The following is a 72,089-nucleotide window of genomic DNA, read 5'->3' as shown; positions in this document are numbered from 1 at the left end:
TTCAGCAATATGTTCTCACCTTTTAGTGTTGATTTTTTCTTTTTTCTTTTTTTTCTGTTTGTTCTCACCTTTTATATTGCTCCAGTGAACATGATGTATTTCCAGTACTTTTATAGAAATACATTTAAAGTTTTGAACATGGAGACAAGCCCCCTCCATTATTTCTTTAAAGTAAAGCCTTTGAGACTCTTTTAGATATAAAAATTAAAAAGTTCAATGCTCAGGTTTATACATGAATACTCTAATGGTTCAGTCAATTAGACACAACAACTACAATACCACAATAAGTCTTAAAGGCACCAAAATATTATTGTTCATGAATTAGAAAATGACTAGTCAAAACAAAGTTTATATTATATTTGAAAGCTAAAAAATGAAAATTACACTCAGATTTACTGTCAATATCCTATTTCCAAGAATACATTTTTCAGCAATCCGGGAAACAAAAAAATAAGGGTTTGTCACAGAATGAAAGATGTAAAAACAGACTGTATTTGCTTAAGATGATAAGTATATGCAAATCATTTTATTTTTTTCAAAGATACTATAAAATTTCATAAGAGGATTTGTGATCAGAAGTGATAGGTAAGCAAAGTAACTGGAAATCTGTATATGGAAATTTTGCTTTCAATAGAGGATGACAAGTTTCACTAAATGAACCTATAGAAGATGATTTTGTATCTGCAACACACATCCAGCATTCTACACTGTAGACATATTCTGATTCTCTTCCCTCAGTTCCTGTTCAATATTCTTCTACTTTCATTTTGGAGATTCATTGTTCCAAGTTCTCTTTGTCAAAAATATTTTTATATATCCTTTAAATGTAAAGGAGTGTTTGGCTTGGGACCCTATTTACGCTTGGTATTTGTTTACCTTTAATGTTTGCCATTTATCATCCCAGGCTCTCCTTTTGACCATATCAGCTAAGAAATCTGTAATTATTCTGACTATGTATCTTTTTTATATAATCAGTCTTTTCTGATGAGAGCTTTAAGAATCCTTTCCTTGATCTCTAATGATCCTCTAATGGATTATAATGTGGTGGTGGGTTGTTCTGTTCTGGTATTCTCCATTTGGTGTTCTAAAGGCTTCTCTTCTCTGAATGAGCTTATCTCTTTGGATGTTTGACATTTTCTCTGCTAGAATTCTGTAATATGTTTCCCATCCACTTTGTTTCCTGCTCTTCTCCTTCTTGATACCTGTTTCCCCAAGTTTGATCTTCTAACTGTCTTGAACTTCCAGCAAGATCGTTTCTTATTTCTTGGTTTGGTTCTAAATGATTATCTCCTCTTTCCTATTAGACCTATTCTGTCTTTGAGACCTGAGATTATCTTCTATGTCATCTATTCTCTGTGGAGACTTTCTACTTTCTTTTTGATTTCCCTGTTTTCTCATTGCTCATATTTTAGGACTTCTCTCTTTATTAAAACTTTGTTTTATGTTTTGTGTGGACTTTCTTTACATCTTTTCTTTGGGTAAGAGTGTTAGGGGATTTTTTTTAGCTGTGTCTTCTTTCATATCTTTTAACTAGGCATCGTTTTTTTCCCGTATACTCCTTTGACTTCTCAGAAATTATTTATCTTTCTGTTTGTAGACTCCATGAATTATTTTGCTAATCTTTGGTTGGTCTCATCTTGTTCACAAATTTCCTTGTAGATGTTTTGTATCTTTTCGTTAATCACATTTTTTAGCAGTATTTGAAATATAATTTGGAAAGTATCTTCTAGGTCCTTGATTGCCTGTTGTAAGGCCTGCTTATTTAGTGTGTGAATTATATTATCTTGACATCCATTTTTTAAATTTCTGATTGGTTCTGTCCACTTGAAGGATGTCTTGGCTTTCATTTGGGAGATCTATGATCTTAAAAGGTTACTATCTATGTTCTTGTTGATTTGCCAGGTTTTGGTTTGGTCTTCTATTTTCCTTTGTTTTTCTGGAATTAGGTTTTTGTAGACAGCAGTTGTGGTGAGATGTTGTCATGTTAATAAATACTTGTGGTTCTTGCTGGGAAGGTGGTTCAGTGGTAGAGCGCTTGCCTTGCATGCCTGAGGCCCTGGGTTTGATTCCTCAGCACCACATAAACAAAAAGAAAAAAGCCGGAAGTGGTAGAGCGCTAGCCTTGAGCTGAAGAGCTGAGGGACAGCACCCAGGCCCAGAGTTCATGCCCCTCGACGGGACCCAAAAAAAAAAATAAATGTGGTTCCAATGACAGTTTGAACTGTCCAGTGGTAAGGTGAATTATGTCTGTGTTTGGATGTGGCTGTCACTGTTCCTGCTTTTTTCCCATGTGGCCCTTTTATTTCCACACTGCATCTCTGCTTTTGAACATGTTGCCTAGCACAGTCACAGTAGTCACATGAATGGCTGGGTAATTTTCATAAATAGCTGTTTTCTTGTGAAGACAGTATAAAAAACTGAATTGTATAAAAAATTTTTTCATACTGAAGACAGTATAAAAAAATAGAATTGCATATATATATATAATTATAGCTGGCTTGGTTTGATCCACTAGAAGTAGACTTTGTATAGGACTCTAAATCTCTGTTTCATTAGATAGAGCTAGGGTAATTTTCTGTTGTTATTCTGCCATTGTTTTTCCACTTCCTCAGGTTCAGTTTTTATTGTGGAGTTTTTCACCTAATTTAGGGTATGTGATGGTTGTACCAGGTTATTTTCTTTTTTCTGCTTGTGTTACTTAAAATAGTGATTTCAGGCTTGTATGAAGAGACAGTAATAATATGAAATGTATGTTATTACATCAAATGAAACGGAGCAGACATTTTAACCTATTTGCTACAATTAAATTAATATTAAGCAAAGCTAATGAAAATAATTACTTCTTTACTCTTCAGAGGCTGAATATAGTACTCTTGGATATCTTGTAGGAAAAGACTTTAAACTCATTACAATTGATGCCTTACATTGAAATTACAGGCTAAACTTTCTCCTTCAGCAGGCAAAAGCTTCATTTCTTTCATTTCTTTAATATAATATCATAATACCTGCATGTTGATTTGTTTTCCTCTGCTATTTTCAATTCTATTCTTCATCCATTAGGTATGTAGGGCTTTGAATCACCAATTTCTTAAAATACCTATGTAGCTTATATTGTGATTTAACTCTCAGTAATATAAATATGAATTTATCTCTGAGTCTCATCTTGAGCTATATTAATATGAAATTTATGCAGTCTCAAGCAAGAAATGTGACTATTTTACTCTTTTCTATTTTTTAATAAATAAATCTTTTCTCTTTTGGAGTATGTTCGCATCTTTTATATTTCTCCAGTGAACATCATTACTTTTATAAAAATAAATATAAAGTTTAGACATGAAGACAACCCCCCCCCTCCATTATCAGTTTAAAGTAAATCTTTGGGGACTCTTTTATATATAAAATTTTAAAAGTTCAATGCTCAGGTTTATACATGAATAATCTAATGCTTCAGTCAATTAGGCAAAAGAACTACCATACCACATTAACTCTCAATTTACTTAAAGCCACCAAAATAGTGTGCATGAACATCACTCATTTTTCGAAAGTGACTGGTCAAAACATAGTTTATATTATATTGGAAAGATAAAAAATCAAAATTACACCCAGATTTTCTGTCAGTAAAAAAAAAGAAATGTATTAAATGTTAATTAAAGATGAACTTATTTCAGGTTCTAGGAAAAAAGGAAAAGCTGGGATAATAGAAGTACAATGTATTTCATAATATCAGAATAACTGTAGTAATCCACTTACAGAAATGGTCTATCAAGATGGCTTTTCAAGGTTGACTGTGAAAAATGTTCATTTCCAAGTCACCACCATAAAGCAGATCACATCCCTGGGGGCAAACTTTTGGAAGGAAGGTTCCCCTTCCTTCCTTCTCTTTTGATAAATCAAACCATAATATTTCTACAGTTGTGACCAGCCTGGAACACATTTTCCCAAGAATATTCTGTAGTGTAAAGAGGACCAAACTATCAAAACAAAGGTGAAAATTCTTTTCTACTACAGAATGACTTATCTGGCTTATAGTTTTTGTTATTTTCATTACTTCAAACACATGGATTATTTATATTGGGATTAGACAAGTGTCAAAGTATTAATGGAATAAACATTCAGTTTACTTTCATATATCCAATATAATACAATTAACCCCTTATGGAAAATTAACTCCAACTGTAGAAACAATGTCAGGAATATAAAATAAGCCTCAATACATATAATCTGGCACATATAAACCAGCATCTACTCAGAAATTCAGTCGCTCTATAAATATTTATTTGGTACAAAATAATAAATATTTAATTAATGAATATGACTTTTGTCATCTGAAATACTCCTCGTGACAATAATTGTGTATAATTGTATAGATGTCACCTACACAGGAATTTAACATGCATTTAGAAATCAATTTTCCACAATTTAAGCTAGATGAGAGGAGTAATATCCTCGTGTATTGTGTGGTGTGAATTTTACCACAGTGCTGAACCCTTCCACCTAATACCAAGAGTCATGTGCAATAATTTATTTCATGTTAAGATGAGTGCTAAGTGTAGAATACAATTTGAATTATTACATTAATTCACAGAAATGAAACAATAATGATATGTTATTTGTTTAGATTCTAATGCTATTCAATTTTACAATTCATGAAATATATTATTAAAATTAGTTTCACTTTCTTCTTTTCTATAGCTGGCTATTTAAACATTACATATTACATATTAAACATTCAATATTAAGAAATAAAAAATGAGTAACTTATTATTAAAATGATATATTATTAAATTGTGATTTAAATTACAGTGCTAACAAATTGTGTTGAAAACAACATTTAATAGAATTATGGGTAATATTTTTTAAACTCAGCGGCTTGTTATTTGTTTCCTAATTGTGTCATTTGTTATTACTGGCCGAAGTCATCTCTTCACCTCTGTTAGTTTTCTATTTCATCTCTATTGGTTTGCTGATTGTGCATTTTGTTTTCCCTTTTTAATGGCTGACATGAGGCTGAAAATCTGTATGCTAGGTTATTACTTCTTATGTAAAAGTAAAATTACTGATCTCCACAGCTGTTGCCCCCACTCATATCTCTTGTATTGCTGCTCACATATATTTTATTTTATTTTTTATTTAAATTGTATTGTCAAGATAAAGTACAGGGGGGGTTAGTTACATAAGTAAGGAAATGAATTCATTTCTTTTATAACTTGTTACCCCTTCTCCAATTTTTCTCCCTCCATCCCAATGCCCCCCCCCAAGATTATTTCCAACATTTTGTTTTGTGAGTATCACAGTTGTTTAGGTTACCCATTTGTCCTTTGTCTCACCATTTTGTTTTTTCTATTTCCTTTCCCAAGTTCAGATCAACATAATTACAATACCCAGGGCATCAAAATCCAATACAGTGACTTCAGGCGATAAACCATAGATGGGGAAAACACAAATAAAACAAAAATTAAAACAAATCCCATAGTACATTAAGAACAACAACAAAGAACATGTATTGGAGTTTATTTCACTTGGAATCACCTTATAGTGTCATATGTACATAGCTTTGAGCTAATCTGCTCATCTACTATGGTTATCCTCGATGTACACAATAATGCTCCCCTGTTACCTAGTAATCTCACTTCTGGGCATTTAACAACGTGACCACAAACAAGGCTACACTAAAGCTACCAGCACAATTATGTTTATTACAGTAGTATTTACCCTAGCTAAGATATGGAATCAACTCAGATGCCCCTCAGTAGAGGAATGGATCAAGAAAATGACACACACACACACACACACACACACACACACACACAACAGAGAGATATACATACATGCACTACTATGCTTCCAGGGCTGGGGAAGTGGCTCAGTGGTAGAGCACTTGCCTTGCATTCCTGTGTCCCTGGATTCGATTCCTCTGCACCACATAAGCAAAAAGAAAAAAAGCCAGAAGTGACGCTGTGGCTCAAGTGGTAGAGTGCTAACCTTGAGCTGAAGAGCTGAGGGAAAGCGCCCAGGCCCAGAGTTCAGGCTCCACGACTGGACACACACACACACACACACACACACACACACACACACACACACACACACACATACACACACAAAATCCTATGTTTCCATCAGAAAGAAAGCTACCATCTCATTTTTGAGGAAATGGAAGATCTTGGAAATAAATCATATTAAGTGAAGTAAGCAAGACTTAAAGAAACATAGGTCCCATGGTTTCTTTTATTTGTAATAATTAGTTTACATCAAGGATAATCTCATGTAGTTTAATTTGACATTTTGTTCTATGTTGAGCATGCAACATTATTGCTATATTGTTTGTTATTATTTCTACAAATAGGCAGGAATATTTAAAGAATTACGTTCATCTTATCCATTACTGAAGGAAGAACAAATAAAAGAGCAACCCCTACTCGGAAAAACAACTCGTACTAATTTAGCTTCATTCCTATGTAAGGCCAGTGTTGTCCCCTGTATCTTCATGTTGTACATTACGACTCTATACCGGTTCAACCAGTATATCTACTATCTTCTACATTGTGACCTAAATGCCACAGTAATTCCAATTTATTTTACTTTTTAAAAAATTTCTCTCTTAGTGTTTGAGGTTGGTGTGTGTGTGTGTGTGTGTGTGTGTGTGTGTGTGAGTGTTTACAAAGATCAGAGTACATTATTTTTCTTCATTTAGAATACATCTTTCAGGTCATTGTAAGTTGTGGCTAATGGCATAAGTATCTTGCTATTTTAAGAATGAAACAGAGAAAGATATTTGTGCATGTATCACGGTTGCTTTATTAGTCTGTAGTTGAACACTGAACTTCGATTTATATATTGGCTGTTGTTGTGAATGATGTGAATAACAATGAACTACAGATATATTTGAGTTACCCAGAGAGAAATAATCACATGATTGGTGGGGCAGATGATATTTTAACTTTGGAGTTCTATAGAAAACTGCATATTACTTTCTGCAAGGAGAACACTAATCTGTATTTTGAAGAAGAGTGTAGAAAATCTCCTTTTCTCCACACTCTCACCAACATTATTACCTTTGTTAAAGGTAATAAAGTGCCGGTTTTTGCTATGTGCAGTACCCCAGACTGGCCTTAGACTTATCCAACCTCCTAAATGCTTGGAATTAAAATCTTTTGCCACCACACCTGATTCCTTTGATCTTTTTGATAAAAGTTATAGTAGTTATGAAGTAGTATCATAGTAATTTTGAATTACATTTCTCTAATGACTTCTGCTCACAAAACATTAAGCCAGCATAGGAGTTGTATTAAACAACTTTGTAAACATACTGGCGATTTTTCAGGGCTTTAAGAAGAATATGTCTATTCAGAACTTTTGTCCATTTTTAATCTAGTTTCTTGTTAATCTCATCTTTAATCTCTCTATACAAAATCAATAATTAATTCAGAGTAGTAGAAAGGAAAAATATTAAGCAACTCCTATCATTTTCAATTATCAATAGCATGATATTTCTTAATCATTTTCTGTTGACGCTTGAGACTATATAACTCAATTTAGTCAGACTTTTTACAAGGCTGTATGTGTTTTATTTATTTTACATTGATTGTTCTTTCCAAAGCCTGTGTGTCTAATTTCCCTTGGTTTCTTTCAGTCTCAATTAGTTGAGGTGTCAAATGAAGAATAAGTGGAAGGAAGCAAACAAAAAAATAATATAGTTCATCTCATCTGATGATACCTCTACAAGAATGAGGAAAGAGTTGATCCAAGGACCTATGATAGGACATCAAAAAGAGAATTCATTTTTCTAGGTCTTTCTTATCTTTGTGATGTAATTTAAATAATGTAAAACACAATTTACTACTAAGATACTTTTATGTTTTATCAGTTTTGCACATTTTCATATGGACTTCACCTCAGTCTACAACATTCCTTCATCATTCTGTCCCTGATATTTTTACACACACAAGACATAAGATAACCAGTTTGATTTACAGCATGAGAAGTTATCCACCTGGCTTCCTTGGAAGCAGAGCATGGTCAATAGATAACATTACTTCTGATTGCTCACTACATGTAATGGTTTCTGTAATACTTATCACATTCTTTTTCATATTTTAAAAACTTCTGGCTAAACTCAAACTCATTCATAGACGTTTGTGTTAAGTATTTCACAAGTTTTATTTCCCTTAATTCTTAAGATAACATTTTCTATAAAGCTAATGTTATTACCATTTTAGTGTTTGGAAAAATTGTAATTAAAGGCAGTAAGTGCATGGCTCAAACACACACTTTGAGCAAAGAAATGAGTCAAAGTTTCCAAAAGTCTTTCAGCAATACACAAAAGGTAGGTAAAATCTCTCCATTCTCTTACACTCTCAATTCAATATTCATATTTCCAAGAAATAATAGCATAGCAATTATTGCCCATGGTGATAGTTTGCTGTTACATTTGGTCTTCAACACAGATTGTGTTGGTGACATTGGGTTATCATGCACAGAGCTGAGCTTATAAGAGAAAAATTTCTTCAGTCCCATAGTTCCTGTTTCCTTTTTAAAAAGTACTAAAACTTTTAAATATTTTCACTTATTGTGTTAAGAATCCAAAAAAACGAAAAAAATTTGCATATAATCACTCCAAAATGCTTTAAAAATAAATGATAAAACAGGACCCCGTGAAGTAAACTTTCTTCTACTTTTAAAATTATTCTAAAAGACTTGCGCTGGTTGGTCACATCTGTAAACCTAACTATTCGCCATATCAACACTGAAGCTAGAGATCTGTGGATAACAGTTGGAAACCAATGAGGGAAAAATAAATTCACAGGATTATTTTTCAAAAATTTCAATGAATTAGAAACAGGCCAGGAATGGAGATGTAGCTCATAGAGTAGCTCACCAATCTAGAGATTAAAGGCCTAGCAAGACTTTGAAGCCCTGATTTCAAACTCTGAGCACACCAACATACATGCAATTGGATGAGAACACACGCTCTTGCACACACACACACACATTCAAAATACCTTCATATTAGTGTTTTGCATTAATTTCTTTGTTAATAATTTTATATGAGTAAAATAAAGGAAATAAACTCTTCCATCTCAGAACATGTTATATGTTTTCTATTGTAAAATTCTGTACACAGGGGTCACATTTACATGAGCAAGGTAATGAGTACATTTCCTAACATGCATTGTTACCTCCTCCTTTATGTTCCCCTACCATCCCTTCCCTCCCACCTCTACAAGCACACTCCCCTCCCTAAGTACACTTCCCCTGCCTAAATTGTAAAGTTCATTTTTCATCATAGTGTCTTGTGCATCTCATTGTTATAATGGGTCAACCTGTATCCCTATTTAAGCATCTTGTTTTTTTCCTTTCCCTCCCCAAATTAGAGGAACGTATATACAAGATGTGGGCGCACCAACTTCAAATACAGTGTAAACGGGTTATAGCATGGGGGAGGAACATATAAAGAAACAAAAAAAACACATCACCTGTTATAAGTACGTAAGAATCAATAACAAGCAAGAGAAAACCACACGTGTGTTCCTATCTTGGGTTTGATTTGCCTAATTTGGTCATATGTGCAAAGCTTTTAACCTTTTCTGCTTATCTCAGACATAAAATAGTTATTAAAAATTAAGGAAAACATAGGGCCTATGTTTCTTTGGATCTGGCTTACATCACTTAATATTTTTTTCCAAGGCTTTCCATTTTCTAACAAATTGGGCGATGCCATTCTTTCTGAGGGAGGCATAGAATTCCATTGGTATAAATACCACATTTTCTTGATCCATTCATCTACTGAGGGGCATCTGGGTTGGTTTCAGATCTTAGCGATGGTAAATAATGCTGCAGTAAACATAGTTGTGCTGGTAGCTTTAGTGTGGTCTTGTTTGTGATCATCTGGGTAAATGCACAAAAGTGGGATTCCTGGGTCATAGGGGAGGTCTATGTGGAGTCTTTTGAGGAACCTCCATAGTACTTTCCAAAGGGTTGAATAAGTTTACACTCCCACCAAGAATGCAGTACAGTTCTCTTGTGGCTACATCCCCTCCAGCATCTGTTGTTGTAAAAGTATGGAATGGTTCAGGAATTTGCCTGTCATCCTTTCTCAGGGGCCATTCTAATCTTCTCTGTATTGTTCCAATGTTAGAGTACTTGATGCTGAATTGAGCATAGAACATTTTTTATATATAAAGTGTAATTTATTTTCTTAAACTAGACAATTCAACAAAAAGTAAGCTCAAAATAATTGCCATGAAAACTTAGAACCATGTACTTCTTACATAAGCACACATTTAAGAATAAAGACTGACATGTCAAAAACAAAATAATTCCAGATATTTGTTGTTCAAGAGATGTGTAAGAGGAGGAATTCAATTATTTTATACAAGGCACCTGTCATAATGAACACTGAAGCAAGTGTTAAGGTTTTTTTTTTTAAAGTTTTAATGTTTTAAACATATTTAATTTTGGGAATTTGCTTATGTATGCCAAAACTAGGACTGTTTGGCAGGACATAAATTTTTTGGGGGGTGGGAGTCTGCGAGTGGGGCCTGAACTCTGGGACTGGGCTCTGTCCCTCAGCTCTTCAGCTCAAAGCTACTGCTCTACCACTTGAACCAACGTGCCAGTTCCAACTTTTTTCTTTTTGCTTATGTGGTGCTGAGGAATCGAACCCAGGGCTTCATGCATGCAAGGCAAGCACTCTACCACTGAGCCACCTACCCAGCCCCAGGTCATAAAACTTTTTGATAAAGTATTTAAGATTTATGGTAGCAGACATATGCTACTAAGTATGTACATTTCAGAGTTTATAGAAATTTTACTAATGAGAAGTTGCAAAGTCTTTGTGTAAAGGAGCAGAATAAAGAGTTAAGACTTTTAACTACATAGTTTCTATTAAAAATATAGGGCTTCCTTATTTTAGATGTTAGTGAGGAACAAATGATGATATAAGCCATATACAAATGATGAGATGAGCCATAAATAGTAATCTTAATGGGTAACTTTAAAGACTGCTCATAGCCTATAAAACTCTTGTTGAACATCATAATCTTAGGCAGTTTTAAATGTACAGGAATATGAGAAAATAGTAAAATCTAATACGTAGTACCCTTCAAATACTGAAAACACTGGTAATTGTTTTGTTTTTCGTTTTATTAATCATTAATATTTAATTATTGGTCTTTCTTATTTGTAGCATTGTTTTCCTTGTTGTAATATAATACAACTTTTTGTAAGTCATCATTATGAAGTACTTGGAGAAGGTTACTGGGATGGCCAAACCATTTTTTATAGGTGCATGTGAATTTACGAAGAGGAAAATTAAGAACAAAATATTTATTTAAAAAGTTATCAAGTAGAGTCTGAATCAGGAATGTTGATAAATGTCCACACCTAAAATCTTACCCAGAGGCTGAAGCAGTGATTTTAAAGAGTTGAAGCCACAAAAGTGAGAGACTGTGTTTAGTTTTGTTTTATATTTTGATTTTGCTGGTAATGGGGCTTGAACTCTGGGTCCTACGTGCTGTCCCTCAGCTCAAGGCTAGTGCTACCACTTGAGCCACAACACCACTTCCATCTTTTTCTGCTTATGTGGTGCTGAGAAATCAAATCTAGGGCCTCATGCATGCAAGGCAAGCACTCTAACACTGAGCCACCTTCCAAGCACCTGACAGAATGTTTTTTAAAAAATCAATTATCCAACATTTGCTTTCTGCTTTGGGTTATGTTATTAAATATATGAATACCTTTTTATATCATTGTGAATTGTCATACTTCTGAATTTATACTAACTTCAACCACTTTATCCTTTTCAAAGTCATGAAATAGCTCAGAGTTTGCTTCCATGAAGATTGTTTTTACATTTAAAATTTCTCCTGAGACATTTTTATTTTTAACAAAATAACTTTATATTTTATTTTGATGGGTTATCATACATCAAATACCTTCAAATGTATATGTAGAGTCGAAAGACAGCAGTATGAATATTCTCATACTGCTCTTGTTTATCTGTTATACACTTTCAGTATTGTGATATTTCTCTTTCTCTTTCACTCTCCCATTTACTCTCTTTCTCTTTCATGCTCCATGTCTGCTGCTCTTCTATGGTGAAAACTTTAAAAACTTGAAAAAGGAAATCAAAACAGAACTTAGAAAATGGGAAAAACTTCCATGCTCCTGGATTGGAAAGATTAACATCGTGAAAATGGCAATACTTCCTAAGGCTATCTACAAATTTAATGCGATACCTATCAAAATTCCAACCTCATTCTTCAAGGAAATAGAAGAGGCAATCCAAAAATTCATATGGAATAATAAAAGACCCCGAATAACAAAAACGCTCCTCAATGGAAAGAACACTGCTGGAGGGATATCAATACCAAATTTCAAACTCTACTATAAAGCCATAGTAATCAAAATAGCTTGGTACTGGCACAAGAACAGACTTCAGGACCAATGGCATAGAATTGAAAACCCAGAAATGAACCTAAAGACCTATAGTCATCTAATCTTTGATAAGGGAGCTAAAAAAATAGAATGGAAGAAAGACAGCCTCTTCAGTAAATGGTGCTGTCAAAATTGCTTAACTACTTGTAGAAAACTAAAGCTAGATCCTTATATATCACCCTGCACCAGAATCAACTCCAAATGGATCAAAGACCTCGGAGTCAAAGCAGACACTCTGAAAACATTACAGGATGGAATAGGAGAAACCCTAGGTCTCCTTGGCTCTGGCCGAAATTTTCTGAATAGAGACCCGGAAACACAACAAATCAATGAAAGGTTGGACAAATGGGATTGCATGAAGTTGCAGAGCTTCTGCATGGCAAAGGACATAGCTAGCAAGATCAATAGAAAGCCCACAGATTGGGAGAAGATCTTCACTAGCCATAAAACGGACAAGGGTCTCATATCTAAAATATACTTGGAACTCAAAAAATTAAATCCCCCAACAATAAATCCTCAAAGAAACAACTGCCCAATAAATAAGTAGGCTAATGACTTAAAGAGAAACTTCTCTGAAGAAGAAAGAAGGATGGCCAATAGAAACATGAAAAAATGCTCAACCTCCCTAGCCATAAAAAAATGCAAATCAAAACAACATTGTCATACCACCTCACCCTAATATGTCCCTCCCCTACAGTATAACCCCTGCTTTCACTATATTTGATGTCGGTATAATTTGTGGAGGGGAAGTGGAAAAACAAGTCGTTTAAATAAGGATACAGGTGGACCTGTTGCAACAATGAGAAGTACAAGTTGTCATGTCAAAATCGAACTTTACAACTTGGGGGGGGGAAAGGGGGGAAGGAAAGATGGGAAGAGATAGGAAGGGTAAACAAAGGAGGAGGCTACAATGCTTGATAAGATATGTACTCACCGTCTTGCCCATGTAATTATAAACCCTCTGTACAGTATTTTCACAATAAGAAAAAAAAGAATTTCTGCTGGTCTACTATTATCCATCAGAATCCACTGGTTTTGTGGGAACATGATAGCGACCATCAGTTACCCTTGCATTCTTTAAGAGTTATAACAGTGACGTGATGTTATTCATTTCTATTCTAAATGGCAAAACAACAGATCTAGGAATTCCTTTTCACTTTTACTACTGTTATAAATTTTATCTCATAGGAATCATTGAAACGGATAGGATACTTTTAACCTCTGACCTAAAAGTTCGTTTTCTTTTTTCTTTTACAAACGATCTTTTTCTTTTATTATAAGTAAATACATGTAATGAAAACAATGCTTTCCTGTGGAAAGTAGACCGAATATATTCAGGGATGAAAAACTAGGTAATGGGGGAAGTGATTACAAAGGATGCCCATCATAGAGCACGGAACCTCAGAGCAGTTTATCATGTACACTTTGTGAGAATGACAATGTGCTGGGAACTATAGATTAAATCATTGAACAACTGATATAAACATATACACATATATTTATATATGTATATTTATTTTTAAATGCATATATGTGTGTATATGCCCTTATATATGTATACATGCATGTTACTATACACAAAAATACATACATACACACATGTACACATGCACACATGGAGAAAGACACATAGTTACAGACAACACAAGTTTCACTACTTGTTGAATATGCCTTAGACATAATGTTTGGAACCAAATATGTTGAAGATGTATTTGTCTCTAAATATTCTTTTACCACTCCTATCTCTTTTTTTAAAGTAATATATTAATTTATATGATAGTCCTATTCTTACGGCACACTGGAGACAGGTAACTTGCCAAATACATGAAGCAGTTTGTTATGTACTCAATACAAGATCCACCCCAGTGTAGACCTTGAACTCTGGGCTTAGGCGCTGTCCCTCAGCTCTTCATCTCAAGGCTAGTGCTCTACCACTGGAGCCACAGCACCACTTCCAGCTTTTTCTGTTTATGTGGTGCTGAAGAATTGAACCCAGGCCTCATGCATGCAAAGCAAGAACTCTACCACTGAGCCATCTTCCCAGCATCTCCTCTTATCTCTTCAAATGGGTAGGTTTTGACACATTCGACTTTCAAAATGCAGTACAAGTGATAGCAAGTCAATCGGAAATCTCAGTAAGTAAACGTCATATGGCGTCTCCTTGTTCCCCAGGGAATGCTAGTTCTTGTAGACACTCTCAAAAATCAAAGTAGCAGGAAAATACCCTGGTACAGAATAAAGTTATAAGGCTTTAAATGGCATTCTTCCTTGAGTTCTTTTCCAACAGCCAGCATCAATTCTTAAGCAGATGAGTGAGTCCTCAGAAGATTGGAGCTCAGGTCAACATTTAACAAACTCATGTGAAAAGTCCTATGTGAGAAATGCTGACTGAGGTCTTGCTGATTTCATGGTCAAGAAAATAAGACAAAAAGAAAGTATTTTAATGTATTAAAATTTGAGAATAATTTGTAACCTGTCAATAAATGTGTAGAACACAATTATACCAAAATGACAAAAAATGATGTGCATGTGAATTACGTGCTCTTGGACTTGGCGAGTGATCTTAGGTGTGTCTACACAAGTAGAATCAGCACAAATCAATCAGCATTTCTTCATTTAAGATACAAGGAAAGGATACAGGTTGACCCATTGCAACAATGAGATGTACAAGACACTCTATTGGGGGAGAGGGTTGGAGGGAAGAGTTGGGAGGCGTGAAGGGAAGGGATGGTAGGGGAAAAACCAAGGAGGGGGTAAAAATGCTCAATAAGAAATGTACTCATTACCTTACATATGTAACTGTAAACACTCTGCACAGGACATTTACAATAAAAATATGTATTAAAAACATACAAGGAAAGCTTCTGTACTTATCGGAAGTTGTATTTGTCACTCAATATCAGTAAGGTATCAGTTTTATGATCACAGGCATATTAAAATTCTGGATGCTCAAATTCTCTACATAAGCACAGTCTATTATTTACATTAGAATCTGCCCACATCCTAGTGCAGTGTAATTGCAATGAAAATTTTTACTACATTCTACGTTTGTAATAAAAATAAAATCATATGCACTATCAACTGATGCAAATTTTTTCAGATAATTTTTTAGTGTGAAAATACTGTAAACAGAGGATTCAATTACATGGGCAAGGAAATGAGTATATTTCTTACCAAGCATTTTTGCCACCTCCTTTGTTTCCCCTTCCCATCCCTTCCCTTCTCACCACCCCGGTCCCTCTCCTCTTTAATTCCCGCCCCCCAGCCAAAGTTGTAATGGTCGTTTTTCCATATAAAGTCTTGTACATCTCATTGTTGCAACACGTCCACCTGTATCCATATATAAACAATTTGTTATTCCCTTTCGCCTCCACAAATTATATTAACATAAACTACAGTGAAAGCAGGGGTTATACCTTGGGCAAGGGACATAAAATGCAAGAAACAAATCATCTTATAAATATGTTAGAAACAATAAGAAAAAAAAAACATTTGAATCCTTACCTTAGGGTTCATTTCATCAAACATCTACTTATCTGAACGTTTCTGCTGTCTCAGACATATACTAGGGATTGCAAGTAAGGGAAACCATGAGAACTATGTTTCTTTGGGGCTGTCTTGCTTTACTTAATATATTTTTTCCAATTCTTCCCATTTCCTAACAAATGGAGCAATGTCATTCTTTCTGATGGAGGCATAGAATTCCATTGTGTATATATACCACATTTTCTTGATCCATTCATCTACTGAGGGGCATCTGTGTTGGTTCCATATCTTAGCCATGGTAAATAATGCTGCAATAAACATGGTTGTACTGGTAGCTTTAGTAAGGTCTTATTTGTGATCATTTGGCTAAAAGCCCAAAAGTGGGATTGCTCAGCTCTATGTGGCGTCTTTGAGGAACCTCCATACTAATTTCGAAAGTGGTTGAACAAGTTTACACTCCTACCAACAATGCAGTAAGGTTCCCTTCTGTCCACATCCCCTCCAGCATCTTTTGCAATTATATTTCTTGATTTAGCCATTGGAACTGGGGTGAGGTGATATCACAATGTTGTTTTGATTTGTATTTCTCTTATGACTAGGGAGGTTGAGCATTTCCTCATGTATCTATTGCCCTTCCTTCTTTCCTCTTCAGTGGGCCTTTAGCCCACTTATTTATTGCCCAGTTGTTTCATTGAAAATTTGTTGTTGGGGAATTTAATTTTTTGAGTTCCAGGTATATTTTAGATATGAGACCCTTGATCTTGCTAGCTATGTGTTAGCCATGCAGAAGTTCTGCAATTCCATGCAATCCCATTTTTCCAATCTTTCTTTGATTTGTTGTGTTTCCAGGTCTCTATTAAGAAAATATTGACCTGTGAAAAGGAGACCTAGGGTTTCTCTAATTCCATCCTTTAAAGATTTCAGAGTGTCTGCTTTGACTCCGAGGTATCTGATCAATGTGGAGATGATTCTGGTGTAGGGTGATATATAAGGATCCATCTTTAGTTTTCTACAAATGATTAACCAATTTTTCCAGCACTATTTACTGAAGAGGGTGTCTTTCTTCCATTCTAGTTTTTAGCTCCCTTATTGAAGATTACAGTGCTATAGGTCTGTGGGTTCATTTCTGGGTTTTCAATTCTATTCTAGGTATATTTTAGATATGAGACCCTTGTCCATTGTATGGCTAGTGAAGATCTCCCAATGCGTGGTCTTTCTGTTGATCTTGTTAGCTATACCCTTTGCCATGAAGAAGCTCAGCAATTTCATGCAATCCCATTTGTCCAACCTCTCTTTGATTTGTTGTGTTTCTAGGTTTCTCTTAAGAAATTTTAGGCCTGTACCAAGAGACCTATGATTTCTGCTATTCCATCCTGTAATGTTTTCAGAATGTCTGCTTTGACTCTGAGGTCTTTGATCCATTTGGAGTTGATTCTGGTACAGGGTGTTATATAAGGATCGAGCTTTAGTTTTCTACAAGTAGTTAACCAGTTTTGCCAGCACCATTTACTGAAGAGGCTGTCTTTCCTCTATTCTAATTTTTTAACTCCCTTATCAAAGATTAGATGGCTTATATGTCTGTAGGTTCCTTTCTGGGTTTTCAGCTCTATTCCATTGGTGCTGAGGTCTGTTCTTGTGCACGTACCAACCTGTTTTGATTACTATGGATTTATAGTAGAGTTTGAAATTTGGTATTGATATTCCTCCAGCACTGTTCTTTCTGTTAAGGATTGTTTTTGCTATTTGGGGCCTTTAATAGTTCCATGTAAATTTTTGGATTGCCTCTTCTTTTTCCTTGAAGAATGCCGTGGGAACATTGAAAGGCATCACATTGAATTAGTAGATAGCCTTGGGGATTATTGCCATTATCACGATGTAAATCCTTCCAATCCAGGAACATGAGAGGTTTTTCCACTTTCTAATTTCTGTTTGATTTCCCTTTTTACGTTTTTAAATTTTTCTTTTTTCCACGTTTTTAAAATTTTTCATTATAGAGGTCCTTCACTTCTTTGGTTAAGTTAATTCCTAGGTATTATTGATTGTGGGACTATTACAAATGGAGTTGCTTTCCTGATTTCAGACACACTTTTCTCATTGCTGCCATACAGAAAAGCCATTGATTTTTGAGGGTTAATTTTATACCCCATTACTTTGCCAAAATTTAGAATCAGCTTGAGTCATTTGGGTGTGGAGTCCGTGGGATTCATTAAACACAAGCTAATGTCATCTGAAAAGAGGGAGAGTTTTATTTAATCTTTCCCTGTTTGGATCCCTTTATTGCCTCTTTTCTTATTGCTGTAGCTAGTCATTCTATTACTAAATTGAAGTGGAGAGAGTGGACATCCTTGTCTCATTCCTGAGTTAAGATGAAATGGCTTTAGTTTTTCACCATTAAGTAAAATTCTGGCTGTTTGTCATATACAGCCTTTATTGTATTGAGGAATGTTCCCTGGATTCCTAATTTTTCCAGAACCCTCATCACAAAGGATTGTTGGATCTTGTCAAATGCTTTTTTCTGCATCTATTGAGATAATCATGTGGTTCTTATCCTTGCTCCTGTTGATGTGATGAATTATGTTAATTGATTTGTGTATATTGAACCAGCTTTGCAGCCCTGAAATGAATCTTGTTTGATGGTGGTGTATGAGTTTTTGGATGAATTGTTGAAATTGATTGGGCAGAATTTTGTTGAGAAGTTTTGCATTAATGTTCATCAAAGAAATGGGTCTATAGTTCTCTTTCTTTGATGAGTCCTTGCCTGGTATTCGGATGAGGGTTATGATGGCTTCATAGAATGAGTTCGGTAGTGAACTTTCTATTTCAATTCCATTGAAGAGTTGGAAAAGTATTGGTGTGAGCTCTGCCATGAAGGCCTTATAGAATTCCGCTGTAAAGCTGCTTTTCTGAGATGGGAGGTCTCTTATTACTGTTTCTATTTCAGTGATTGATATGAGCCAGTTAAGATGGTTTAACTCACCTTGGTTTGTTTCAGCATTTCGATATTGGCTTGGAAAACGTCTATTTCTGCCAGGCACTCTAACTTATTAGCATAATATTTTGAGAAGTATTCTCTTATAATGTTCTGAATCTTGGTTGTTACTGTGGTGATGTTTCCATTCTCATACCTGAGTTTATTTATTTGAGTGTGTTCTCTTCTTTTTCTCATAAGATTTGCTAAGGATCTGTCAATTTTTTTAATTTTTCAAAGTATCAACTCTTTGGTTTTTGGTTCTTACAATTTTTATTTTTGGATTCTAATTCGTTTAATTCTGGTGTAATTTTAATGATTTCTTTCCATCTACTGTATTGTAGCTAGGCGCCAGTGGTTCACGATTGTAACTCTAGCTACTAAAGTGGCTGAGAGCTGAGAATCATGGTTCAAAGCTAGCCTAGGCAGGAAAGTCCATGAGACTTACCTCAAATGAGACAAAAGAAAACTGTTAGTTGCTCAAGTGGTAGAGCACTAATCTTGAGCTGAAGAGCTGAGGGGCAGTGTCCAGGTCCAGATTTCAAGTCCCACGACTGACAACAATTAAAAATAAACATTTACAAATAAACAATATTTTGACATAAATGTTAAATATATATTCTAAAAATTTTTAAATCCTCACTGGATATATTAGTTTATATAAATATATAGAAGTGTTTTCTGGTTTTAGTTGTTTTTGAGTCAATTGTGTAAATCAAACATTTCTCATTCAATTCATATGTGTAGTTTTATAAACTTATAGGCCATAGTATAAAATTAGCAGATATGTGATAGACAGTGCTGTTTTAGGTATCTACCTTGGCATTCTAAAATTAAGACTTCTTCCCCAAAATCGATATGCCCTCTAACCTTGTCAGAGGTTTCATCTTATTGGAGCAGAAAAGTATCATCGTTTGGAACAACTGTAACATTTTACATGTATTCCACTTAGTTTAACAACCAAAACATTCAAGTCATCTGAACCATGCAAGTAATAACAAAATGTCTTCTGACCTTTTTATTCTCTTAAGAGATGAAAATCTTTAATTATACATTTATTTTTTTCTGCCTAAGATCCTATATCTTAGGAAGATCTTTTTGTGTAACCCTGTGTTCCTGATAAGAAAACCAGAACAAAGGCAATAATGAAAATAGGCAATGAAAATACTTGAAAGCAGTATTGCCATTTTCACTATATTAAGTCTGCCTATCCAAGAGCATGGGAGGTCTTTCCATTTCCTAGTATCTTGTGTAATTTCTTTCTTTAACTTTTTATAGTTTTATTTATTTTTTTTATTGTGAAAATACTGTAAAGAGGGTTTATAATTATATGGGCAACATAATGAGTACATTTCTTATCAATCATTGTAGACTCCTCCTTTGTTTCCCCTTCCCATCTCTTCCCATGCTCCTCCCGCCCCCACAACCCAATCCTTCTTCCCCCCACCAAAGTTGTAAAGTTTGTATTCGACATAATGACTTGTATACCTCATTGTTACAATAGATCCACCTGTCTCCCTATTTGAATAATTTGTTTTTTTCTCTTCCCCTCCACAAATTATATCAACATCAAATACAGTGAAAGCAGGGGTTACACCGTGGGGCAGGAACATACAAAGCAACAAAGAACTAATCTTATAAATGTGTTAGAAACAATCACCTGAAAGAAAAAATACATTTGAATGCTTATCTTAGGGTTCATTTCTCTAACATCAACTTATCTGACCTTTCTGCTTGACTCAGAATATACTAGTTTTAGCAAATAAGGGAAATCATGGGACCTAAGTTTCTTTGGGCCTGGGTTACTTTACTTAATATAATTTTTCCAAGTCTTTCCATTTCCTAACAAATGGGGCAATGTCATTCTTTCTGATGGAGGCACAGAATTCCATTGTGTATATATACCACATTTTTATAGTTTTCATTAAATAGTTCTTTTACATCTTTGGTTAGGTTAATTCTTAAATATTTTATTTTGGGGGAGGTTATTGTGAATGGGGTTGCTCCCTTTCTGCTTGTACATTGTCAGTGTACAGGAAGGCAACTGATTTTATGGGTTGATTTTGTATCCTGCTACTTTGCTGAAGTGATTTATGATTTCTAAGAGTTTGGGAATGGAGTTTTTGTGATCGTGAAGGTATAGTATTTTGTCATCTGTAAAAAGGGATAGTTTAACTTCTTCTTTTCCTATGCGGATCCCTTTAATGTCTTTTTCTTACCTTATTTACCTTGGTAAGGGTTCCAGGACTATTTTGAAGAGGAGTGGAGACAGTGGGCATCCTTGCCTTGTTCCTGATTTTAAGAGAATTGGTTTTAGCATTTCCGCATTAAGTATAATATTGGCTATTGGTCTGTCATAAATGGCTTTTATTGTTTTAAGAAATGTTCCTTCTATTCTTATTTTCTCCAGAAATGAATGAATGAATGTTGAATTTTATCAAAGGCCTTTCCAGTATCTGTGGAGATAATCATGTGGTTCTTGACCTTGACCTTGGCTCTGTTGATGTGTAGGATTACATTTATTGACTTATGTATGTTAAACCATCCCTGCATCTCTGGGATGAAGCCTATCTGATCATAGTGTATGATTTTTTTTTTATGTTTCTGGATTCTGTTAGCTAGAATCCTGTTAAGGATCTTTGCATCTGTGTTCATCAAGGAAATTGGCCTGTAATTCTCTTTTTTGGTTGGGTCTTTGCCTGGTTTGAGGATGAGTGTGATATTGGCTTCGTAGAATGAGTTTGGGATAGCTCCCTCCTTCTCTGTTTCTCTGAAGAGCTTGAGGATTATGGCCATTAGTTCTTTAAAGGTCTTACAGAATTCTGCTGTGAATCCATCTGGTCTTGGGCTTTTTTTGTTGGAAGACTTCTGATTGTTTCTGTATCTCGTTGTAGGATATTGGCTTATTTAATGATTTACTTCTTCTTTGCTCAGTTTGGGCAACTTGTATTTCTATAAAAATGCATCCATTTCTGCCAGGTTTTCTTACTTTAGAGAGTATAACTTTTGAAATTAGTCCGTTAAGATTGTTTTAGATATTTTGTGTATGTATTGTGAATTTTCCTATGGCATCCCTAATCCTGTTAATATGGGTTTCCTCTCTTCTTTTTAATTAATCTTGCCAACGGTCCATCAATTTTATTTATTTTTTCAAAGAACCAGTTTTTTCTTTGGGTAATTCTGGCTATGGTTCTACAATTTTCTAATTCATTAATCTCCAGTCTTAGTTTGGTTATCTGGCTCCTTCTAGTAAATTTAGGTTGCATTTTTTTCATGTTTTTCTAGCTATTTTAATTGCAACATGAGATAATTTACTTGGTCTGTCTCTATTTTCTTGATGTGGGCACTGAGGGCAATAAATTTTCCCCTCAGGACTGCTTTTGATGTGTCCTACAAGTTTCTTTGTGCGGTGTTTTCATTTTCATTGAGTTGTAGGAAATTATTTCTTCTTTGTTCTCTTCTGTTACCTAGCCATTGCTTAGAAGTGTGCTGTTCAATTTCCATGTATTAGAATAATTTCTGCTGTATGCTTTGTTATTGAGAACTAGCTTGATTCCACTGTGGTCAGATAGGATAGAGGGGATTAAGTCGATCCCCTTGTATTTGCTTAAGTTCCTTGCATGAACTATGATATGGTCTATTTTGGAGAAAGTTCCATGAGCTACTAAGAAGAATGTGTACTCTGTTGTTTTAGGGTGAAATACTCGGTAGATGTCAGTTAATTCCGTTGAAGTAGGGCCTCACTTAATTCAGTAGCTTCTTTTCCAATCCTCTGTTTGGTAGACCTGTCCTTTGGCGAGAGTGGGGTGTTAAAGTCTACTAGTATTATCATATTGAGATCTATTTTATTCTGTAAGTTTGAGAGTATTTGCTTAACATACCTGGGTGCACCAATGTTTGGGGAATATAAGTTGGTAATATAAGAGGGAACTGTCCTCCTCTTGGGTTGTTCCCTGTATTAATATGTAGTGTCCAGCCTTGTCTTTTTGTATTGATTATAATGAAAAGTTTATCTTCTGAGATATCAGGCTTGCTACACTTGCTTTCTTACTGGGGGCATTTGATTGGTAGATCCTTTTCCAACTCTTTACTCTGAGTTTGTTTGTATGTTTGGCTGAGAGGTGTGTCTCCTGAAGGCAACAGATGGATGGGTCATGTTTTCTAATCCAATCCGCAGTTCTTTTTCTTTTGATTGGCAAATTAAGCCCGTTAATATTAAGAGATAGTATAGAGAGATGCATTTTGATCCCTGTCATTCCCAATTTCCCTCAGTTTTTCTTCTTTCCTTTCCTCCTGTGCTTGCTCAGTTAGATTTCTATTAATGACTGTCTGGGTACATGTCCCTGTTCCTGGTTGCTTTCTTCAGGTTGTGTTCCCACTCTTAGTATTCTTTGTAATGCTGGCTTAATGTTTATGTATTCATTTAGTTTTTATTTGCTATTAAAAATTTTCAGCTCTCCATCGAATGTGAATGCTAGCTTTTCCGAGTATATCAGTCTGGGTTGACAGTTATTGGCTCTCAGCGTTCGTATGGTACTTTCCCAGGCCTTTCTTGCATCCAGTATTTGTGTGGAGAGATCTGCAGTGATTCTAATTTTTTCCCGTTTATTATAGCTCCTTCTTCATTTTTGCTGCATGCAAGATGGTTTCCTTATTATTCAGGTCTATCATTTTTACTATAATGTGTCTAGAAGTGTTTCTCCTGGTGTCTTGCTTGTTAGGTGTTCTATATGCTTCTGTTATGTAGGTAAGATGTTCTTTTTTGAGATGGGGATAATTTCACTGATTATCTTGTTGAATAGGTGTTGCATTCCCTTGCTTTGATATTCCTCACCTTCGTCCACTCCAATTATACAAAGGTTAAATTTCTTGGCACTATCTGCTTGCTCTTGAATTTCCCTTGGGCATAATTTAAGTGATGTTTCCATATCTGTCATTGTTTGGTCCAGTTGGTGTATTCTGTCTTCTGTATCTGACACTCTACATTCCATTTCGTTCACTCTGTTAACTGTGGCTTCCATTGTGGTTTGCAAGGAAGAAATGGACTCATTTATGGATTTGGTGTTGGTTCTCAAAGTACTGATCTCACCTCTTAATAAGGTATGTATTGCCTATTTTGGCATTTTTCTCACTTCTGAGTGAGGTATGTACTTCCTCTACTTTTGTGTGTACCTCGTGTTTGAGATCCTGCATCTCTTTCGATAGTTTGTCCCCATGTTCTTTAATTTCTGGTCTATTTCTCGCTTTGTTTTTTGAGTCATTGTCTCCAACATCCCTTGGATGTAGCTTTTGTCTTTCATTCCTGCTTTGCTCCCACTGGGGCTCTCCCCTGTGTGGCTGCTGGCTATTGGGGATACCTTGCTATCCTGGCTATTAATAAATCTTGTAATTTTTCTCTGTGATTTTCCCATGTGGGTCCAGGATTATTGGAGACTAATCTGAAATTTTGTTTTGGTCAATATGTGTCTGATTTTGCTTGGTTGTTGTTTCTGTGTTGGTAGAGAGTTTGTACCTGATTTCGGTTCTGTTGGGGGCCGACCTCCAGCTGCTGGTCTGACCCACATAGGGTTCTCAGCTCTTTGCTGTAGATCACTGGCAGCTCTCGTCATTGGAAGGGTTGAGCGGCCTAGACTGCTCCTGTTTGCTCCTACGGGTGCTCTTGGCAAGATTGGATATGCTGGATGAACTCTCTCAGATGCTGGAGTCTGCTATGGGCTCCTGATGGTTTTTTTTTTTGTGGAGGAAAGGCTGGTTTTGGGCTTGAACTCTGGGCTTGGGCACTGTCCCTCAGATCTTAAGCTCAAGGATGGCATCCTACCATTTGAACCACAGCACCACTTCTGACCCTTTGTGCTTATGTGGTGCTGAGGAATCAGATCCAAGACCTCATGCACCCAACACAAGCACTCTACTGCTGAGCCACCTTACCAGCCTGAGCTCCTGCCTATTATCAGGTCCTGGTAGCCTGTGTTGTCTAATAACCTAGAATATATGGATCGGGTTCTGGTAGGGTTTGGGCTTCTCTTGTCCTGAGCCCCCCTGGTCTTTTGCTCTCACAGGCGTGCTTCCCAGTGGGTGCAGTTCCTTGTTTTCTCCCCTCTGCTGAGGCTTATGCTCAGCTTCTGACTTCAGTTGTGAAAGGTTGGTTGTGTTGCTCAGGCACTGGATCCCCAGGCCTGGTCCCGGCCCAAGGCCTGGGGAACGCGGGTTGGAGATGTGCTGCTGTGTATCCCACCTAGGTTACACAGCCTGGGGTACACAGTTCAAATTTCTTCCACTGTTGGGTATCTTGACCCAGGGGTGCTGTTCCTGGCTTGGGCATTTAAGCTCCCTTCCAGGGGCGCTCTTGCTGTAGCCTGGTCAGCTGAGTGTGCTACATGGTTTGGTGGAGCTCTCCAACAGTTCCCAGTTTTAGTGGGTCCTGTGGTACAGGTGTTGGGGTAGGAGGTCTGGCTCATGGTCTGGGGATTCCCACCAGCCCTGGTCTCTCTTGAGGGATACAGAGTCCCCTGCGGGGTACTCACCCTGGAGCTAGTTGTTTCTGTGTGATGTAGGTCATTGGTTGCCTTTCCAATCAGAGTTCAGTTGAGGTGTATGTGGGCTGGGCTGGGCGGTGGTAGCTCTGTGTGATTCTCTTCTGTCTCTGCCTAATTTGATGCTGTTTGGATCTGCACCATGAGATGGGCCTCTAACCTCTGCCCGAGGGGTGGGGGAGGGGCCTCCGTGCAGGTTCTGAGTACTGGGGTTTGTCTGCATTTGCACTCTCCGGATCAGCACAAGTTCCTTGCATGTCTTCTGCTCTGGTGTTCGGTGGGAGTCCCATGTAGTTCTGGGGTTCCTGCCATGGGGTTGAGGGGCTTTGGTGGGATGGAGCCTCTCTGCTCAGATGGAGAGTGAGGGGTGGGATCTTTGTTCAAGCTCCCGGCTAGGAGGTTTCTCCGTTCATCACGATCAGTGGGTCTGACACTAGTACCTCGGGCTGCTTCTGCGCAGGTTATCTGCAGACAAACTCCTGTATCTCTGGGACTTGGACAGCCCCTGCTGGGTGGTCTGGCCATGGCTTGGTGTGCTGCTGCGCGGCCAGTAAAGGTTGAGGGAGGAGTCTTCCTGCTCCTCTGTTCTGAAATTCTTCTTTTTCTCTCTTTCTTTTTTGTTATTTTCCACCTTCTGTTTTTCTCTGGGTGTTCATCTTTTTGTTGTTGTCAGTCTCTTGGGGAGATTAAGCATCGGAACTTGAACTCTCTTTTGGGTTGGGGAGAGCTATGGCGTTTCCGTACTGCCCTGTCACCATCTTGGTACCCCTTCTCATCTATTTTTTTATTGTGAAAATACTGTACAGAGGGATTACAATTACATGGGCAAGATAAAGAGTACATTTCTTATCAAGCATTGTAGCTCCTCCTTTTTTTCTCCTTCCCATCCCTTCCCATCCTCCTCCAGGAAAGTATGAAATTCTTGATTTGAAGCCTTTTGCTTGATATCCACAACATGTCATTCTTCCTTTATTAATAGGAGAATTTGGAGAAAGGATTAGAATTCACACTACAAAAAGGAGAAGAGGAAAAGAGAAGGAGAAATCTAGATATTTTGTTCTTCCTCACCTCAATCACAAGGTCTGGATAATGATTATGGATATTAGATACAATGACCTAAAATGATTAAACCCATCTATAGAAAATAGATAACCCCATAAATGATCACATGGAGAATGTTTATTTATAAAAAAATTGTAATAATGTCCAACAGGAAATCTTATCTATTTGTTTAGTTCTTGTTTTGTATTTATTAAATTCTAGTATGCTATAGTCAACTAACATAAAGGTATAAAATATAAGAAACTAACATCTTAATATCATATTCTAACATTAGCTTAATTCTGCTTTTGTTATATGGTGAGGCTGTATTTGAGTTTTGCCTCAATTTCACATGATATATTCTTCTAGTATATAAGTTGAAAGAAGACATTTTGAAACTATGCTATTTTTATAGCTAAGGGAAAACAATTCAGCTATTAGACACAGACAATGAGACAGAAATCTTCCCCTAGAAATAGCCTTTCACTACTTCTGGTTCATTTTTGTAAGCTGATGTAAGTCACATGAACCAGCTTGACATTGCAAAGTACAGGTAAATCTCACCAACAGGACGCTGATGCAGGACATAGAGTAATATGACCATATATACAACACTTGAGATAAAGAGGGGGGAAAAAAGAGAACTACAATACAATCAATCATACTCGCTATCACAAATCTCTACAAGAAGGAAGTTATTATGTACCTTTATTTTTAAAACTACTGAGATCTTCAAATCATGTCTTTTATGCTTGGATGTTACAGGAATTAGAGAACATTTTGATACTGAGACAGCATAAAATTTCCAAGAAAGCTGGAGTAAGCATTTCAATACTACCGTTTATTCTCCAAGAAAAGAAACCATTTCATAGACAATACTTTATACTTTCTTACCTAGTATCTTTTTTTCCAGAAATGGATTTTGTTAATATATGTTACTATCCACCAGAATAAATGTTTCATTTCTCTGCATCTTGTGCAGACAGTATAGTCAATTACATGTAAGAGGGAGTTCATCAATAGCACTTTTTAAAAATGCAAAAAATGTGGACAGAGAGCTAATATACATATTTTTCCACCATCACCTTCCACATCCTCCTTCTTCTTTCCTAGGAAACACACTCTATCAATTAAAAAGGCTTAGATATTTGCCTCTTTATCTTGAAAGTGGAAGCAGAATGTTATGGATGTCGGAGATGATGACCAATAGTGTTTTACATAATAATGTCTCATGCATCAGCCCTATGCGTCCTGCTGGCCTTAACACTGTACTTACTTAGTGATGTGATAGGAATGTCAGCCTTACTGGACTTAGTATTGTTTTCCACTTCTTTTTCTACCACCTGGCCTAAATTATAATACACAGTAACGAAATGAAAAAGTAATGCCATCTTAATCAAGTCTAATTGCGACAATGAGATGTATAAGAGGTTATGTTGAAAAACAAACTTTACAACTTTGGCGGGGGTGGGAGGGGGAGAATCGATGGCAGGGATGGTAAGGGGAAGAGAGGGGCAACATTGATTGCTATGAAATGTACTCATTACCTTGCTCATAAAATTGTAACCCCTCTGTGCGGTATTTTCACAATAAAAAAACTTACTAATATAAAAACGAAAAGAATTTTTTTAGGGCTCTGGGAATGTGGCTTAATGGAACAGTTATTGCTTAGCATGCATCAAACCCTAGGTTTGATTCCTCAGTACCACATGAATAGAAAAAGAAACACTGAAAGTGGAGTTGTGCCTCAAGTGGTAAAGTGCTAGCCTGGAGCCAAAACAAACAAACAAACAAACAAACAAACAAAAAAACAGTTCCCTGTCCCTGAGTTCAAGTCCCAAGATTGGCAAAAAGTCATTTAGCTAGTAAATGCAAAATAAATAACCCATACTTGGAATATACAATTGATCATTCCAACTGATGCCTAACAATAGTCCGTAATTTATTTTACCTATATTAGATTACTATTATTTAACAAAAGGGCTGGGAAGGTGGCTCAGTGGTATAGATTGCCTTGCACTCATGAGGCCCTGTGTTCGATTCCTCAGCACCACATAAGCAAAAAGAAAAAAGCCAGAAGTGACGCTGTGGCTCAAGTGGTAGAGCGCTAGACTTGAGCCCAAGCCCAGTGTTCAGGCTCCGCGTCCAGACACCCCCCTCCCCACCAAAAAACAAAAAAAAAACCCCAAAAAACAAAAAACAATGTTCTGTGAATAGGTCATGGCAATTTAATGCCAAGAATGTGCTTAGATATCAGGTGGAGATTAATCCTGGAAATTCAATGATTCCAGGTTTTGAGCCGTCATTTCTAATCACAATGAGAAGGGTAGTCTATGTGAGATTTGGAAATCTTTTTGGTAAGTTATAGCATCAAAAAGGAATAGACTAATTAATAGTTTTGAGAAAAGAGAAGGAATAACTTCACATGGAAGGAATAAATGATAATAACTAAGTTATACCACAATCTGTTCTAGGGAACCATTTCTGGTTATTGAAGAACTAGTTATCAACTAGGCTTATTCCTCATTGTCTTTAGCATTCTAATTCCTTAGGCTAGTTCTTAATCTCTGTGTGATAAATGGTATATACTTCTATGCTGTTCTTTCATTCCTGAACTCCTTCGCTTTCTAAAATCTTCAGTCATTTCTGATACTAAGTCCACATACACAGACAACAGAGGATGCTAATGTAAGAGTCCCATAACATGAGTCATTAATGTAACAACATGGAAAAGGAGGATATTTTTATTGCTACCTCAATTTTTCTGAAAAGCTGCAATGTCATCATTGATTCAAATTTCCATTGTTTGTCTACATAGTGTCATTAAGTGCACATAAATGCAAATATAAGCCGGATGCTGGTCACTCATGCCTATAATTCTACCTACTGAAGAAGTTGAGACTAGAGGATTGTGGTTCAAAGCCAGACTGGCCAGGAAAATCCATGAGACTCTTATCTTTAATTAACCACCAGAAATCCAGAAGTGGTGCTGTACCTAAAGTGGCAGAGCACTCAACTTGAGCGGAAGAGCTGAGGGACAGGGCCCAGCATCAGAGTTAAAGCCCCATGACCACCAAAAACTGCAAATATGACTTCAAGTTTCCCCAAAAGGAACAACGAAGTCAATTGTAATCTTCCCAAACAGAAAAAATAATTCCAAAATGATTCAGTGCGCCTACTTTTGCTGAGTTATTTAAGTTATGGCTTCTTTGCTTGACATATTCTCTTCTTTTAAAAATGGTCAAATATTAACTTTATTATAAACTTCATCTAATAATTCTTGTTTCAAAAGAGAAGTCCATACAGTTGATGTCACTTGGCTTTCTTACTATCTCAGTTCAAAGTCAACCCAGGCAGGACAGCCTGTTAAACTCTTATCTGTAATTAGCACTAAAACAGGCAGAATTTGAGTTTTAGCTCAAGCAGTAGAGTAGTAGTTTAGGGGGTAGGTGGGCAGGAAAGACAACTGTATAGGGACAGGGTCCACCTTCTGGTTCAAGCCCCAGAACCAGCACAAAGTAAACAAACAAACAAGAAAATGAAAAACCCACATATTTCTTTAGGACCATCCTTAAAGCACTAGTTTGAGAAGAGGCTCCTTTTGCTGATTATACTCACTGGATCCTGCTTTTTGGAATCCTTATTGCTGTGGAGGACCCAGGACCAGAATAAAGAAATGGGTAACTGACTTCTACAATAGGAGAATCATCTCAGGAGAGAAATATGCGTGCATAAGACACTTTAAAACCTCCATGTCTTTGTTTCTTTGCACTAGAACACTTTTAAAACAAAGTTATTTCCTTTTATTCTATGCTGGCCTTGAAATGGAATATTGTTTCCTTTTGTAATACTCCCAACTGGAAGCTTACAGACAAGTTTTATATGAGTAAATGACACACTCGAAAAGGTAAGGGACAGAGTTTCCTTCAGGCCTTGTATTCTTTTCTTGTACCATAAAAAGGACAGCACAAATTAACTTGAACTTTTTCATTTCTCTATGTTCAATTCCTCTCTTGGGATCAGTTTCCACTTCCAGTAACAGTTCCTTCCACTTACCTCCAGTAACAATCTATGATGCTGCTCCAAGTAAAATTAATATTTTCTGGTTTCATTTAAATAGCACAAGTACATCTTTGGACATGAGGTAACTTGTGTTTCAGAAATAACTTTTTAAAGAGAAAATATGGAATTTAAATCGCTTATAAAACATTATCCATGTACACATGGCCATATAAGATGATGTTAAGTGAAATGTACCCCAAGATAGTGACACAACTTGATTTTTCTCTCTTGCTATTGTTTTTAATGTATTTAACATGTAGTACGTATTTTTTTTGTTTGTCTTCTATGTTTTTCCTCCATGATATAACCCCTGTTTTCACTATATTTGTTGTCGGCAACCTGTATCTTGCATATACATTTTATTAATGTGGGGAAGGGAAGGGAAATAACAAAATGCTGAAACAAGGATACAGTATGACCCATTGTAACAATGAGTTGTACAAGGCACTATGTCGAAAATGAACTTTACTACTTGAAGAGGGGAGAAGGGAGTTGGGGCGGTGGGGAGGAAAGGGATGGCAGGAGAAAAACAAAAGAGGAGGTAACAGTGCTTGATAGATTATGTACTCATTTACTTATTTATGTAACTCTAACCACTATTTACACCATTTTTACAACAAAAAAAACATGAAAAAAACTTCCTGGAGTAGTTTAAGTTTAAATTTCCTAATTGCACTGTAATTAAGACCAATTTTAAGTGGGAAGAAGGTTCTCAGAAACATTTCTTTGTGAGTGTGTGTGTTGTGCATTATTTCCCAAGTTTACATAAGTTAACAGTAGGAGAAACAATAGGAATAATACAAGAAAAAGAAGTTTTGTGCTTAAGTTTAATAGTTCAATAGACTACAGAAGACTCTACAAATAAGACAACATTGAAACAATAAATTCAAAGCCAGTAAGTAGATCTATGGGAGTGATATAGAGAAAGCATTACTACTAAGTGGAACATGAAGGATGAGGCCACTCTTGTTTTCTACTAGATCTAAATCATGGTAGCTAATCATGAAAATTTGTAATAACATAGTATGGAAGAATAATTCTGTTCACAAAGCAAGTCAGATATAAAAGCATGGACTTAACTGGAAAAAAAAGGCCATGTTGAGAGAGCAGGAATTATACTAGCAATGAACTGGTGGCTAAGATCACATTTCTTTTTCTTTCTTTCTTTTTTTGATGGTTGTGGGTCTTAAACCCAAGGCTAGAGTTCTACCACTTGAGCCACAGTGTCAATTCCAGTTTTCTGGTGGTTAATTTGAGATAAGTGACTCAGAAAACGTTCCTACTGGTGCTGGATTTGAACTGCAATACTCAGATCTCAACCTCCTGAGTAGCTAGGATTATAGGCATGAGCCACCAGTACCCGGCTCAAGATCACATTTCTAGCACTGTACACTCAGGATATATAATGTGTATGTTCATCTACCTTTGTATGAATTCTTGAGTTAAAAATCTGGGCTACAGGTTAGACTTTACATTCACGAAAGTGTTTCTAGTTTAAAACATGATACTCCTGGAAAAAATAAAAACTAAGAATGTAAAAGAGTCTGGGAAGTTAAGTTTGAATCCAGCCTGGGCAGAACAGTCTTTGCAACACTACCTGTAATTAACCAGCCAAAAGTTACACTAGAAGAATGGCTCAAGTGATGTAATACTAGTCATGAGCAAGATTGCTGAATAAGAGCTTGAGGATTTTGCATACATACATACAAACATTCACATACACACAGAAGCACTTACATGTGCAAACACACATATGAAACAACTCTCAGAATGTGTAGAAAAGTTAGAAAATAATAGAAAATATGTCCTGAGTAAGACTATAATCAAGTCAGAATTTTCAATATTAGAAACTCCTCAAGTGAACTTTCCCCCAAAAAGCTTGATAATATTACATAGGTAGGGACCAGACACAGTAAGAGAGGCAAGTAATCATCATGGAGGATCCATGGAGGAATGAATCAGAGACCCCTGCAGGTGCATCTGAAAATGTTCATACCCTGTGTCAAATGTTAGAACATCTTTGAAAATTGTACAGAAACACTTTGAGCAGTCAGTCTAGTGGATAAGATCATCGGAGAAGTTCAGAATTACTAGTATGCTTCTAGGTTAAATAAACCAACAAACTATGCTAGGACAATGTGATACAAGCCTGAAATTCTAGCATTCAGATTAAGACAGGAGATTAGAGAGTGGATTACATAGTGATACCTTCCCGTAACTAGTTAGTATAATTTTGCTTAATAAAACAAACCAAAAAACAAGACAGGAATTCACAGTTGGAAGTTAGGGCTAATTTTGTCATTATGTTTTGAGAAGTCAAGTTTCCTATTGAAATGCAACCCATATATCATCCTCAGTCATGTTTTAAATGCTCTCTTCATTACAGAACATTCCTAGATGCAAAATAGCTCATGATTCCAAACCAAAAATTTAAAAAAGTAAGCATCATTCTGTTGGTTTCCACAGAAATGATGAAGGATTACAAAAGCTTAATCCTGGAGAAATAGCAAAATTTTCTAATGTAGGACTTTGTAAACCTGGCTAAATGAGAATTTAAATTTAAAATAAACATGTTTTGTTTGTAATTTTATATAAAAAGATGAGTAGAAATAATATTTGCAAGTTTTCTGATCTCAAGAATACCACTTGAGGTAAAACGATGCAGCAAAGTTTAGTGTAGTGTCTTTTCAGCAATCGAAAGGGCATTTCATTATCAGAAGTGTAGAATTTTTTCACTATAATGATAAGCTAGTCATGCTGTGAATTTAGGGAATTTTAAGGTGCACCTTACAATTTGGAAAGTGTTGGGCTAGAATGACTTCACTGCATAAAATGTTGGGATTGATTGTCATAAAAATAATAGCTTACTCTGATGAACAAATGTTTACTCTAGAGGAATTAATTATTATAGATACTTCATAGTTTTATCTTCTACCAGAATGTGGCTAGTTTTTCTGTTGACTTTTAACTATGTAACGCCCCATTGGAAACTGCATTTTTTGCGGAATTAAATAAAATGCATACAGGCACTGTTTTAAATATCTCTGGTATGGCATGTTCAGAATTTGAAAATGAGTCGTTAGTAGTCATAGGAATTTTGAAGATCACATATACTCTGTCCTATCAACAAATATTTAGTTTTAAAAGTTAGGAGTTTCCAGAGAATTGAACTATTTTCTATGTAGTATGAGACAATACTAAAATAATGTTTTTTTCAAAATAATGACAAGTATATCCTGAAAATTTTGTATAGTTTGATAACATTCAAGTTGATGACCCTCTGATAAAGAGAGGGAAAATTAATTCAAATTAGAAGCCAAATATTGTTCATTTTTTTAAAAAGGTAATACACATAGAATAATATTTACTATGCCAATACAGTGAAATTATATTTTATGTAGCTTGTTTTTAAATTTAATTTTACTGTCCATTTAATATATAAAAGGAGTTGCAGTAATTGAAAGGTAGAGAATACATAACATGTCGAACTTTTTATCCCCTCCCTCTCATTTTAATCACAATTTTCAATCACAATACCCCTCATAAGTAGTAATGTAAATTTCCAAAATGTTGTCTTCTGAGTATTGCTATTGCATTGGTTTGCCCTTTGTCTTTTGTGTCGCCATTAAGATAAATATGTATACAATACACAGGATACTGAAATTAAATACAGCAGGGGATAAACCAGAGGGGAACACTAGGAGTTCATTTTGCTCATCATCCACTTATATGGTCACATATACATAGGTATTGAGCCATTCTGCTCATCTGCTAAGACTACCCTAGACACTTCCTACTCATTACACATGAGGGAAACCATGGAATCTTTTTCTTTATATCTTGCTTATTTTACTTAGTAGGATTTTTCCAAGTCTTTCCATTTCCTTATGAATTGGAAGCATAGAAGTCCACCGTGTGTGTGTGTGTGTGTGTGTGTGTGTGTGTGTGTGTGTGTGTGTACCACATTTTAGTGATTCATTCTTCTGAGTGGTATATTGGTTTAAAACATGATTGCATGTAAGTATCAGTTAGGGTCATTCAAAAATTACAGATGCCACCTCCACAGGTATACTAAAATAATGATTTCTAAGTAACATAGTCTTTTATGTTGGTACAAGTGTTGAGATATCTGGATGAGTCTAATGTATATTTTGCACTGAATTAGGCAGGAAGATATCATATAGGATAAAAATGGTAGTGACAAAATATTCCCTTGAGATAGATTAAGGAGGCTGCCAGAAGTATGAAGAAATTCAGATAATTTAGGAGAATTTAGAAATGCAAGCTCAAGTTTGTCTCTTTAAATAAAAATTATGTAAGTAGATGGGCAAAAGAAGGGGAAGAGAAGAAATAACAGACAGCAGATCATTGAACCAAGTTAGAGTATAAAAAGATATAATCTATAACTTCCAAGTTAAAAAAGAGAACAAAATCAAGAACTCTAACAACAGATGCTGGAGGGGAAGTGGACAAAAGGGAACCTTACTTCATTGTTGGTGCGAGTGTAAACCTTTTCAACCACTTTGAAAAGCAGTATGGAGGTTTCTCAAAAGACTTCACATAGAGCTCCCCTATGACCCAGCAATCCCACTTTGGGGCATTTACCCAAATGTTTACAAACAAGACCACACTAAAGCTACCAGCACAACTATGTTTATTGCAGCATTATTTACCATAGCTAAGATATGGAACCAACCCAGAAGCCCGTCAGTAGATGAATGGATCAAGAAAATGTGGTATATATACACAATGGAATTCTATGCCTCCATCAGAAAGAATGGCATTTCCCCATTTGTTAGGAAATGGAAAGGCTTGGAAAAAATTATATTAAGTGAATTAAGCCAAGCCCAAAGACACATAGGTCCCATGGTTTCCCTCATTTGCAATATCTAGTATAGGTATGAGTCAAGCAGAAAAGGTCAGATAATATAATGTTAGGAAAATGAACCCTTAGATATGTATTTAAATTTTTTTTTCTTTCATGCATTTGTTTCTAACACATTTATAAGATTGTTTCTTTGTTTCTTTGTATGTCCCTCCCCCACAGTATAACCCCTGCTTTCACTATATTTGATGAATGTATAATTTGTGGAGGAGATGGGGAAAAACAAGTCATTTAAGGATACAGGTGGACCGGTTGCAACAATGAGAAGTACAAGTTGTCATGTCAAAAACGAACTTTACAACTTTTGTGTGGGCGGGGGGGTGGGGGGTAAGATTGGGTGGGGGGATGGGGGAGGCTGGGAAGGGATGTGAAGGGTAAACAAAGGAGGAGTCTGCAATGCTTGATAAGAAATGTACTCATTATCTTGTCCATGTAATTTTAACCCCTCTTTACAGTATGTTCACAAAAAATAAAAATAAAATAATTTAAAATAATTTAATCCTAGGAGATTGTGAATTGAGTAATAAATTGCTGCTTGAAGTGTGTACACAATGGGGGATAAGGTCTAATAATCGACGATGGGTAAATATCTGAGGATGATCAGAACAGCAATTAATTCTCACCAAAAAGAAAGAGAAAAAATTGAAAAGATAAAAATAAAAAGGACCAAAAGATCAGAAGAGATAAAACACACACACACATACACACACACACACACACACACACACACACACACACACACACACACACACACATCGATAATAAAAATTATGAAAGGAAGAAAAGATTAATAGAAAACAATTTTTGAAAAATTAAGAAAAGGTACAAAGAAGAGTTCTTTGATTTTTTTGAGGGGGGTGGAAAAGGGGGTAGAATGGGAAGATCCTGCATCTCCCCCGTGTCCATAACCCATCTCTTGGTGGAGTCTCTGGTCTGTTTGTGGTGTTTGTTTTTTCTGTGGGTTGATTAGCTTCTTAAGTGAGTTTGAGCAGGCAGTAAAATGCTCTGCATTACCCAGGATTTTGTGATCCTCCTCCCATTCTACTTCAGTGGGAGGGAGATCTGCTTTGAGTATCACGAAAGAGGGAGATGGCTGTTTCCTCTAGTTTGGAGATGCTGTTTTTAGGCTAGGTTCTGGGTAAAGTTGAGGTCTTTCAGCAAACCGTAGCTTTTCCCTGAGGGAATAGCTCCTGGGACACTCACAGAGCCCATCCTGGGGCCATTCTCAGGTTTTTGATTACTGAATTTCAATTGATTGTCTATGCTGCTGTATGGAGGGGCAGCCTCTGGCTCAGTTTACCCAGAGAAGAAAGTCACTCCTCCAATGGTGAGGCTTCCTTGCCTGGGCTGGTTGACTTTCCTTTGGGGGGAACTGAGCCAGGCAGTTCAAGTCAGGTTCCTGTGACCTCCTAAATGACTCTTGTTTTCTTCCAAGGCCTGAGTTGGAGATAGCTGTTCAAATGGTCCTTTTTTAATATCAAAGATGGAGATCTCTGATGGTGGTGGCAGGGAGGGGTGGCCTTCCCTCCTCTGCTCCCTTAGAGTGAGGATGTCAGGCTTCTACCCACTCCGGAGTCTTTGGTCCTGGGCTGTGTCTGGCCTGCGATCTGCCGGATGAAGATATCTGCTCCTCCTCAGTTCTTACTGGTGTTGAGTAAAATCTGCTTGCCTGCCACATCTGGCATCTTTTCCCAAGACTCTCTGTGCTATAGGTATGGAGGCTATGGCCACCGCTGCTGCTGCCGCAGCCACCACAGTTGCAGCTACCAGCAAGTGCTCAGATTTGTCTCCTTGCTTTGATTTTCCCTCTCTGGCCACTCTCTGTACTCTGATGGAATATTTGGTGTGGTTCTCTAGCCTAGGACTGTTCACTTGATCACTAAAACTGCTTTGTATGCCAGAAATTGTTTAGCCTCCAGCTTCTCTTCCGCCATATTCATCTGAACATATTTTTTGCCTCTTATTGAAGTGCATCTGATATTTTCATGTAGGGTTCTCCAAATATAATATTAATTCATTCATTTCATTAGGACAATTTCGGTCAATTTATTATCCATTATAATAATGAGAGCATGCTGTGTCAGACTCCTATCAATATGACAAAATACTTCATAAAATTAATTAAAAGGAGGAAAGTTTTATCTTGGCTTCTGATTTTATACATTTCAATTTACATTTCTTATCCTCATTGCTCAGGAACATGTGATGGCCTTTTTGTATTCATGGAAGCCAGGAAGTAAAGAAGAGGAGGAATGGGAGTGGGAAAGGGAGAAAAAGGATGAGAGGAAGAGGGAGAGGGAGAAGGAAAAGGAGAAGGAGAAGTAAAAGAAGGAAGAGTAAGAAAGGACTTTGATCTTAACATCCTCTTTGATTTCAAGTTCTGAGTGACCTAATCTCTTCAACTATGCCCACTTGAAAGGGTTCACCTCTTTAGGGCAATGTAATGAAAGCTAATTATTAATCACAATCCTTTATGATTTCAGATTTAATTTCTAGTGTAGTGGGTAGATCTTTCTATACAGTTGTGATAACTTCTGTTCCTAAATATCAGAGATGCTATTTGGCATAGCAGTGATTTGGTTATACCATTACTGGAGAGATGAATGAAATATTTTGAATGCAAATACATTTTATTTAGCAGATGCAGAAGCTTCAAGAGTTTCCATGTTGTGATCTTCAAAAATGACTATTTCATCTAACTCATAATGACATGAATTTTTCATAATTTTATAGCATTTCCATTCAAGTATTTATTATTTATAATGAGGTTCTTTCCTTCAAGTTGAAGGAAAAATAATCATTTATCTTAATTATTCTATAGAGTGTAGGTATAATATGAATTTCTTACCATTCAAAAATAACTTATATTCAAGTCTATAGGAATAATTGGATAAGTGATGGAATATCTTGCTTTAGTTATCTTATACTGAGATTGATTCAATTTGTAAAAATAACTGCTGACATAAAATAAATGAAATTCACTGTTTCTGTAAAAGGACTAGGTAATCAAATATCAGAAATATATGACCAGTAACTAAGATTTTTAAATAATCAAAAAATGTATGAAGCTACATTTTTGTGTCAAAAACTTTTAGGTTAAAAAGAAGAGAAAATCATGTGACCACATTAGATAATATTTAATTTAATGAAAAATTGCTTCATTCAGCCTGATAGAGCCTATTGCCTTTAGCTTACATGAGAAATTTGATTAATGATCCCTTTTTTGCTATTGAATAATAGAGTATTTCAATTTGTCCAAAGATTCTGTCATTTAAATCTTTGAGTGCATATTTTTTCAAAAAATTGAAAACTTTTTCACAGTACAGGTTCAGGTTTAATAACTAAATAAATATCTATGTTATTTGTTAAATTGATCCTCTAGCATTCAAATAATATGAAATTTATTGTATTCTTGGATATATGAAATCTGTGATACATATGGGTGTCTAAGCTTGTAATCCTGGCTACTCAGGAGGCTGGAGTTCAAAGCCAGCCTTGGCAAGAAAGTTTGTGAGACACATCTCAATTAATCACACACACATCACAAAACCCACACACACCTGCACACACACACACACACACACACACACACACACACACAAAGCCAGAAATAGAATTGTGGCTCAAATGATAGAGCAATATCCTTGAGGGAAATAAAAACAACTAGGGGACAGGTCTTGAGTTAAAATCACAGGAACAACACACAAACACACACACAATATATGTCTAAATGCTTATTTTAGTTTGAAGAAATAAACAATATCAGGAACAATAATATTTGTTACATATCTTGCAACATTTGTGAAGTTGTTTTTAGTACAATATGTCTTAAGATATAATATAGGTCATTAAAATTAATATCAATCTAGTTAATATTTATAATTACTCATAACACCTTAGAGTACAGCAGTTCGTATTTTTCTATAAACATAAAAAATACTCTGAGTAAAAGAAAGAAAAGAAGATTGGAAGAATAATAGAAAGAGAGAAAGGAAAAAAGAAAGAAAGAAGAAAAAGGCAAGAAAGGAAAGAAGAAGGAAAGAGAGAAAGAGAGAGAGGTAGGGATGTAGGGAAGGAAGGAGGAAGGACAGAAGAAAGGAAGGATGGAAAATAGGAAGGAAGGAAGGAAGGAGGGAATGAAGGAACAAAGGAAGGAAGGGTGGGAGAAAGGAAGGGACAAACAATTTAATTTATAAAATCTATTTAGCCCAACATAAACTTCATGTAATTAATCCTTTAGTAAGTTCAAGTTTGCAATTTTCACTTCTTTGTATGTTCTCTATGCATGAATGAAACCAACAAATGAAGGATCATATATAACCAGGTGAATATGTTTGCATCTGTAATAATATGTATGCAAATCTTTTTCTTATTTTCTATACATCATCAAATAACTATTTGCATACCATTTACACTTAGTTATAAATATTCTAAAAACTGATTAAACCAAAGGATGTCAATATATTATATAATATGCATACAAGTATTTATAGTGCTATTAATATTACAGTCTTCATGCTATATTAATTATAAAAATTTTATTATATATTTTATCAGAGAATTTAGCATCCTCTGATTTTGGTGTCTGTTTGAGTCCTACAAGCAAGCCATGATTTAAATCAAAGGAGATCTGTATTTGTTGGCTCAATCGAATATTTCTGAAAGTGATTAACTCATCAGAGCTTGTTCAAATACATCAGAAGGGCCGTAGATAGGCTGTACCACGTTTACATGATTACCTATGATGTGATTCAAGAGCCACTGAACAATCATACTTCACTTTGCCATCACTCTAATTATTCCCATTGCAAGAAGAATCATTCACATAAGTCACATGATATAAACTTGTCCTTAAGTTATTATTTCTATGAAATAATATCCAAAGGATACACTACACTGAGTTAAAGAAAAAATTGCAAAGTGTATTGGACGTTGTAACTCCTTTCATATGCACATGTGGAAATTCTATTCCCCCGGCTGGTGACATTAGAATCAACCTTTCAGAGATGGCATTACAATAATGATCCTGATAAAAGAAGCCCAATATAACTACTCTGCCATATGAATGTCCAGCAAATAGATTGTGATGAACCAGAAAGTGGACCCCCAAAAGACAAGGAATTGCTTTGAACAAGCATTTTTATAATCAATGCTTAAGCTTCTAGCATATGGGTAATAAAATTCTGTTGTTTTTAAGCCACTTACTTTGAAGTATTCTCCTATAACAGCCCAATTGCTGACAAAAGGCAAAGCAGTTTTGAGTTAATATCACAAATTATGATAAAAAAAGACAGATGCATAGTAAAGGAGACCCATCTCAGCCATTCAGAGATTAGAAATGTGGAGAAATAACCTCATTTATGTAGGTTAAACATGGAAGAGAGAATGTGGTTAGCCCAAAGCCAAATGCCAAAAGCAGAGAAATTTAACAAAATACCATGAAGTTGAAACAAGTCTTAAAAGGGAGATCTGGGCTTAAAGGGAGTAGGGCACTTCTGCCCTAATGGAAATTGTGGACTAATACAGTCATATCACTCAATGTACATATGTGAGAATATAAGTAGGATACTTGAAGGGATAGGTGGTGTTGGGGTAAGGGAAGGAAGAAAAGTGGAAAGATTTCAATGTTCCAGATGTATTGTACATTGAAATGCACATATACTCTATTAAACACTGACATGATGAAGCGAAACCCCTTTGCACAACTTGATAAAGATTAAAACAAATTTGAAGTTTTAATATTAAGAGACAAAAATCATAAACGTTTAGAAATAAATAAGAGGATAGCATTGACATATTGTTATGGCTTGTGTTTCTTTCAATATACAAAAATTTATGTGTCAAGTCTGCTGCAAATGTAAATTTTATTTTGCCAATTCTTTTTGCAAATTGCTTAAAATATAGAGAACCAAATTCCACAACCCCTTCACTTCCAATAAAAAAAATCTTATAGACCTTTAGGTTTCTCAGTTGTTTCTAAATATCTTAAAGTGATGCATTGGAACAAATTTCATTCTACATTTAATTTTAATTTTTAAAACACTAAATTCTTCTAAAATCCTCTCATTCGGACATAGGTATGAATAGATAACTGACGTGGGCAGAATCAGAATTATTCAGAAGGCTGTAAATGGATGCTTATCTAATTTTCTCTCTTCTTGATCATAGAAAACAGACTGCCCTTGTTAGGAAAATGAGGGAGAATGGAAAAGAAATAGGCCGAACTCCATCATCAACAGGTGAGGACGGTTTATTGATGAACAGCGAGGGGCACAGCCCTTCCAGCAGGTTTGGAGGTTGTGTGAGGGAGCTGGGACAGGATCGGGTTTTTATAGGAAGTCTGAGCAAGGACGTAGAGATTAATGGAAAGCCCCTAGCTCAAGGAAGGTGTGGGCCCACAATGAGATGTTTACAGCTGGGTTAGGTGGATTGCCCTGCCTGCACTTCAAAGGAGTTCACATATACCTGGGTTTTGCCTGCAGTCTATATGGGCCTAGGATAGTAGGGTGGGGGTCAATCCTTCATATTCCATCTTCAGATACATAAAAGGATAGGGCCAAGAGGGGAGGGCAAGTTCTTCATATAGGATCTTTGGATACATAAAAAGAACTGGGCTGATAGAGGATTAACATGGAGTTATGAGAACAAAGCAGATTCCAATCATTTTGAAACCTGGAGTATAAAAGGTGGAGTATAAAAAGGGGTCTTTTCTGGCTGCCTTCAGCTGGCATGGGGGTGTCGAGAAGTCACTGGGGCTGGGGTCTTCAGGTCCATGTCTGTGCTCGGTCCAAGGCAGTGTAAGCAAAGCCTCTGGTTGCCTGCAGTAATAGGATGGCCTTGACATGGTCCCAGGTCTTGAGTCAGGGCTATTATCCTGTTAGAGAGAAACTTGAAAATGCTGTGATCAAGCAAAAGGCTGACTGGTTGATATGAGTTACATAGGAAAACACACCCAGGGCACAAACCAGAAAAGTTTCATTTGGATCATGAGCCCATAGCCAGTCAGAAACTAGGGCTGGATTGGAGTAGTTAAGGTAAAGGGCCTGGTGAGAGACTTTGATCATTTCCTATAAATAGCTGGTAACAAAGGCAAGAATGTAAATTCTTGTCCAGTTAGAAGTTAGACAGATATGGACATTAGATGGACAGGCTTCTCAACTTGTTTCTATTGACCTCCTGCCTCTGGTTAATTTTGAAAGGACAGGCACAAAGTGGCTGATGTGACATCATCTCCTCTTATACTTTTCCGCCTTGTCCTGGAATCTAGCTGCTTGTGGCTAAGATATGGGCTTTGAACTCAAGGCCTGAGCACTTTCCCTGAGCACTTCTGCTCAAGGCTAGCATCCTACCACTTTGAGTCACAGGGCCACATTTAGCATTTGGATGGTTAATTTTTGAGCCAGCTTCCAGCCTAGTTCTTTGCTGGTTGTATAGGAATAGAGTCTCAGGGATTTTTTGCCTGGGATGGCTTTGAATTGCAATCTTTGCCACAAAAACACTTTATAATTTCCAATCAAAGTAACAAGGAGATCAGTGGGAACAAGTAGAGCTTATGTGCACCCTGTCAAAAATTGATCAACAAATACTTGCCAGAACTCTGCAATGACACAACTCAATAGCTAGGATGAGGGTTTGAGTATAGCTTGACTGCCTGGGAAACCTTATAACCAAAGTGTGTAAGAGGCTCTCTTGGCCTATACATGTATTAATAGCCTAACAACATAGCTGGCTTTTTCAGGTCAGGCTGGGTAAGGTTTATAGAGAGTGTCCCACAAGAGTCTAGTTTTTGTAAATCTAAAGGAGTCTTTTACCAAGAATCAGCTGTGTGTGATCGAGTCAGGCAGGAATCCAGGATACCATGGAGGCGGTAGCATGCTTCAGGCAGGATCTTGGCTAGACTGCATCCCTCGGATGAATGGTTAATTACTTACAACATTATACACAGACTGGCTAAAGACACTTGACTTTAGATGGATATAGAGAATAACATGCTAGTTTTAATGTTAAATCACAGCCAATAATTACATATAAACTTTACTCATAAGCTGTCTTTTAAGGCATACTCATACCATCTCCTACATACTCGAACTTTCTGAGGACAGAAACAGATATGTGGAACAAACATTTTAAGACAATTCTTACCTCCTTACTGGTATTTTTCATCACAGCTGGTTAGTAGATGAGCTGGGTCTCATTCCTTTTACTACTACCCTTGATAAAAATGTTTTCTTTTAACAAACAGCACATTTGATAGGAAATATCTGTATCAAGAAATAGAAGAAGATAACTTTTTACACAGGTTTTATGTATTATAATATGATTATGCTGAACAGTTTCACACACTTATACTTAAACCAAAGTTTTAAGGTGCACTTAAGTTTTTAAAAAAATGAAAACCAACCATATGGGTTTTTTTTAATTCCAGTGGCAAAGTGATATTGTTTTGCCCAATATGATAAAAACACGTGTCAATGTCAGAAAAGTAGGCAATACCAAACAATATGCAAGGCAAATTTTGACAAACAGAATTTCCACCCTTAAACAAACATGAATAACAAGAGCAGAAAATCTTTAAATCGATTTTGGTGATGAGGCATATTATATGATTTAAATATTTTAACCCCTAGAAGAGTGAAGAGGAGAGTGGAGTAAGGTTGGTGGAAGAGTGGAGGTTGTAGAAAAATCCATTATGTGGTCTTTGTCTCTTTCTAGCTGTCAGCTTCCAGGGCATGTAGAGAGAATTGGGGGAGAGGGTGGCTGAACAGCCACTGTAAGGAGAAGAAATAACACTTTTAACATGAAGACATTTAAAGGGATGATGTGGCATAATGAAGGTGCTGAAAAGTGAGTGTTTGAGTGAGTGGATAGAGAGAGTTATTGGAAGATGTGAGAGGGAGGGATTTCTCTTCTGCAGTCTCCTAGAGAAGAAATTAAGAATAAAGATTTTGATGTGAGTGGACTCAGGAAAGAGAAAAGGATTGGATTATTGTCTAAGTCCAAAAAGAAAAAGAACTGGTTTGTTTCTTTTAGGGGATTTCAGTGTGATAAAGGGAGAGAGCCGTAAAAGAGAGAGGCTGTCCTCAGTGTTTTTGACACCCATACACTTTCAGTGACAGGTTAACGAAAGTTCCAGAGCAGAGGCCTATTTATTTAGGGTTTGGAAGGGAAGAAGGTGTATTAGCCATAGAACAGGATTGAGAAGTGTATAAGTATGGAGGGGTTTGTGTAGAGGGATTTTTAACAGGGCTGTTAGCTTGTTGTTTTATCTTTTTGTTTTTCTTTTTTTTTGGTCCGGTCGTGGAGCCTGAACTGTGGGGTTGGGAATTGTCCCTCAGCTCTTCAGCTCAAGGCTAGTGCTCTACCACTTGAGCCACAGTGCCACTTCCGGCTTTTTTCTTTTTGTTTATTTGGTGCTGAGGAGTTGAACTCAGGGCCTCAGGCATGCAAGGGAAGCACTGTACCACTGAGCCACCTTCCCAGCCCTTGCTGTTTTATCTTTGGAGGCCTATGCCCATCCTCACCTTGTGTCAGCTACACAGGTAGGCAGACAGGAAAGCACAGGGACAGGGGTGAGCAGAAGGAGTTTGCTTGACACAGGCAGACAGTCTTAGCCTAGATAAGCTGGACCAACTGCAAATAGCAAGAGTGCAGTTAGAAGGGCAAGGAAAGAGAAAAGGATCTTTGGTGCCAGAGGTCATCAAAGAAAAGAGAGAGTGAGAGAGAAAGGGAGAGGGGGAGAGAAAAGGGGTGAGAGACAGATTGAGCTGCTACAAGATGAGGAGTTACTTTTTAGAGGAGATAGGAGAATCATGGCAGAGAAGGGCTTGGTGAGCAAGGCTGGAGAGCGGGTAGGGGGAACTCTGGAGTGGAGGTCAGAGAAGGACTTGGTGAACAGAACAGAATAAGCAGAGTGGGGGTTTTCTGGAGCAGAGGTAGAGGAGGGCTTATGTATAGGGGACCTGGGACTCCCCACCGTTTTGTTGGAGAATTGTTTAAATCACTAAGAGGAAAACCTAAGGTTCCGAATTTAGGCCAGTGCTGGCCATGATAATGAGACCAGATTTTGGAAGAAAAACACGTCAGATTATTTTTTTACTGTAAATCAGTCAGCCCAGTTTCTTAAGATTAGACCACAGCCATATCAATGGGGTGTCTCTGGGAGAAAATTTGGAAAATTTGGTAGGACTACTGAGTCTGTCCCGTTGTTCCAGGCATCCCTGGTGTTTTGGGAAGGCAGATGGACATATCCAAGTAATTAGGATAGAGCATCCCCAAAGGTCCTAATTACAGGGGGTCATGGTGTCAGGAAAAGAGACACTCCTGGAGTCTCCTGGATTCCCACAGACAGGAAAGAAGGAAGGAAGGGAATCCTGGATTCCTGGGGTCCGTTTCGTTGCACCTCCACCACAGACTGGGCTTGTAATCTTGTACTGAGGCTTTTACATGGTGAGTGAAGTTGACCAAAAGGCAAAGACCCTCCAGCCTGGAGATAAGAGTCCAGGAACAGAGTAAAAGAGAAAGAATAGGGGGAGAGACCTTTTCTGGGTTTATGCAGGTGGCCAATAATTCCTCAAGCCACAGCAGGGTTGCTGTCCACTGCTTGCACTGTTTACAAAGGCAAAGGTCAAGAGGTCTTTCATGTGGCTGTTTAGCCCAAAGTAAGCTCTGAGGGCTCTGTCCTCCCAGTGGAGAAAGGCCTTGGAAGGAGGAGGAAGGTAGCAGAAAGCCTCCATGAGGGGTGGCAAGGAGCGGTGTGGCCCCTGGGCAGAGGGCACCCAGTCTTCCAGGGTGTCAGAACCATATGTTAGGAAAATGGAGGAGAATGGAAAAGGAATAGGCTAAACTACATCATCAACAGGTGAGGATTGTTTATTGAGGCACAATGAGGGGCACCATCCTTCCAGTGCATTGGGAGGTTGTGTGAGGGAGCTGGGATAGGATCTGGGTTTTTATAGGAGGTCTGAACAAGGAGGTAGAAGTTAATGAAAAGCCCCTAAGTCAAAGAAGGTGGGGAACTTTCAGTTTGGCCCACAATGGGCTTACGTGGATTTCCCTGCACTTCCAAGGAGGTCACACATACCTGGGATTTTGCCTGGAGTCTGTATGGGCCTGGGACAATAGCGTGGTGGGGAGGGCAGGTCAATCCTTCAGTCCTAATTGGAAAAAGTTATCCTTACCAGCTTTTCTGCATATAACATTCTATAAACATTTTCTTATTAGAGGATTATACAAGATTAGCTATAAATTGATTGATAATGACTGAGCTTGACAGAAAGGTGAGGGAAATCTCTCTACACTTCAGTGAGGTTCTGACTTGTGTTTCACAAAGTGTTATGAAAGCTCTCTATGAGAAATCTAACAACTGCATTTCTAAAAAGTCCTTGCGTGCTTACACTTTCTGATAATGTCTCAACTCAAGTACTTTTTCTTGAAGATCCACACCATTCAATTATGCTGTATTAGATCCTTGTTACATTTTACAGACAGCTCATGGTGATGAAATTTGGGTTTTTCATAATTGCTCTTCCAATTCCATCCACAATATGCAGACAAAAATTATCTGAAAAATTTGTATCCGTTGATAGTGCATATACTTTTCCACTAAAAATATAAAATGTAGTAAAATTTTTAATAGCAATCATACTGCACTAGGTTGTGGGCAGATTCTGATGTAAATAATATACTGTGTTTATGTAGAGAATTTGAGCATCCAAAATTTTAATATGCCTGTGGTCCTAAAACCAGTACCGTACTGATATTGGGTGACAAATACTTCATATAAGTATAGAAGAAGTTTTCTTCGTATTTTTAAATATATTTTTTGTAAATATCATATACAGAGGGGTTACAGTTACATAAGTAAGGTAATGAGTACGTTTTTTATTGAGCATTGTTACCCCCTCCTTTGATTTTCTCCTACCATCCCTTCCCTGCACACCTCCTCAACTCCCCACTTTACCCCCGTCTGGTATTGTCTTGTACATCCCATTGCTACAGTGGGTCAACCTGTATCCTTTCCTTGTATCTTAAATGAAGAAATGCTGGCTTGATTTATGCTTATTCTACTTGTGTAGACACACCTATAGTCACTCACCAAGTCCAAAAGCACATAAGTGAAATGCACATCATCTTTTGTCAGTTGGTATAATTGTATTGTACACATTTATTGACAGGTTACAAATTATTTTCAATTTTTAATACATTAAAAAACTTTCTTTTTTTAAATTTCTTGGCCAGGAAATGGAAGACCTCAGTCAGCATTTCTAACTTTAGACTTTTCACATGGGTTGGTTAAGTGTTGACCTGAGGTCCAGTCTTCTGAGGCCTCATTCATCTGCTTAGGAATTGATGGTAGTTGGATGTGAGGGCGATCTGCTGCGACATCTGTCACCCCATTGATCGCCAGGGTTGATTCGGCTGCTCTGGCTGGCGAGGTGGGTGTCCCCTTCCTCCCTCACCGCTACATGTGTGTCCCTCCGAAACTGTGCACTCGGTCGAGGAGGACGACCATCCCCAATAGAGGAGGATCGGTCTTAGGTCAAGGATATACGGGTAGCTGAGCTCCCCTGCTAGAACCTCCAAACAAGCTCTCAAGGAATTGATGGTAGCTTTTGTAAAAAAGCTCAAGGAAGGATGCCATTTAAAGCCTTATAACCTTATTTTTTACCAGGATATTCTTCTGCTTTGGTTTTTGAGACTGTCTACAAGAGCAAGAATTCCATGGGGAGCAAGGAGACACCATAAGACCTTTACTTACTGAGATTTCTGAGTGATTTGTTATCACTTGTACGGCATGTTGCAAGTCGATTCTGGCAAAAACTACCAATTTTAGGAGATAAGATAAGTGGAAAAAAAACTCTTAGAGACAAAGACATCTTCAACATATTCGGTTCCATGCATTCCATCTAAGGCATATTCAACAATTAGTGAAACTTGTGTTGGCTGTATCTATGTGTCTTTCTCCATGTGTGCATGTATACATGTGTATATGTATGTGTATATTTGTGTATATAGTAACATACATGTGTACATATATAAGGGCATATACACACATATATGCAAATATAAATAAATATAAATATATAAATATATGTGTATATATATCAGCTGTTCAGTGATTTAATCTAGAGTTCCCAGCACATTGCCATTCTCACAAAGTGTACATGATAAACTGCTCTGAGGATCTGTGCTCATTTCCCCCATTACCTTGTTTTTCATCCCTGTGAACAACTTCAGCCTACTTTCCCTAGGATAGCTTTGTTTTGGTTACTGACTGATAATAAAAGAAAAACATTCTTTGTAAAAGAAAAAGAACTTTTAGCTCACAAATGGATGCCTATGAGATAAAATTATAATAGAAATAAAAGTGAAAAGGAATTCCTAGATCTGTTGTTTTGCCATTTAGAATGGCAAAGAATAATATCACGTTACTCTTATAACTTTTAAAGAGTGCAAGGGTAACGGATGGTCCCTATCATGTTCCCACAAAACCAGTGGATCCTGAAGGATAATAGTAGACCAGCAGAAATTCTAAATAGCAGACATGGAGCATGAAAGAGAAAGAGAGAAAATGAGAGAGAGAGAAAGAGAGAGAGAAATATCATAATACTGGAAGTGCATAACAGATAAACAAGAGCTGTATGAGAACCTTCATACTGCTATCTTTAGACTCTCCATATACATTTGAAGGTATTTGATGTCTGATAATCCATCAATATAAAAATATAAAGTAATTTTGATAAAAATTAAAGATTACTCAGAAGAAATTATAAATGCAAAAACAGTTTTCACAGAAGCAAACTCTCAGAGATATTTCATGACTTTGAAAAGGATGAAGTGGCTGAAGTTAGTATAAATTTAGAAGTATGACAATTCACAAAAACATAAAAAGATACTCATGTATTTCATTATATAACCCAAAGCAGAAAGTAAATGTTGTTCAGATGATTTTTAAAAGAACAGTCTCTCCGGTTCTTGGAAGGTGGCTCAGTGTTAGAGTGCTTGCCTTGCATGCATGAGGCCCTTGGTTTGATTCCTCAGCACCATATAAGGAGAAAAAGACAGATGTGATGCTGTGGCTCAAGTGGTAGCACTCGACTTGAGCTGAGGGATGGCACCCAGGACCCAGAGTTCAAGCCCCACAACCAACAAAATCCAAACCAAAAAACTAATCAAAACACAGTCTCTCACTTTTGTGTCCTCAACTCTGTAAAACCACTGCTTCAGCTTAAGGCTAAGATTTTATGTGTGGACATTTATCAACACTCCTGATTCAGACTCTAATTGAGAAAATTTTTAATCAATATTTTGTTCTTAATTTTGATCGCTGTGAATTCACATGCACCTATAAAAAATGGTCATCCCAGTAACATTTTCAAAATACCTCGTAATGATGACTTTAAAAAGTTGTATTATATTGCAAAAAAGAAAACGATGCAAAAAATAAAGAAAACCAATAATTAAATATTAATGATTAATAAAATAAAAGCCAAATACCAGTATTTCCAATATTTGATGTATACTACATATTAGATTTTACAATTTGCTCATATTCCTGTACATTTAAAACTGGCTAAGATTATGATGTTCAACAAGAATTTTATAAGCTATGAGTACCCTTTAAATTTACACTGTAAGATAACTTTTTATGTCTCACTCATCACTGATACATGGCTTATATAATCATTTGTTCCTTGCTAACATATAAAGAAAAGAAGCCCTAAAGTTTCAACAGAAATTGTGTAGTTAAAGTCTTATCTCTTTGCTCTGTTTCTTTACACAAAGACTTTGCAACTTCTCATTAATAAATTTTCTATAAACTCTGTAATGTACATACATAGTAATATATGTCAGCTACCATAAATCTTAAACACTTTATGGAAAAGTTTTATGACCTGACAGTCTTAATTTTGGCATATATAAGCAGGTTACCAAAATTAAACATATTTAAAACATTAAAACTTTTAACACACCTTAACACTTGCTGCAGTGTTCATTATGAGAGGTGCCCTGTATAGAATAATTGAATTCCTCCTCCTACACATCTCTTGAACAACAAACATCTGGACTCATTTTGTTTTTGTCATATCAATCTTGACTTTATTCTTAAATGTGTGCTTATGTAACAAATATCTGGTTCTAAAATTTCACAATTCTTTTGAACTTGCTTTTTGTTGAATTATCTAGTTTAAAAAAATCAATTCCACTTTATATATAAAAAATGTTCTGTGCTCAATTCGGCAGCACATACACTAAAATTGGAACAATACAGAGAAGATTAGCATGGCCCCTGCGCAAGGATGACACCCAAATTCATGAAGCGTTCCACAACAACAGATGCTGGAGGGCATGTGACCAGAAGGGAACCCTACTATATTCTTGGTGGGAGTGTAAACTTGTTCACGCACTTGGAAAGCAGTATGGATGTTCCTCAAAGGGTTACACATAGAGCTCCTCTATGACCCAGCAATCCCACTTTTGTGCATTCACCAAAATGATCACTAACAAGGCCATTCTAAAACTACCAGCACAACTATGTTTATTGCAACATTATTTACCGTAGCTTAGATATGGAACCAACCCCGATGCCCCACAATAGATTAATGGATCAAGAAAACATTGTGTGTGTGTGTGTGTGTGTGTGTGTGTGTGTGTGTGTGTGTGTGTGTGTGTGTGTGTGTGTGTGTGTGATGGAATTCTATCATCCATCAGAAAGAATGACATTGCCCAATTTGTTAGAAAATGGAAAGACTTGGAAAAATTTATATTAACTGAAATAGGCCAAGTCCAAAGAAACATAGGTCCCATGCTATCCCTTATTTGCAATAAGTTATTTATGTCTGGGAAAAGCAGAAAAGGCCAAAAGCTATGTGCATATGACTAGATAAGGTGATGTTAAACTAAATGAACCCAAGCTAGGGACACAAGTGTGTGTTTTTCCTTTCTTGCTGTTGTTTCTAATGCACTTATAATGTACGATGAGATTTTTTTTTAATTTGGTCGTCCCACACGGTATAACCCCTGTTTTCACTGTATTTGGTGTTGATGCACCTGCATCTTTTATATACATTTCTCTAATTTGGAGAGGGAAAGGGAAAAACCAAAATGCTCAAATAGAGATACTGTTTGACCCATTAAAACAATGAGTTGCCCAAGACACTATGTTGAAATACTAACTTTACAATTTAGGCAGGGTGCGGGGGGGGGGGGGGTGAAGTGTGTACTTGTGGAGGTGTAAGGGAGAGGTAGTTGGGGAAAAACAAAGGGGGAGGTAACAATGTTAGATAGGAAATATACTCATTACTTTGCTCATGTAACTGTAACCCCTCTGTATAGTATTTTTACAATAAAAAACGTTTTAAAATGATGGAAGAGTTTATTTCCATTATTTTAACCATATAATATCATTAAACAAGAAATTAATGCAAAATACTGACCTGAAGATATTTTGAATAAGTGTATGTGTGTGTGTGTGTGTGCGCGCGTGTGTGGGTGTGCTTGTGTGTGTGTGCGTGCATGTTGGCATGCCCAGAGTTTGAACTCAGAGCTTCAAGGATTTGCAAGGCCTTTCCTCTCTAGCTTTGTGAGCTATTATATGAGCTACATCTCCATTCCTGGACCTTTGCTAGTTCATTTAAATTTTTGAAAAATAATATTTTGATTTTTTTTTGCCTTAATTGGCTTCCAACTCCTATCCACAGATCCCATGCTCCTTTGTAGATATGCCGGGTAGACAAGATTACAGGTATGACAAACCAGTACAAGGCTTTAGGAATAATTTTAAATGTAGAAGAAACTTTAGTTCAGGAGGGCCTGTTTTATTATTTCCTACTTTTAAAGCATTTTGGAGTGACTATATGTGAATTGTTTACGTTTTGGGATACTTAAAAGACAGTAAGTGATGGTATTTAAAAGTTTTAGTACTTTTTAAAAAGGATACTGGAACTGTGGGACAGAAAAATTTGGCTCTCTTTGGACCTCAATTTATAATCTCAGCACTGTGCATGATAACCCAAAGTCACCAACTCAGTCTGTGTTGAAGACAAAATGTGATAGAAAACAATTACCGTGGGCAATATTTTTTATGCTATTATTTATTGGACAATATGAATATTGAATTGAGAGTATAAGAGAATGGAAAGATTTTACCTACATTTTTGTATTGCTGAAAGGCTTTTGGAAACTTTGACTCATTTCCTTCCTCACTATATGTCTTTGGGCAATGCACTTAGTGCCTTGAATTACAATTTTTCTCAACACTAAAATGGTAATAACATTAGCATTACAGCAAATTTTTTAAGACCTAAGAGACATAAAACTTGTGAAATACTTAACATAAACTTCTATGAATGAGCTTTCAGTTTACCCATTAGTTTTTTTTAATATTAAACAGAATGTGATATATATCACAGGAATCATTACATGTAGTGAGCAACCAGAAGTAATGTTATTTATTGACTATGCTGTGCTTCCAAGGAAACCAGCTGGATAACTTCTCATGCTGTAAATCAAACTGGTTATCTTATGTCTTGATAGTGTAAAACTATCAGTGACAGAATAATGAAGGAATGCTGTAGACTGGGGTGAAGTCCATATGATAATGTGCAAAACTCATAAAACGTAAAAGTAACTGAGCAGTATATTGAGTTTTACATCATTTAAGGTAAATTGCAAAGGCAGGGAAGACATAGAAGAATGAATTCTCCTTTTGATATCCTATCATACAAAGGTCCTTAGCAGGATGAACTCTTTCCTCATTCTTGTAGAGGCATCATCAGATGAGAGGAACTCTATTTTTGGGTTGCTTCCTTCAATTTATTCTTCAGTTTGAAACCTGAACTACATGAGACTGCAAGAAACCAAGGAGAATTAGACAGACAGGATTTGGAAAGAGCAATCAGCATAAAATAAATAAAATACAGAGAGCCTTGTAAAAGATCTAAATAAATTGAGTTATATAGTCTCAAGTGTAAACAGAAAATGATTTAAGCAATATCATGTTATTGAAAATTGAAAATTGTGAGGAGTTGCTCAATTGTTTTCCTTTCTACTATATTGAATTAATTATTGATTTTGTATATAGAGATTACAGATGAGATTAACAAGGAAATTGATTAAAAATCGACAAAAGTTCTGAATAGGGATATTTTGCAAAATGCCCTGAAAATCACCAGTGGGTTTACAAAGTTGTGTTTAATACCACTTCTATGCTGGATTAATGCTTTGTGAACAGAAGTCATTAGAGAAATGCAATTCAAAATTATTATGATACTACTTCATAACTATTATAACTCATCAAAAAAATCAAAGGAACTTGGTGTGGTAGTAAAGGCTTGTAATTCCAAGCATTTGGAAGGTTGGAGTAAGAGGATTTGAGCCTAAGGCCAGTCTGGGTACTGCACATAATAAAAACCTGCCTTTTCAAAAAACTCAAAACGTAATTATGTTGGTGATAGTGTGGAGAAAAGGAAATTTTCTACACTCGTGGTTAAAATACCGGTTATTATTCTCATTCTAGAAAGTAGTATGGAGTTTTCTAAAGAAATACAGAGTTGAAATATCATCTGACCCACCAATCATATGATTATTTCTCTCTGGGTAACTAGTAAATACATCTATAGTTCATTGTTATTCATATTATCCACAACAAGCAAGATATAAATCAAAGTTATGTGTTCAACTACAGACTAATAAAGCAACTGTGGTGCATGCACAAATATATTTTTGTTTCATCCCTAAACTAGCAAGAGACTTCTCCTGTTAGCCACAACTTACAATGACCTGAAAGATGTATTCTAAATAAAAATGTTGTCTTCTGATCTTTGTCCAAACACACACACACACACACACACACACACACACACACACACACACACACACCAACCTAAAACAACAGAGAAATTTTTCAAAAAGTAAAGCAAACTGGAATTTCTGGGGCATTTATGTCACAATATAGATGATAGTAGATATACAGGATGACCAAGTGTAGAGTTGTAATGTACAATATGAGGATGCAGCGGACAACACTGGATTTACATAGGAATGAAGCTAATTAAGTAGGAGTTGTTCTTCCTTGTAGGGGTTGCTCTTTTAGTTGTTCTCCTTCAGTAATGGATGAGATTAACATAATTCTTTAAATATACCTGCCGGTTTGTAGAAATAATAACAAATAAGATAGCAATAATGTTGTATGCTCAACATAGAACAAAATGTCAAATTAAAATACATGAGATTATCTTTGATATAAACTAATTATTACAAATAAGGGAACCCATTGGACATATGTTTCTTTAAGTCTGGCTTACTTCAGTTAATGTGATTTTTTCCAATATCTTCCATTTCCTGACAAAGAGGTGATATTATTCTTTCTGATGGAAGCATAGTATTCCATGTGTATATAGGTGTGTATGTGTGTGTGTGTGTGTGTGTGTGTGTGTGTGTGTGTGTGTGTGTTACATTTTCGTGATCAATTCATCTACTGAGGTGCATCTGGGTTGATTCCATATCTTAGCTATGGTAAATAATACTGTGATAAACATAATTGTGCCTTGTTTGTGGTCACTGTGATAAATACCCAGAAGTGGGATTACTGGGTAATAGGGGAGGATTATTGTGTACATCAAGGATAATCTTAGTAGATGAGCAGAATAGCTCAATTGTTAAGTACATATGACCATATAAGGTGATTCCAAGCGAAATGAACTCCAAGACATGTTATTTGTTGTTGTTGTTCTTAATGTACTATGTGATTTCTTTTTAACCTTTTGTGTTTTCCTGACTTATCACTATATTTGATTTTGATACCCTGGGTTTTGTAAATATGTTGGTCTCAACTAGGGAAGGGAAAGTGAAAAAAATGGAGAGACAAAGGACAAAGGGGAAATCTATGCAAAAGTGATAATCATAAGACAATATATTGGAAATACTCTTGGGGAGTTTGGGAGGGAAGAGGGAGAAAAATGAAGGAAGGGATAACAAGTTAGAAAAAAAGGAATTCATTACCTTACTTATGTAACTATAACCCCTTTGTACATTATCTTGACAATAAAATTTAAATAATAAAATAACATACATGAGAGCAGAAATACAGGAGATGGAAGTGGGGGAAATACTGTATTATACAATGAAGAGTAGAACAGCTGTAGACAACAGGAATTTTACAGTAACATAGGAAGTAATAAGCTATCATACAGATTTTCATCCTCATGTCAGTCACTAAAAAGGGGAAAATGCACAATCAGCAAACCAATAGAGGTAAAATAGAAAACTAAACAATTAAGGTGGAGGGCTGGGAAGGTGGCTCAGTAGTAGAGCACTTGCCTTGCATGCCTGAGACCCTGGGTTCAATTCCTCAGCACCACATAAACAAAAAGAAAAAAGGTGGAAGTGGTGTTGTGGCTCAAGTGGTAGAGCGCTAGCCTTGAGCTGAAGAGCTGAGGGAAAGCGCCCAGGCCCAGAGTTCAGGCCCCACGGCTGGACGCCCCCCCAAAAAATATATAAAAAAACAATGAACATGGAGAGATAACTTGGAACAATAACAAATGACACAACTAGGAAACAAATAACAAGCTGGTGAGTTTAAAAAATATTACCCATAATTCTATTAAATGTTTTTTACATCACAATTTGTTAGAAATATACTTCAAATCACAGTTTAATAGTATATCATTATAATAATAGGTTACTTATTATTGATTTCTTAATATTGAATGTTTAATGTATAATTTTAGTAGCTATAGAAAAGAAAAATGTGAAACTAATTTTAATGATATATTTCAGGAATTGTAAAATTGAGAAGCATTAAAATTTAAACAATACATCATTATTGTTCCATTTATGTAAATTGATGTGGTAATTCAAATTGTATTCTACACTTAGCACTCAACATCAAATAGGAAATTATTGCACATGAATTTGGTATTAGGTTGAAGGGTGCAGCCTTGTGGTAAAATTCACAGCACACAGTTCACGAAGGTATGACTCCTCTCATCTAGCTTAAATTGTGGAAATTTGATTTCTACACGCATGTTAAATTCCTGTCTAGGTGACATCTATACATTTATATAAATTATATACACGAGGAGTATTTCAGATGACACTTAAAAGTCATATTCATTAATTAAATTTTTATTATTTTGTACCAAATAAATATTTATAGAGAGACTGAATTTCTGAGTAGATGATGGTGTATTTGTGCCAGATAATACTTACTGAGGCTTATTTTATATTCCTGACATTGTTTATACAGTTGGACTTAATTTTCCGTAAGGGGTTAAGTGTATTATATTGGATATATGAAAGTAAAATGAATGTTGATTCCATTAATCCTTTGCAATTTTTGTAATCCCAATATAAATTATCCATGTGTTTGAAGTAATGAAAACAACAACCGATATAAGCAACATGAATCAGTCTGTAGCAGACAAGTATTTTCACCTTTATTTTGATAGTTGTTCCTCTTTTACACTACAGAATATTCTTGGGAAAATGTGCTCCAGGCTGGCCACAATTGCAGAATATTATGGTTTAATCTATCAGTCCCATTGTTGGTAACACAGAAAATCTACTGATTCTTGTGGTTTTTATACCCTCCTACATTGCTGAAAGTTAGCATCACCTTTACTAACTTGAGGAAGGAAGCTATAGGGTCCTTTATATACAGGATCATTTCATTTGTGAAAAGGGATAGTTTTACTTCTTCCCTATTTGCATCCCCTTTATGGTTTTCTCTTGCCTATTGCTCTTGCTAGAAAGTACACTACTATATTGAAGAGTAGTAGAGAGAGTGGACATCCTTTTCTCATTCCTGTTTTTAATATATTCATGCCTCCACCTTTAGATATATACTTATTGTCATATCTTTGTCATACACATACACTAAAACTACCAGCACAACTATGTTTTTGCAGCATTATTATCATAGCTAAAATATGGAGCCAATCCAGATGCCCCTCAATAGATGAGTGGATCCAGAAAATGTGGTATATATACACAATGGAATTTCATGCTTCTATCAGAAAGAATGACAGAGCCTCTTTCTTAACAAAATGGAAAGACTTGGAAAAATCATATTATGTGAAGGAAGCCAGACTCAAAGTAACATAGGATCCATGGTTTCCCTCATTTTCATTAATTAATGTATGCTTAGGATAGTCCTGGCAGATAGGTTAACTTTTATTTTTTTCATTGTGAAAATACTGTATTGAGGGGTTAAAATTACATGGGCAAGATAATGATTACATTTCTTATCAAGCATTGTAGCCTTCCTCTTGGTTTCCCCTTCCCATCCCTTCCCATCAGTCCCCCGTCCCCTACCATGTCCTCCTCCTCCCCCCAAGTGGTAATGTTTGTTTTTCCACATAACGACTTGTACATCTCATTGTTGCAATGGATCCACTTGTATCAAATGGCTATAATCAAGAACTCTAACAACAACAGATGCTGGAGGGGATGTGGACAGAATGGAACCTTACTGCATTGTTGGTGGGAGTGTAAATTTGTTCAACCATTTTGCAAAGCAGTATGGAGGTTCAAAAAACTCCACATAGAGCTCCCCTATGACCCAGCAATCCCACTTTTGGGCATTTACCCAAATGATCACAAACAAGGCCGCAATAAAGCTACCAGCACGACTATGTTTATTGCAGCATTATTTACCAGAGCTAAGATATGGAACCAACCATGATGTCCCTCAGTAGATGAATGGATCAAGAAAATGTGGTATATATACACAATGGAATTCTATGCCTCCATCAGAAAGGTTCACTTTTTAAACAATTAACAATCCCTTTTTTCTCTCCCTCTTCCTCTCTGATTCCATTTGTGTGTGTGGGTTTGTGTGTGTGTGTGTGTGCGCGCGCGTGTGTGTGTGCAGTAATGAAACTTGCCTTGGAGCCTCAAATTCTTGCTAGTTTTTTTTTTCACTCATGACTGACTGAGTCTGTACTATTTGAACCAATGTTTCATTCTGTCTTTGATTGAACAATTGAACATAAATGTCTCATGGATTGCTACTCCAGCCATGTGTGTGAACCATGAGCTTCCAATCTCAGCCTAGTGAGATAGAGATACTGGCATCCAGCTTTATTGTCAAGGGTCATTTGTTTTGTTTTGTTTTGTTGTTTGTTGTTTTGTGAATCCAAAATATGTAAGGAAAAAAATAATTTATAATCAGTACTAGTCACATAAAATATGAATTGGTTAAAGATTACCTTTATAATGCTAACCTTTTGCATCCACATTATGTGATTTTATTTTTTGAACTCTCTTGTTGCAGTCAAGTCACTTATATATAATTTGAAACTTCTTCTCTTGGTTTTATAGTGTGTTAGGTGTTTCAAAACAGAATTTATCTACTACTGAAGCAAGACCTTTATGATTATTCAATGTCCTGTAATCATGTTTATTACTGATCATCGCACCATTTGAGTACAAGTAGTTTCTTATATCTCCACATATTTTAGAATTCTATGCCATGCACACTTCTGCCAAATATGCAAGGGCATCCTTTGTAATTCTCCATGTATTTTCATGTAATTCCCTCTACTCTCAAGTGCTAAGTCCTTTGATGGTCATGTTGATTTTCTCCCCTGTTACATTCAACATTGCACCTTGGGAACTACTGGTGTGCACTACTGTACTTCCATCCGTTCTCCTTGTGCTTTGGCTTGTACCCCTCTTCACCTCGAAGGGACAGAAATTCAGGATATTTTCTTCAATCTTTATCTCAGACATCTATCTTTATTTTCTAGCAATACATTCATTGAATTCTTTCTGTAAAGTCTAATGCCTTGAAAATGATTACTGCATTGTCATGGTATTGTTATTTGGCATTAGGGAAGAACATGGGTCAGTAACTGTAACTTAGGTAAAAGAAGATTGCAATCATGGCTCAATAGATGTTGTTCATTGGATAATGTTTACTTCAAAGTCTGCCTCCCTGCTTTGTTTTCATTGTTTTTTTTTTCAATGTAGCCTTTTCTGGAAAATATTTTTGGGCCTAGTGAAGATCAATTCCTACTGTAATTAGTCATCAATTTTATTGCAACATCATTTCACAGATCCTTCTGAATTTCTTCAGGGTTTGTATAGTAGTGCTTCACATTCTTAGATATGTTTTAACATAGATGCATCCAATGATAAAGACACAATGCTTAAGTCACCATTTTGAGAACTAAAAAGAAACAATGCTGCAAACTCACTATTTGGCAATTTTCTGGTTTTAAATTCTTTTAGATTAAAATTGTTGCTGGAGAACAAACATTCTGTGTACAATTTTAGATTTTCCTAATTATTTTTAGTATACTTTCCAATGTTATATAAAGTTAAAACATTGCCACTTATTTTTATGATTTCTAAAATGGTCAGAGAAAAGGTTCTATTCATTCACAATTTTAAGACAATAGAGTGTCCATTGTGACTAAGTGAGACATTTTAAAATTTTATTTGTGGTCCTTAAAGGTTGTGCTAGGGAATCAATTCCAATGCTTTATGTGTCTTAGTCCACTTTGTGTCTCTCAGCCTAATGTGACCTGTGGTTTTATTTTCACTCAATTGGAATAAAGAAAAATTTCACTAGGAAGGAATTATTACTTGGTTACTTTCTCCAGTATCTCTCGCATACATAAAAGTAATATAATTCAAAACTTACAGAAAATTGTGTTCTATTAACAGTAACGGTTTACTTTTTGTAGCTCCACTCTTCAATAAGTCTTGCCACTTTCCTATCCCTACTTCCTATAAAACTTGACTGAATCCACTGGAAACACATTTCTCCTCCTTAAAAAGCACAACCTTAAGTAACCTACCCCCTGGTAGTCCTGCTATAAACTTTCAAAGTCCTGACTGCGACCTTCCTGAAAGTCCTCCTCTGCTACAGGGAAAGCATTCCTCTACTCCACCCCTTCCTGGAATCCCTGCTCTGCACCACCAGAAACCAGGCCACATCTATATCGCCTCCTTCTATGTCCCTCCTTGCTGCACCAACAACCACACCTACATTGGCTCTTCCCTCTAATTCTCACTTCATCCACCATATAACTCATCCCTAACTACGCTAGTCCCTCACATTCCCATTGCTCCCATATCGTAGTACCTCCAAGCTCCTCCCTTTTCTTTCATTCCCCACCCCCAAGCAGATTTCTTCCTCAAGCCCTACCTTGTTTCATCAGTAACTCCGCCTATAACTAGTCTACTTTTAAGTGGCCTAACCTCTTAAATCTAGCCCTAAACATAATCTTTCCCACAAAGCCCATCATGCTATACCAAACACGTCCACTTCCCTATAACTGCCCTTGAAGCCCCACCTTGGTTGGTCAGAAGCTTGTCACACAGCCCATCTCCTGCCTGGAATGCCAGCCTTGCTTCACCACAAGCCTCTCCACCTCCCATATCTACCTTTTCAATGCCCTGCATTGCTCCCCAGATAAACCTCCCTCTATTGGGTCCTCCCTCAGATACACACGGTACTACACCAGATATCCTGCCCATAATATCCTACACCTTTGTAGACCTTCCACTCCTTTTCATAGCCCTTCCTCCAATAGGCCCATGGATCCAAGCCCTGCCCTGCTCCAGAAAAACCCCACTAGAAAACCCCCACCACACTATCCCATCTCTCAACACCCACATTGCTCCACTGGAAAACACTGAACCAGTTGGCTTCCCTCTGGAAGCCTCACAGGCTCAACTGTAAATCACTGTCCCTCAATAGTCCCTTGGTGAAGGTTGCCTTGCACTCCTGGAAACCCTGTCCAAAGTCCTTGTCCTGCCTTGCAGCACTTAATTCCCCACCCAAACTTACTCCTCTTTTCGAAGTGGTGACCTGGCTACACCAGAAACCCCGTCCTAACCAGTCTAGTTCACTGTATCCTATCCCTGCTGTCACAAAGCCCTGGTTCTGAAAAACTCCTCCATATATTGCAACTACATCCTGCTCTGCCAGAAACCCCACCTCCACCCTAACACACTTTCCAAAGGCCTGCCATTCTCCACGAGGAACCCCGTCACTTTCTAGCCCACGTTTTTCTAGCATCGCCTTATCCTCTCAAAACCAGACCCCAAAAAGCCTCTCCCTAATAGTTCCACATTACTGCATCAGAAACCCCAACTTCTGTCAGGCTCCTTTCTCTTCCCTGCCTTATGTGAATCACCACCCTACATACCCACTAGGGCTCACAATGTTCCACCAGAACCTCTCCTCTAAGTAACCTCCTCCTTTGTAACCTTGATCTTCTTCCTCCAAGCTCTGCCCCAAACAGCCTCCTCCACAGTGACGCCACGTTCTTCCACTGAAAACCTGTCCACCTGCCTGCCTCCATCCTTAAGTCCCACCTACTCCACAAGAGGCCCCGCCCCTAACAAGTCTAGTCTTTCTTGTTCTGCCTACCTTTAGAAGATATGACAGAAATAAATGATTACAGGTAATTTGAGATAATCATTGGCTAATATAGGTGATTTGATATTGAAATATAGGGTAAATTTGAAAGTATAATCACAGAAGTCAGATATTTTGCTAAGTAATTTTGTTTCACATTAAAAACACATCTAGACCACAATTAAGGATTTACTTTTGCTGTCTGTCAACTTGTATGTCACTTGGGAAAAGAAACTTCATGTCTTCCATGTGTGATAAAGGACTTTAAATGGTTTGATGTGCTGGCTCACATGTTTAATCATGGTTAGCAATCAGAAATAAATAGATCACAATTTGAACAAAGCCTAACCAAAAATTTAGGAAGTCCCAATCCTAACAATCTAGTGGATCAGGGTGAATCATGCCATTAATCTCAGCACCACACGAGGCTAAGTCTCTGACTAGTATCTGCGTCACTTGGTAACTGGCACACTTGGAGGCAGTCACATCTCCTGATGCAGAAACTGGGCTGAGATTTCCCCAAGAGGAGGGTGGAATCTTCCACACCTTCCCAGGATGGACCTCAGAAAATGCAGTGAGCGTGCTTGCTTTCCTCCTCCAAATGGCATGAGATGCCATGCTGTTGAGGTGTAAGGTAACATTAAATTAAATTTCACATTCGTCAATTGAGCTGCTCTTCCAAGCCTGTGAGTTCAACTCAGAAAGTGTTCAGTAAGGGATAGAGGGAGGATGAGTGAGAGGAGAAATAGAGAGAGAGAGAGAGAGAGAGAGAGAGACAGAGAGACAGAGAGACAGAGAGACAGAGAGACAGAGAGACAGAGAGACAGAGACAGAGAAGGAGGAAAGGAAGGAAGGAAGGAAAAAAGGAAGGAAGGAAGGAAGACAGAAAGATACAAAGAAAGAAAGAAAGAGAGAAAGAAAGAGAGAGAGAGAAAGAAGGAGAGAGAGAGAGAAAGAAGGAGAGAAAGAAAGAAAATAATTGAGAATGAACTGTTTGGAGTCAAGAGTCACATGGCAGAGGTACTACCTGTATTTGGTATTAGGTTTGCTCCAGGCCATGCAGACTCTATGCAGACACCTCCCCACTTCTTGGCTTAGTTTCCACCCTTCATGTATTATCTAGGTATCTGGCACACCTGGAGGCAGCCACTTCCCCCTCCTGCTAAGTCACAACCTGGTCCGCCTCTGGTCACACTTTCCATCTGACCAGAGAAGAGTCCCAGGCCTTGAAGTCACATCTAGATCCAGTGTGGCCAGACTTTTCCCCCACGTGGCCACACCTCATTCGGTCCTTCGCCTAGATGAATCCTGGCTCAAGGTTGGGTCGCTCTATTTTTTTGTACATGCCTTTCCACCATATATGGCATGGGCAGCAGTTCAGTAAATAAACGATTTTACCTGACTGAATACAGTGCGGTGTTCTCTTCATTGGCTACCTAATGAAACTCACCTAATTAATATACTTTACACTTCAAAGTTTCTAGTTATGAATTCATGGATATTTTTGTGACACATGTGAGTTCAGTATCTACAAAACATATGTACTAACTCATCATTTAACAATATAATTTGGCCTGGAATATTTAATTGCAGCTTAATTAACCATAAAGTCTATTTTGTTTACTTTGCTTTGTTTTGTTTTTTTTTGCTTAAAGTAATAAAAGAGTTGGTAGGACAATCTGAAAGGATCTCTGGTTTCATATTTTCTCATCAACCTGGGCTACAACCTGTGTGCTACCAGGTCAGAGAATGGGCCTTTGAAATTCTAGAAAGTAGATGCGCATCATTAGGCTCCATGGCTTCGGGATTTCTCAGATTATTTTTTAAATGTAATTGTTACTAAGGTGTGTACAGCGATGTTACCATTTCACAATTCATGTAATGTGTACATTTGTCTTGTAGACAATGCCACCCTTACTGAGCTTTCTCCCGGTTTTTTTGTTGTTGTTGCTTGTTTTGTTTTTGTGCTTGACTTTCAGCTGAACTCAGGATTGGGTGCTATCCCTGAGTTTTTGTAATCAAGGTTACTCTACCTCTCAAGCCTCAGCTCCCTTTATGGCTGTTTGGATGTTAATTGGAGAAAAAGGTCTCACAGATTTTCTCACTCCAGCTGGCTTTGAACTGTGATCATCAGCCTCCTGAGTAGCAAGGATTATAGGCCTGAGTCCTCAGTGTCCAGCTGCTAAAGTGTTGGTTTCGTGCTTCCCTGGTTGTATTACAATTTTCTTCGACTCTTGGCACTAATACTACATATTGCCTGGCTCAAATCTGAATTGGTGGAACATGCTTGTATTTTGAGGAAATCAGGAATAGGAAACTATAGGCCATGGGGAAATATAAGCTAAACAAATCATTTGGAACATGGCATAAAGACAAATAAGTTTACTGCCAGTTGACTGTGTCCTGTCTTTACTGTTAATTCTGCATGGCCTGTGAATGATGTTATACATATCCAAATGGCCATTGGCAGAAATAAGGTTTCTCATCCTGTCCTAAAAACAAAACAAAAACCAACCAAAATATTATGTATGAGTCCAGCAATTTCCTCTAGTTAGAGAACAATCTGTCCTAATTTATGAAAAAAAAGTCCTTTATTCAAGTGCTACTTTTTCTAACCACAAATATAATGAAATCTGTAGAAGATTATAGAATTCTATATCAATGCTGACATTTTAATTCACAAGTAATTCAGACTTTGAAATGTTTATTTTTTGTCAATGGTGCAGCTTGAACTCAGGGCCTGGGCACTGTCCCTGAGACTCTGTGCTCAAGTTAGTTAGCACTCTACGAATTGAGGCAAGGAGCCACTTCTGGCTTTTGAGATGTTAATTGGAAAAAGAGTCTTATGGGGACTTTTCTTCCTGGGCTGGCTTAGAACTGCAATCCTCAGATCTCAGCCTCATGAGAAGCTGGGATTACAGGCATGAGCCATTGACACCTGTCTTCAAAAAGTCTTTTTTTAATTGTGAAAATACAATACAGAGGGGTTACAATTACTTGGGCAATGTAATGAGTGCATTTCTTCTCAAGCATTGTTGCCCCATCCTTTGTTTCCCCTTCTGATCCCTTCTTATCTCCCCGCCACACACCCCACCACCACACACCGCACTCCCCATCCCCCCCCCCCCGGCCAAAGTTGTAAAGTTTGTTTTTCAACAACGTCTTGTATATCTCATTGATGCAACGGGTCCACCTGTATTCCTATTTAAACCATTTGTTGTTTCCATTCCTCTCCACAAATTATACCAAAATCAAATACAGTGAAAGCAGGGTTATATCGTAGGGGAGGGACATACAAAGCAACAAAGAAATCATCTTATAAATATGTGAGAATCAATCACAAGAAAGAAAAATCATTTGGATCCTTCTCTTGTGGTTCATTTCACTTAACATCCACTTATCTGAACTTTTCTGCTTGTCTCAGACATATACTAGTTATTGCAAATATGGGTAGACATGGGACCTCTGTTTCTTTGGGCCTGGCTTATGTCACTTAATATAATTTTTTCCACGCTTTTTCAATTTCCTTACAAAAAGTGTAATGTCATTCTTTCTGATGGAAGCAAAGAATTCTATTGTGAATATAGACCAAAGTTTCTTGATCCATTCATCTACTGAGTGATATCTGGGTTGGATATATCATTGCTATGGTAAATAATGCTGCAATAAACATAGCTATGCTGGTAGTTTCTTATGGTCCTGTTTGTGATCATTTGGGTAAATGTCCAAAAGTTGGATTACTGGGTCATAGGGGAGCTTCATGTGGAGTCTTTTGAGGAACCTCCATACTGCTTTCCAAAGTGGTTGAACAAGTTTACACTCCCACCAACAATGCAGTAAGGTTCCTTTCTGTCCACATCCCCTCCAGCATCTGTTATTAGAGTTCTTGATTCTAGCCATTCTAACTGGGGTGAGGTGGTCTCTCAATGTTGTTTTGATTTACATTTATGTTATGGTTAGGGAAGTTGAGCATTTCTTCATGTGTCTATTGGCTATCCTTATTTCCTCTTCAAAGAAGTTTCTCTTTAAGTCTTAGACGACTTATTTATTGGGCAGTTGTTTCTTTGAGGATTTGTGGTTGGGCGATTTAATTTTTTGAATTCGAGGTATATTTTAGATATGAGACCTTTGTCCATTGTATGGCTAGCGAACATTTTCTCCCAGTCTGTGGGCTTTCTACTGATCTTCCTAGCTATATCATTTGTCATGAAGAAGCTCTGCAATTTCATGCAATCCCATTTGCCCAACCTTTCTTTGATTATTTGTGTTTCTGGGTCTCTATTAAGAAAATTTTGTCCTGTGCCAAGGAGATCTAGGGTTTCTCCTATTCACGGGCTCCACTCCCAAATTACTTCAGCTGATTCAAAACTTTGGCAAAGTAGCAGGGTATGAAATTAACCCTCAAAAAATGTCTTTTCTGTATTCCAACAATGAGAAAAGCATGGCTTAAATTAGGAAAGCAACTCCATTCATCATAGCCCCACAAAAAATAAAATCCCTAGGAATTAACTTAACCAAGAAGTGCAGGACCTCTATGATGAAAACATTTAAAGACCTGAAAAAGACAATAAAACAGAACTTAGAAAGTGGAAAAACCTCCCTTGCTCCTGGATTAGAAGGATTAATATCGTTAAAATGGCAATACTACCCAAGGCTCCCTACAAATGTGATACCTCTCAATATTCCAACTTCATTCTTCAAGGAAATAAAGGAAGCAATCCAAAAATTCATATGGAATAATAAAAGAGCCCAAATAGCCAAAACGATCCTTAACAGACAATATAGTGCTGGAGGAATATCAATACCAAATTTCAAACTCAACTACAAAGCCATAGTAATCCAAAAAGCTTGGTACTGGCAACAGAACAGACTTCAGGACCATTGGAATAGAATTGAAATCCCAGAAATGAACCTACAGATGTATAGTCATCTCATCTTTGATAAGGGAGCTAAAAAAAGAATGGAAGAAAGACAGCCTCTTCAGTAAATGGTGCTGGCAAAATTGGTTAACTACTTATAGAATACTAAAGCTCCATCCTTATCTATCACCCTGCACCAAAATCAACTCCAAATGGATCAAAACCTTGGGAGTCAAAGCAGACACTCAAATACTCATTTGTAAAATGATGAACTGCTTAATGCCCCTGGTTCACATATATAATCCAAGCTATAGTTCAGATGAAAGGTATGAGGAACAAACACTAGTTGTGTGTTGTTCATGATGGTTTATTTTGGCAGGTTTAATATTGTTTGTTTCTTTTTTTTCATTTTTTTATTTTTATTATGAACATACTGTACAGAGGGGATACAATTAAATGGGCAAGATAATGAGTACATTTCTAATCAAGCATTGCAGCCTCCTCCTTTGTTTACCCTTCACATCCTTTCCCAGCCTCTCCCAGTCCCCCAACCCAATCCTCCCCCCACCCCCCGCCACATCAAAGTTGTAAAGTTCGTTTTCGACATGACAATTTGTACTTTTCAGTGTTGCAACCAGTCCACCTGTATCCTTAAACAACTTGATTTCCCTCTTCTCTTCCACAAGTTTTACCGACATAAAATATAGGGAAAGCAGGGGTTATACTGTGGGGGAGGGAAATAAACAGCAACAAGGAAATAATCTTATAAATGCGTTAGAAACAAATGAGTAAAAGAAAAAAAAAACATTTAAATACATATCTAAGGGTTCATTTTCCTAACATCATATTATCTGACCTTTTCTGCTTGACTCATACATATACTAGATATTGCAAATAAGGGAAATCATGGGACCTATATTTCTTTGGGCTTGACTTACTTCACTTAATACAATTTTTCCAAGCCTTTCCATTTCCTAACAAATGAGACAATGTCATTCTTTCTGATGGAGGCATAAAATTTAAATTCCATTGTGTATATATATACCACATTTTCTTGATCCATTCATCTACTGAGGGGCTTCTGGATTGGTTCCATATCTTAGCTTTGGTAAATAATGCTGCAATAAACATAGTTATGCAGGTAGCTTTAGTGTGGTCTTGTTTGTAAACATTTGGGTAAATGCCCAAAAGTGGGATTGCTGGGTCTTAGGGGAGCTCTAAGTGAAGTCTTTTGAGAAACTTCCATACTGCTTTCCAAAGTGGTTGAACAAGTTTACACTCCCACCAACAATACAGTAAGGTTCCCTTCTGTCCACATCCCCTCCAGCATCTGTTGTTAGAGTTCTTGATTTTTGCCATTCTAACTGGGGAGAGGTGGGATCTCAATGTTGTTTTGATTACCATTTCTATTATGGCTAGGGAAGATTAGCATTTCTTCATGTTTCTATTAGCCATCCTTCTTTCTTCTTCAGAGAAGTTTCTCTTTAAGTCTTTAGCCTACTTATTTATTGGGCAGTTGTTCTTTGAGGATTTGTTGTTGGGGGATTTAATTTTTTGGGTTTCGAGTGTATTTTAGATATGAGACCCTTGTCCATTGTTTGGCTAGTGAAGATCTTCTCCCAATCCGTGGGCTTTCTATTGATCTTGCTAGCTATGTCCTTTGCCGTGCAGAAGCTCTGCAACTTCATGGAATCCCATTTGTCCAACCTTTCTTTGATTTGTTGTGTTTCGGGTCTCTATTAAGAAAATTTCGGCCTGCTCCAAGAAGACCTAGGGTTTCTCCTATTCCATCCTGTAATGTTTTCAGAGTGTATGCTTTGACTCTGAGGTCTTTGATCCATATGGAGTTGATTCTGGTGCAGAGTGATATATAAGGTTCTAGCTTTAGTTTTCTACAGGTAGTTAACCAATTTTGCCAGCACCATTTACTGAAGAGGCTGTCTTTCTTCCATTCTATTATTTTAGCTCCCTTATCGAAGATTAGATGGCTACAGGTCTTTAGGTTCATTTCTGGGTTTTCAATTCTATTCCATTGTTCCTGAGGTCTGTTCTTGTGCTGGTACCAACCTGTTTTGATTATTATGGCTTTATAGTAGAGTTTCAAATTTGGTATTGATATTCCTCCAGCAGTGTTCTTTCCGTTGAGGAGCGTTTTTGCTATTCAGGGTCTTTTATTGTTCCATACGAATTTTTGGGTTGCCTCTTCTATTTCCTTGAAGAATGAGGTTGGAGTTTTGATAAGTATCGCATTGAATTTGTAGATAGCCTTGGGAAGTATTGCCATTTTCACGATGTTACTCTTTCCAATCCAGGAGCATGGGAGGTTTTGACATTTTCTGTTTTGATTTCCTTTTTCAAGATTTTAAAATTTTCATCATAGAGGTCCTTCACTTCTCTGGGTAAGTTAATTCCTAGGAATTTTATTTTTTGTGGGGCTATTACAAATGGAGTTGATTTTCTAATTTCACCAAAACTTTTCTCATTGTTGGCATACAGAAAAGCCATTGATTTTGGGGGGTTAATTTTATACCCTCCTACTTGCCAAAGTTTTGAATCAGCTTCAGTAATTTGGGAGTGGAGTCTATGGGATTCTTTAAATACAAGATCATGTCATCTGCAAAGAGGGAGAGTTTTACTTCTATTTCCTTATTTGGATCCCCTTTATGTCTGCATCTTGTCTTACTGCTGTAGCTAGGCATTCTAATACTAGATTGAAGAGAAGTGGAGAGAGTGGACATCCTTGTCTTGTTTCTGAGTTAAAGGAAATGGCTTTAGTTTTTCATCATTAAGTATAATGCTGGCTGTAGGTTTGTCAGATACAGCCTTTATTGTATTGAGGAATGTTCCATGGATTCCTAATTTTTCCAAACCCTTCATCATAAAGGGGTGTTGCATCTTGTCGAATGCCTTTTCTGCATCTATTGAGATAACCATGTGGTTCTTATTCTTGCTCCTGTTGATGTGATGAATAATATTATTTGATTTGCGTATATTGAACCAAGTTTGCATCCTTGACATGAATCCTGCTTGATCGTGTTCTATGATTTTTTGGGTGAATTGTTGAAGTCGATTGGCCAAAATTTTGTTGAGAAGTATTGCATCAATGTTCATCAATGAAATGGGTCTATAGTTCTCTTTCTTTGATGAGTCCCTGCCTGGTTTTGGGATGATGGTTATGATGGCTTCATAGAATGTGTTCGGTAGTGAACTTTCTCTTTCAATTTCAATGAAGAGTTGGAGGAGTATTGGTGTGAGCTCTGCTTTGAAGGCCTTGTAGAATTCTGCTGTAAAACCATCTGTTCCTGGAATTTTCTTAGCTGGGAGGTCTCTTATTGCTGTTTCTATTTCAATGCTTGATATGTGCCTGTTAAAATAGTTTAACTCATCTTGGTTAAATTTTGGCATGTCAATATTTGAGGGAAAAGGTCCATTACTGCTAAGTTCTCAAACTTATTAGCATAAATTTTGAGAAATGTTCCCTTATAATGTTCTGAATCTTGGTTGTTTCCGTGGTGTTGTTTCCATTCTCATCTCTCAGTTTATTTATTTGGGTGTGTTCTCTTCTTTTTCTGATAAGATTTGCTATGGGTCTCTCAATTTTGTTAATGTTTTGAAAGAATCAACTATTTGTTTTGTTGATTCTCTCTATTGTTTATTGGATTCTAATTCATTTAATTCTGATTTAATTTTAATAATTTCTTTCCGTCTACTGGATTGGGGTTCATCTTGCTATTCTTTTTCAAGAAGGTTTAGATATGTCATTAAATTGTTGGTTTCAAATCTCTCCTATTTGTTGATGTAGGAGCTCAGAGCTATAAACTTGCCTCTGAGTACTGCCTTTGCTGTGTCCCAGAGGAGCTGGAAATTTGTGTGTTCATTTTTGTTGAATAGCATGAACATTTGAATTTCCTTTCTAATCTCTTCCATGACCCACTCGTGATTCAGCAGTGTGTTGTTCATACTCCATATGTTTCCAGATTTTCTTTGATGGCTTTTGGTGTTGAGTTCTAATTTTAATCCCTTGTGTTCAGAGAGAATGCAAGATATAATTTCAATATTTCTGAATTTGGACAAGTTTGCTTTGTGGCCTAAAATGTGTTCTACTTTAGAAAATGATCCATGTGGTGCTGATATTAGGATTGCAACTCCCGCCTGTTTATGGGGGCCGTTTGCTTGGTAGATTTCGTTCCAGCCTTTAACATCGAAAATTTGTTTGTTTCTATGTGCAAGATATGACTCTTGAAGGCAGCATATAGAAGGATCTTGTTTTTTTTTATTCAACTAGACAGTCTATGTCGCTTAATTGAAGAGTTAAGTCCGTTAATGTTGATAGATAGGACTGAGAGGTATTTGGGATTTCCTGCCATGTTATCCACCTTCTTGGGGACTGTGAAAACTGTGTTCTCCTAATGGTTTTGGATTCTCAGTTTGGGTGCATTTTCTTGGCCTTTATTGTGGTCTTGTTGGTTTTCTATGTGTAGGACATCTTTAAGAATCTTTTGTAGGGCTGGTTTGGTGGAGAAGATTGCTTCAATTTTTCTTTGCTATGGAAGGTTTTTATTTGGCCTTCAGTTATGAAGGAGAGTTTAGCTGGGTACAGTATTCTTGGTTGGTATTTGTTTGTTTTTAGGGCATGGCATATATCATTCTAGGCTCTTCTTGCTTTGATTGTCTCTGCTGAGAAATCTGAGGTGATTCTAATTGGTTTCCCTTTATAGGTGATTAACCTTTTCTCCCTGACAGCTTTAAGGATCTTTTCCTTTTTCTGGATTGATCCTGTGTGGATTATAATGTGACAGTGGGATGTCCTATTCTGGTCTGGTCTATTTGGAGTTCTAACAGCTTCTTGTATCTGAATAGGCCTATCTTTTTGCATGTTTAGGAAGTTCTCTGCTAGGATCCTGTTAAACAAATTTCCTAGACCATTAACTTATGTTTCTAGGTGCTCCTCTACAACCATTATCCTTAGATTACACCTTCTGATGGTGTCTTCCAAGTGTTGGATAGATCTACCATATTTTTGGGCTTGTCTTGCATGGTTGTATGTTCTTTCTCTATAATATCTAGACTGTCTTCAATCCCTGAGATTCGATCTTCTGCATGGTCTAACCTGCTGTCAAGACTTTCTACTTTGTTTATTATTTCTTTTCCTTCTAATTGTTCAGCTTTGATGGCTTCAAATTCTTTGTTGAAGCTTTGTTTTAGATCTTGTATGAACTTCTTTACTTCTTTAATTCGGTGTTTAGTGTTTATTTTCAAATCACTTAGTTGATTGGTTATGGTTTCCTTGGACTCCCTTTCCTTCTGTTGGGTTTCACTCAGCATTCCCTTTGTGGTCTCCCTTACTTCCTCCAGCTCTTTGTTAATGGATCCCATGAATGCCTTTAGTGATCTTTGTGTATTCTTATCTTGCTCTCTCAATTCCTGTATTACTCTTTGCTTA

General features: G+C 36.8%; 2 non-coding genes across 2 annotated transcripts; one reads left to right on the top strand and one right to left on the bottom strand.

Annotated features, from left to right (window-relative positions):
* Positions 1–10,055: 10,055 nt before the first annotated feature.
* LOC122115585 lies at positions 10,056–10,158 on the bottom strand. The gene has a single exon (XR_006148803.1). It is a non-coding gene; the product is annotated as a U6 spliceosomal RNA (small nuclear RNA).
* Positions 10,159–50,640: 40,482 nt separating this feature from the next.
* LOC122115603 lies at positions 50,641–50,747 on the top strand. The gene has a single exon (XR_006148811.1). It is a non-coding gene; the product is annotated as a U6 spliceosomal RNA (small nuclear RNA).
* Positions 50,748–72,089: the final 21,342 nt, after the last annotated feature.

The sequence above is a fragment of the Dipodomys spectabilis genome, unplaced genomic scaffold (genome assembly GCF_019054845.1).
Source record: "Dipodomys spectabilis isolate Male_0828 unplaced genomic scaffold, ASM1905484v1 ptg000121l, whole genome shotgun sequence".
Taxonomy (NCBI): Eukaryota; Metazoa; Chordata; class Mammalia; order Rodentia; family Heteromyidae; genus Dipodomys; species Dipodomys spectabilis.
The sequence above is the reverse complement of the archived record's forward strand: the minus strand, read 5'-3'. Positions and strand labels throughout refer to the sequence as shown.